General features: G+C 34.1%; 8 protein-coding genes and 1 long non-coding RNA gene across 12 annotated transcripts; 4 read left to right on the top strand and 5 right to left on the bottom strand.

Annotated features, from left to right (window-relative positions):
- Positions 1-1141: 1141 nt before the first annotated feature.
- Positions 1142-7351, top strand: LOC143346473 (glutathione S-transferase 1-1-like). Of its 2 annotated transcripts, none has more exons than XM_076774593.1 (7): positions 1142-1329; positions 5022-5148; positions 5250-5462; positions 5665-5723; positions 5801-5942; positions 6128-6295; positions 6974-7351. In XM_076774593.1, exons 3-7 carry the CDS (start codon positions 5322-5324, stop codon positions 7127-7129), a joined length of 666 nt encoding a protein of 221 aa, XP_076630708.1. In that variant the 5' UTR covers positions 1142-1329; positions 5022-5148; positions 5250-5321; the 3' UTR covers positions 7130-7351. The 2 variants fall into 2 exon arrangements, with proteins under 2 accessions (XP_076630708.1, XP_076630709.1); XM_076774594.1 differs by having other exon boundaries at positions 5022-5169.
- Positions 7352-17525: 10174 nt separating this feature from the next.
- LOC143346474 (glutathione S-transferase D1-like) lies at positions 17526-21632 on the top strand. The gene is made up of 6 exons (XM_076774595.1): positions 17526-17679; positions 18852-19000; positions 19274-19332; positions 19605-19746; positions 20854-21018; positions 21344-21632. The coding sequence occupies exons 2-6, from the start codon at positions 18860-18862 to the stop codon at positions 21488-21490; spliced, it is 654 nt and encodes a 217-aa protein (XP_076630710.1). The 5' UTR covers positions 17526-17679; positions 18852-18859; the 3' UTR covers positions 21491-21632.
- A 3438-nt stretch (positions 21633-25070) lies between these two features.
- LOC143346475 (glutathione S-transferase 1-1-like) lies at positions 25071-28934 on the top strand. Of its 2 annotated transcripts, none has more exons than XM_076774596.1 (6): positions 25071-25197; positions 26846-27009; positions 27776-27834; positions 27916-28057; positions 28227-28394; positions 28455-28934. In XM_076774596.1, the coding sequence occupies exons 2-6, from the start codon at positions 26869-26871 to the stop codon at positions 28596-28598; spliced, it is 654 nt and encodes a 217-aa protein (XP_076630711.1). In that variant the 5' UTR covers positions 25071-25197; positions 26846-26868; the 3' UTR covers positions 28599-28934. The 2 variants fall into 2 exon arrangements, with proteins under 2 accessions (XP_076630711.1, XP_076630712.1); XM_076774597.1 differs by lacking the exon at positions 25071-25197 and adding an exon at positions 26691-26767.
- Positions 28935-35549: 6615 nt separating this feature from the next.
- On the bottom strand, positions 35550-40342 carry LOC143346061 (odorant receptor 10-like). Its single transcript, XM_076773804.1, has 6 exons — positions 39479-40342; positions 38871-39123; positions 38600-38700; positions 37428-37760; positions 37036-37311; positions 35550-36866 (listed from the first exon to the last, which is right to left on the bottom strand). Exons 1-6 carry the CDS (start codon positions 39671-39673, stop codon positions 36804-36806), a joined length of 1221 nt encoding a protein of 406 aa, XP_076629919.1. The 5' UTR covers positions 39674-40342; the 3' UTR covers positions 35550-36803.
- Positions 40343-40390: 48 nt separating this feature from the next.
- Positions 40391-44721, bottom strand: LOC143346060 (uncharacterized). The gene is made up of 6 exons (XM_076773803.1): positions 44527-44721; positions 43837-44089; positions 43281-43384; positions 41815-42147; positions 41146-41679; positions 40391-41054 (listed from the first exon to the last, which is right to left on the bottom strand). The coding sequence occupies exons 1-6, from the start codon at positions 44719-44721 to the stop codon at positions 40995-40997; spliced, it is 1479 nt and encodes a 492-aa protein (XP_076629918.1). The 3' UTR covers positions 40391-40994.
- Positions 44722-45299: 578 nt separating this feature from the next.
- LOC143346472 (odorant receptor 10-like) lies at positions 45300-47855 on the bottom strand. Its single transcript, XM_076774591.1, has 6 exons — positions 47658-47855; positions 47029-47281; positions 46781-46884; positions 46071-46406; positions 45631-45906; positions 45300-45545 (listed from the first exon to the last, which is right to left on the bottom strand). The coding sequence occupies exons 1-6, from the start codon at positions 47853-47855 to the stop codon at positions 45483-45485; spliced, it is 1230 nt and encodes a 409-aa protein (XP_076630706.1). The 3' UTR covers positions 45300-45482.
- A 1195-nt stretch (positions 47856-49050) lies between these two features.
- On the top strand, positions 49051-51344 carry LOC143346476 (uncharacterized). The gene is made up of 4 exons (XR_013080426.1): positions 49051-49168; positions 49595-49663; positions 49789-49843; positions 51233-51344. It is a non-coding gene; the product is annotated as an uncharacterized LOC143346476 (long non-coding RNA).
- LOC143346468 (odorant receptor 13a-like) lies at positions 49146-52558 on the bottom strand. Of its 2 annotated transcripts, none has more exons than XM_076774588.1 (6): positions 51963-52558; positions 51389-51641; positions 50833-50936; positions 50416-50754; positions 49964-50239; positions 49146-49604 (listed from the first exon to the last, which is right to left on the bottom strand). In XM_076774588.1, exons 1-6 carry the CDS (start codon positions 52206-52208, stop codon positions 49527-49529), a joined length of 1296 nt encoding a protein of 431 aa, XP_076630703.1. In that variant the 5' UTR covers positions 52209-52558; the 3' UTR covers positions 49146-49526. The 2 variants fall into 2 exon arrangements, with proteins under 2 accessions (XP_076630703.1, XP_076630704.1); XM_076774589.1 differs by having other exon boundaries at positions 49988-50239.
- Positions 52559-57069: 4511 nt separating this feature from the next.
- LOC143346059 (odorant receptor 30a-like) lies at positions 57070-60176 on the bottom strand. Its single transcript, XM_076773801.1, has 6 exons — positions 59936-60176; positions 59460-59712; positions 59102-59202; positions 57996-58328; positions 57377-57652; positions 57070-57132 (listed from the first exon to the last, which is right to left on the bottom strand). The coding sequence occupies exons 1-6, from the start codon at positions 60128-60130 to the stop codon at positions 57070-57072; spliced, it is 1221 nt and encodes a 406-aa protein (XP_076629916.1). The 5' UTR covers positions 60131-60176.
- Between the last annotated feature and the right edge of the window lie 604 nt (positions 60177-60780).

Below are 60780 nucleotides of genomic sequence, written 5' to 3'. Positions count from 1 at the left end.
ACACAATGATAGATAATCTTCGGTATTAAGTATAAAACGTTAGAACAAGAAGACATTGTCACGAAGTCGATAGATCTCAAGGGTCAATATCAATTTGAATTTTAGTTTACTTTGTACGGAGCACATTATCCCTGAAGTAGTTAAAATGATAGAAGAAAAACATACTCCTATAATTGTCCAACTCCGACGATTAATTTATTAATAGAAATAGGTATTCAAGCTATCCTTATTTTTCTACATGAGAAATTTTCTTTCGCGTCCATTTTAAATTTTACGATGCCCCTGGGAATGCTGCCCCCTGCTTTAGAAAAGGCTGTTTTCAAACTGAAGTAAAACATTCTTATATTTGCCATCGAATAACTCGGGTATACTTTAAAATAATTTAAAAATAACAGATCGCAGCATTTCGTGCGTTGATCGCGCAAACAGTAAGTAAAGAATAATTATTTTTTAAAATTTATTTTAAAGTATGGATATTTACGCATTTTTCTTGAAAAATATGGTCTTGACAGCTAATACAATTTATAAAGTATTTAAAATCGTAAGTTATAAAAAGAATCATTCGAACAGAAATTACCGTACGCATTTCGACGAGTATAAATATTTCGACAATATTATAAGCACGTGCAAGCATACGATCTAAACCTGATGTCTGCAAACACTCGTAACCCGGCGTTTGCTAATTTATTAACTCGCATATCAAGTGAGAACACGGTGCAACAATAATATCGGGCGCGATACGGAACGATCGAACAATCCGCGGCAAACGTTTGCCTAGAATTTGTTACTGGGCTACCAGGCGTTTATCGTAAAATATCGTCGTTGTTTTGGGTTTCAATCATAACCGCCCGCAGTGTCGTTTCGGCATTCATCGGCGCTGCTAGTTGTTCAGAGATTAATAGGATTTTCTTTGTCCAGCCGTCAAACGTGGACCAACAAGCAGCACGTGCATTTTGCGCGATACCAGAAACTTTCCAGTTCCAATCGTAACCGCCCCGAGGGGTTGTTTTGCTATCGATCGAGCCACGCTTCCCCACGAAACCTTCGACCGCGTCGGACAATGTCATCGTTACACTTTGATGCTTATGTTTGGCATTATGGTATCACTATGGAAACTTGACGTACCATTCGACGACGTGTTTACCTCGCTTCCAGACGCGTTTGTTTGCGAAACGTACGATTTCCTACGTCCGGACGAGACAATCGGCGCGCTTGCGATCCTAATCTGTTAATCCGATACGGAATCGGCACTGTCATTACGCGTGTACGTGTGTGCAATAATTTGATACTTCGTGAAAGTTGCCAACGTGGATGCCATAAGAAGCTAGGGTAATTATTCACGGCTACCTTATTTAGAACGTTGTCAAAGTTGAAACGATTTCAGCCGACTGTCTATTTCTTTTCTAGTTAGTACAAATATGCACAAATTTTATATGAATATGGTATGTCCTATGACGTGAGGACATGTCAAAATAATAAACAAAATATTTGTTATAAGCAATTTGTACTTGTAGAAGAAAAATTTTTGAATCATTCATGTATATTGTCTCCTGTTCGAGAAATCTAGTTATTATTGAGAGCCACTGGTGGGCAAGTTTCCTTCCTCGTGACGGATGTCACATGCGACGATTTTCTCTCGTTTGTTCCGATTAGTTATTTTCTAACCCAGCATTGCTCTTCATTTAGATTTCTCTGAATACGTGTGGAGGCTATTATTGGATTTGAATGCGGTGTTACGGTAACTGTGTCGTCGGCAATGTTTGTTGTGGTGGGTTTGACGTGGGAAAATCTGCAAAGGTTGTTGCGGTGGTCTTTGACGTGGCCAAATTTATCATACAAAAGATATAATCAGCCTTCTAAAGCTCTCTTCTTAAGGGAATTGGGGAATATCAGAGTTTATGTTTCCATAACCAGTGAGAAAAGGAACATTTCTAATGTACATAATTAATTTCAATTATTTAGCAGACCACATTTGAAAACAAGAATGACTCAAATAAGTCTAAGTAAATAACAGATTTCATTACGACGTCTTAATTTGGAATATATATAAAACCATTTACCTAATAAAAGTTTTAATATAATTAGCACGATTTTATTAAGAGCCCGAATACTCTATTTTAATGAATTAATTAAAGTAATGTCTACTTTATTAAACCCAGTAATGTAACAGGCATTATTTCTGAGTCTGAAGTTAAAACAGTTACAGTAGATGTAAAAAAAGCATCAAAATTATTAGAAAAAAATATTAAGAATAGAATCTGTAATAGGACAACTCAAAGGGCGTTCAAGAAAGTTGATTTTATACCAGTTGAAAAGAAAAAGAAGTTCGCCCTTCCGAAGAAAAATATTAAAACTTGTAAGAGAAACCTTATTCTATTTAAAAAACTGATAGTGACCTTTATATGATGATAAAAATACGAAATAATAAAAAATTGATTACAGCATTGTTTGTGCTGCTTGATATCATATAATTTGAAACATTTTTTTCTACAACAAATAATTTATGAGTTATTTCAAGCCATCACGTTACGAGATTCACCCTGTATACACATGTGGGGGTTGCAGCGAAATGCACTGACCCGGATTTGGTGGCTGAATGATACAACACAATGTTGATATAAAACGAAGTGAGGTAGGGAGTAGTATTGTATACATCTGCGAGTCAAGCGGGAGTCCCTATTCTTACAGCCACGCGAAATGGTTCTCACAACACTACTGCTTGTAATTAATATCTTCTACGATAAAAGAAAGTACAGTTTAATCAAACGTATCTTCATTAATTCATTATTTTAAACGAAATTTCCTGAATTCTATATGAAATTTTTATCGTGATACCCAAGAAATTGTCTTATACAAACGAAGAACTGACGTATGTTATGAAACGATTCAATACTGGTAATGACAACAAGAGAAATAGTAACAGTATAATAATAACAATACGTCTTTATTGTATCAAACTTATAAACATTAAGAAATTAGTGTTCTACGAAAAGAAGATATCAGACATGACGTTATTAATCTGACATATCAGACATTACCCGAATGCTCGCGCAAAAAGGAAATGGCAGAGTCAATAATTGGATATTAATATATAAATGAATTTTAGTAACGATGTTAGAAATAGAATGTTGAACATGAGGGGAACATGGAAATGAATTGATAGTGTCACATGAGATGAATCGTGTCCTTATCTATACGCTTCTACATCATTGTCATACTAGACATTTGATCTCTAGTGTCTTTCTGGACTGTCTAATGTAGTGATGATGTGGAAATGAACTGATAACCATAACATGGATAGATTGTCTAATCGGATGATGATGTAGACATGAACGGTTCAGGATACAAGAGTAGAATGTGTAACACCATGGCAATATAGAATTGAAGCAGTTAGGATACGAGGCATAGAAATGTAAAATAACGTAAGCACAAAGGGACTAGGATCGAATCTTTAATAGAGCAATGATACGAAATTTAATTGGTAAGGATACCAGAGATAAAATATCTAATAAACTGAAGGTAATAAAATTAACTAACAAGGACATCGAAAATAGAACTACTCTAGTGTTGTGTTGATATGGAATTGAACTAGTAAATATATCAAAAATAGGATGTCTAATACAGTGAAAGTATAGAATTGGACTCGTGAGGATACTAGAGATAGATTGTGTAATAAAAGGATGATATAAAAATAAACTGACGGGAACAACTGGAATCGAATGTCTAGTAGAATGATGATATAAAAGTAGACTTACAAGGTTACAAGGAAGGAAACATCTAAGCAGTGACAATACAAAATTGAACTGGCGAGAATACGAGAGATAAAATGTCAAATACTATGAAGATACAGAACCTGTAAGGATTCCGGAGACAAATTGTCTACTAGAATGATTACATGGATATTCATTGTAATAGCAACGATAGAATGACAAATACAATAGTAATATAGAAAAAAATCTATTTATCTAAAATTGATAGAATATTTGTTACAAGTATTTTGTATACCGTCTGCATCGCTCAGACCTAAAGGAGCGAATGAGGGTGTCACTCAAGAGTCATTTCATTTAAAATGTGTTCGATCCAGAACATGAAGGATCGACTATATCCAACGAAATGCCAATTAATTAAAAATAATGAAATTGGCCTGGGAGAAAAGACGGCGAATCGTATTCTGCGTTTGACAGTTTCAACCCCGGTCAGAGTTGAATTATCACGAAAGGGGGAGTGGTTTTTCCAAGAGCTCATTACATTTACCTCTTCCTCGTGGTATTTTATCGCAATTTTTTTGTACACAATTGCCGAGCACCAGGAAGTTTTATAATTTGTACTATTCGGCCTCTGCACTATCGGAAATTCGTTTTCGAATCGTAATTAATGGAAGTTTGATAACGATGGAAATGTTAGTGCGACGTGTAAATTACAAAAATGGTTAAGAGCTTTATCAATATACATAAGTAGAACAGTGATAAAAGAAAAGTAAAACTGCAGATCACAATTTTCCTGAGTTATTGGTTTTTATTTTTTAATAACAAACTGGATTCGTTAACTTTAGTGTCAGACTGTTTTGTATACACAGTTTTGTATACACAAGTGAAAGCCTCATGAATATAGTTGTTTTCTTTTTAAGATTACGATCCCTATAAAAAACTTACTCTGCACTTTTCATTGATCTTCCTTTACATCGTTTTTATACGTAAAGCGTGTTTAAGTGATTTGATGGTGTATTGTAAAATCGCTATCATAATTATAGCATATCATCGATATTACTGGAAATCTTCTTATTAAATTTTTATAAAAAGAATTTTGTAACGAAGGAATTTGTCTTCTAATTTGATGAAATCTTATTCGATCAAATTTCTAGTACTGAAATTTTCAAATTTCTCGACCCTAAACCAAGCAAAATTGTCAACACGATATTCATGAACGCACGGTAGCGTCTGCACTGAACAACTAAAAACTGATAACGATAAAGTCGCTGGCATCGGTATATTATTAAAATACACACCATTTATCGAATGCAGGTACCTCGTTCGTACAAACGGTCTACATATTGGAGCTCGCCACATACCTAAGAAGGGACCGCTATAAAAATCCGTACGACCCAGTCGATGATCTTCCAATCCATAGGATCCCAGGCACGGCAGCGAGGTAAATTTGTATGCGAACAAGGTACACACGGATGCAAAGCCTAGAGATTCGAAAGTTTTTCTTTACTCGGGGGCTGCTGTATAAAAATCTCGTTTGCACAGGAACGTTACGCGAGCGAAAAGAAGAAGAAGTCGCTGTGTCGAGGGGAAAGGTAGTGGCAAGAGAAGCGCACGATGCCGATTGATTTTTACTACCTTCCGCCCAGTCCACCGTGCAGGTCGGTTTTGTTAGTGGCAAAAGCGATCGGTGTTCACTTGAACATGAAGACAGTCAACGTGATGAAGGGAGAACAGATGAATCCGGATTTTTTGAAGGTTCGTTCCGCTGAACGTGCAAACAAAGCGTAATTGATGCGCTTGTCCTCCAAATACCTCACCCCCCTGCGATCTTTAATTATTTTTCAAAAAATTGCAAGATAGGATCCAAATCTAAACATTGAAACAAATAAAATCGCGACCAAATATCTGTACAAATTGCATGTTTGAAAGTTTATAAATTTTTAATTGCACGTTTCAGTTAAATCCACAGCATGTAATACCAACGATAGATGACAACGGATTCGTTTTGTGCGAAAGGTGGGTAATTCTTAACCTTAATAAACCTTCTCGTTGCACGAACTGGCCCTGGCTTTTACTCGTTAACGTGTTCACAGCCGGCCAATTATGGGATATTTAGTGAACAAGTACGCAAAAAACGACTCTTTGTATCCAAAGGACCCGAAAAAAAGAGGCTTAGTAAATGAGAGATTGTACTTCGATGTTGGTTGTCTTTTCGAGAACACGGTTCAATGCTATGTAAGTGTATACACGTATTTTCGAATAAGAAATGCACAGTTTTATTAATTAGAAGCTCGTTAATTTGGAACAATTTTACTTACTAAATCGTGAAACTTCGAATCGAATTTTCATAGAAAATACTCGTAAAGTTTTTAATTATCTTAATCAATATCACGTCAGACTACTTATCAGTAATGTATTAGCTTCCGGTTATATTTGGGAAAGCAAATTCAATACGCGAGGAAGATCTGCAAGCTGTAGAGAAGGCATGTGAATTATTGAACACATTCTTGGAAGACAGCGAATTCGTAGCCGGAGATACTCTGACCATCGCTGACTTCACTATCAGTACCACTATTTGCGTTTTAGAAGTAAGTATTCGGAAACGACGTATCGAACGATCATATAATTTTAAACGAGCAATTCAAAGTGGAACATGCAAGAACCGCGGCAATATACTTGACAATAAGAAAGTACTTTTATACTTTTATGGCGGGAAAGGGTGGAACGTTCTGTGACAGTTGTAAATTCATAGCAATTCTTTCTTCCTACTTCTTTATTTAATAAGGAAGAGTGCTGCTATGGCACTCAAAATATTATCAACATTATGCGTACGAACCAGACGGGATGATTCTAGAAACTGAGACAAGTTGTAGATCTTTTGTAAACGAAGATAGAACAAACTGATAGAAACAACGATCGAATATTTCAATTTTTGTGTGTGCAGCGGTGCAAGTGTACAATAGACTCTAGAAATAAATTTTGTTGATTTTGAAGCTATCTTACATATTAAAATAACGAATGTATGAACTGTTATATATATTTTTAGACGCATACTATCTCGTAAACGAAAAAAACATATGTCAAGAATTAAACACTTTATTTGAGAAAAAATAGATATCGAATATTTTTAGAAAAATTATTTCAAGCAGTAACTAGCCACTTTCGCGATATTCTCGACCATTAATAAATGAAAGTAGAGAAAATTATGTATTAATATTGCCTAAAGCATAAAAATTCTCATAGATCGTATAACGTTTGGTTGACAGTCTGTGGGCTTTGATATTGGCCGATACGATAATGTGGCAGCGTGGCAGAGTCGGTGCTCCGAGATTCTGGATAAATTCGGATTCCAGGAGGTGCACGAACCAGGGATGAAATTGTTTTCCGAGATGTATCAGGCAAATTTACAGGAATCCAATTAACACCTATATTGCTCAGGCTGTGAAACCATACAATCGATGATCGTTTACCAGTGATCGAGATTAAACATGAAACCTATTGAATCGCTACAAATCATTAGTTCGTTTAACGAAAATATCTCGTTTAAAATAAAATTTACAGGCAAGAATTTCGAATTTGCAGTCTATGTAAGTTAGAAGTTAATAGGTTTTACGTTGACTGTATAGTATTTTGTAGAATGATATATCGCACAGTAGGTCACTTTATTAAACTATTCACCATTTACGAAATTAGTTTTGTAGAGAAATAAACATTAAAATGCAATATGAATAGGTGTATTCATTTCTTATGAATTTTTATTCTAGTCTATTTGATTCTGAATAAAATAAGTTTCTAATACCCATTGAATAGAACTCAAATATCTAATTCGACTATACTATGACGGGGATCGATTCCACGGCAAGAGATTTAAAACGAAATCGAAAGAGAAACGATCAGAGGCCATAGAGAATTAATTAGTTACCCACAGTTGAGAGTTTTATTACTGGTTGACCTAATTTCACGCTGTATAAATATCTTAAATATAAAACATTGGAAATAACGAGGGAAAGGTGGAAATTGGGCGTTCGTAGCAATATATTTTTGGTTCGCTTATTTCATAATCGTGTTACTGGTTAATGAGGAAATACACAATGGTAAATTGAAACAATTAACAAGCAATTCCCTCCCCTCGCGAAATTTGTATAAAATTCTATAGATTCTACCTGTTTTTCAAATTTGATCAAATTATGTTTTTAAAATAAAAATAATATGTACTACGTCAAACCCCGGAAAATGTGATGTTAAATGTGTGAAATCTTTTGAACCCGTTTTTCTCAAAATCACTAAAACTGGATATACAACGTATTTCAACACTTAATCCATCATGACAAGAAATAATTGTAAAACTCTCCTAGGAAGCCTTCCCTCTCTTGTAGATTGCATTACCTTAGCCCGGTGCTTGAAAACAACCAGAGAAGGTAACAACCGTCACGGCTACATCGAATCGAAGAGGATTCTGCGCACACCCGTCCTGTGGGTTGCTTCAAAAGGAGGCGGTATTGCTGTTACCATGGTATTTATAAAGAGACTCTGAAACTAACTTGGTTAGATAGTTTGCGATTAATCCGCTGTTAGCCGCTGGAGAGCACGCAGGTAGGTTAACTTCACATTCTCCCACCGGTTATCTGTCACAAATCATCCGCCCAAAGTTTCGAGCGTGGCGTTTCAGAGTTTGGGCGTTTCGTCAGCGCGCCGGGTGCGCTTTCAGTTTGTAATAGAATTTATCGATCGTTGACGTTTGAATGTTGTTTTGACTGAAGTGCGCGATTCCATTAGATCGGCAGTCGAATGGAACTTTAGCTCGATTCTGAGGGAGAAACAAGGAGTGCTTACCACGTGAATGAATGTACTCAACCACAGTCGCTGATTTGTCACGGTGTATGTACGTAGTTATTTGCCAGTCGCTTGTTTGAGTTTCTTGTGTTGTGAATCACGTGCTTGCTCATTGCACGAAAAATCTCGTATTCGCACTACGTTCGAATTGTCAACGTGTTAATGTAGTTTAAAGTGTTTATAACGAGACGCGGTTATGTAATTAATAAACACGAACGGGGACAGAATAATAGATAGACGTGAATTTTAAAAACTAATCATTTTCGTTGCAATTAGGTTCAACGTGTCGGTAACGAAGTGTGCTTGTGTAATTATTATGCACGAATAAGAGGAGGGGGACAGAATAATAGTTAAAAGTGAGTTATAAAGCTAACAATTTTGATCGTAATTAAGTTCAACATTTTTGTAACATGCTTGTATGATTAATAAACGCGAAGGGAAGTTGAATAGGCGACGCATGCAAATTTTGAAACCAATACACATCAGAAACTGTGTCTGTATATATCTTCCACATGAATTTAAATAATACTGTTCACTGAATATTAAATATCGTTATCACACTTGTAATATAGTGATTAAATATTCATGTGTTCTAATAAGTAATCATTAAACATAAACTGGTAATTTATTAAAAATTAGAGGTTGTGAAATTAATTTTCAATAACAGTACATTTTCCGTTTTATTATAACTGAGTTTCATAAAATAAAAGTATATGTGTTACTCCGCATTGAAGTGAAATATATTTTGTTTTATATTTTATATTATTAGGACTTCATTGAATGTGTATTTAACAAAAAATAAAGGAGCACGCGACGCGCTGAAAAGTTACAAGTTAACCACGTCAGGAAACCAGAAACCTTGTTTCAACTTCGTGCTAGTCTCGAGTTGCTAACGCGAAAAAAATTTTCCCTCGAGGCTTATTGTGACCATGGATAGCAAAAGTTTTTTTTTCCAGCCCCATGTCAGGTCTTCAAATTTGAATTATAAAAAAGTTACAGCACTGTATAGAACTACGCAGGGTACATCGTGCCTTAGACCAGCGAACTACGGGTAAAACTAAATCAATTTCTGTACAGACTGCAAAAGAAATATTTCTCACGATTGTTAGGAACGAAATTGCACGTCTAAATCGATGTAGATTTATTTACAAACTTGCTGTGACATTTATTCAGACTTCAAAATTCATGATTATATCTTATTATCATTTCTACGAATTGAACAAGAGAATCGAAACTTATAAAAAACAAATTAGACTTTAATGAATTGTTTATAGACGTGGCACTATTCGTCTACTCTATCTGATTGTTAAATTTTAAATATTCTAAATGTAGACAAAAAATACTCTGCAATTAATAATCAGGAGGTACCAAATAATAAATGTTTTGTATTCTGTGTAGAAAAATACTTGTACGATTTCTAATGTTAATGGTCTCCGTTGTGAGAAATATTTGAGTGTTATTCAAAATTTCAGTAACAGTATATGGGAACCAAAATGCCGATTAATTTCTATCAAGTCACCAACAGCACTCCATGCCGCGCTTTTGCTTTGGCGGCTGCCGCGGTCGGCGTTGAAATGAATTTCAAACACGTCGACGTGATGAAGGGTGATCAATTAAAACCGGAGTATGTGAAGGTAGGAATAATTAAAATAGCTACAGTCATGAAATAAACAGAAATTGTGGCTCGTAAAGTACATTTGATATTTACTACAATATACAGTATAACTGACATCATTTTACGTACAGATGAACCCACAGCACACAAAATCTATAATCGATGACGATGGCTATTACCTTTGGAAAAGATAAGGTTCGTTTAGTTTCCTTACTTATTTGAAATAGTTGCAAATTCTAAGCATTTGTAATTTAAATAGTTATACAACTATTACCGCACTTATAAAGCAATTTTCTGCTACCATTCTTACTTAGAATTTTCTCAATCGCCACACTAGTCAAATATTTAAAAGGTTATTTTATTCTTCAATTGTTAATTGCAATTCCAGGTAAATTAATTTTCGCAATTAAAGGAATTCATTGCTACTTAGTTGACACATCAATTTTAATTGCTGCAAATAATTGATTTCAGCGATTGGAGACTTTATTATTGATTTACAAATATCAATTGTCAATTATCCTTGCTATTACATTTCGTACTGGTCTGCACTTTGCGAGTCGTTTCCAACCGGTTTCGTAATTTTTTAATGAACATATATCTATTACTATATCTAGACATGGAGAGAATAACGTCAAAGTTCGTGGAATTATAATTAGATCAAAATGAATTGATCGGCTAATGACACTGAGGCGCAAATTTCACCATATTATCTAGCTATTCTATTACTCTGGTATTAAAAGTTGGCAAGAATAAATTTGGAAAGATCGTAAATTTTATTATTCAAAGTTTTTTTACTCCATCTCTTCCTATATTTAAATCTCTATTACTATCTCTCTTACTAACATTCTTGTATGCTCAATAACCATTGTACTAACCGAAATTTGGTTGCATCACTCTAACCAATCAATAGTTCTCAGCCAATCAAAAGTTCCTCTCCGTGAAACCACATCGGTACGAAATGTTGTGAGAACCAAACGGATCATGTCAAGTTAGTCTTGCAATTTCCACTAAACGTAACGCTTTGAAACAGCTTGTAAACTCTCACTAAAACCCACCACAATCTTAGGTTTGTTCCAATGAACACGTAATATTATTGGAAACTTCTCCGAACAGCTGACAACTGTTTCTACGTCGAGAAGAAATTATAAATTGACTTGTCAAACCTACATAAAGCGGCGTGTGAATATTAATAATTTATTATGCAATGTGTGCTGCCAACGGACATTTCACATATTTCAATTAAACATTTTAAATTCTTCGAGTACAGTACTTGACATCGGAATGTGAAACACAATCGAACGAGTAGACTGAAAGTAAATAACCTGCCTTGAACTTTCAATAGAGATCCAAGTACTCCACCTGAGTCGTTCGTTTATCCATTCTTATTATTTCATCGCAGAACGTATTTAAAACCCATGGACAAAGATTAAATCTATTAATTCATTAAATTCAAAACTATTATTTTTTCATGATAAATCTGCTGATTAATCGTTTCTAAGATATTCAGTTATTCATTCTGTAAACCTTCACTGCAACGTATACCATGGAATATTTTAAGAATGCATTTTTAACACATTACCAACCAATCTAACCTCCATCCTTGCACCTTGCTACATTGTGCGTTTAAATATACAATGGAAATGTTTATATTAAAGATAACATAAAAAATATTTAGAGTTACTTTTCGAAGGACATGTATATTTTAGATAAGAGTTAATTTTCGAAGGATATATACATTTAAGATAAAAGATAATTTTCAAACAATAAAAATTTTTATGGTCACTTATTTCCTACTCTTTAATTGTTACGTACCTTTACCAAGTTTGTACAGTTCGTATGATTTTCCACTCGCATTTAATAAAAAATTATCTATAAATTCATAGTTATTCTGCAAGAACTTGTAATGATCAAATAGAACTATTCATTGTGACACAACTTTCGTTTACTTTTGTAGTTATAAAATATTCTGTATATTAATATTCACTGCGACACTCTATAACCTATTAATTCTATGTTAGGAATTAAATTTATTTGTGTAATAGAAAGAAACGACATAATGCCAATTACGAGCTGAAGAGTTCCACCCAGCAATTATAAAAAATTTAATTCTTCGAAGATTTAACGAATTTTAACGTTTTAAAGATTCTATGAATTTTATTTCACTTGGCAACGATAGTTTTCAATTTCCCGTTTTAATCTCAGCAGAAATCCAACTGGTATGTGTACGTTACGAGCTACGAGCGCGGATTTTTCGTCTGAACCCTCGTGGGATTGTGAAGCCCAAGATTAACCATCGCGGTTAATCTTGGTTCTAAGGTCTTTGGGGGACCCATAACACTCAACGTCCATGATAAAGTGGTTCTGTACTCAGTTTTCGCGTGGAATAATAACACAACTAACTTATGAAGCAAATTAAGAGGTGCTCATCGACCATACTTGCAACAATTTGACACTGACCGGAGTATTTATCATGCGGGCTGCAACGTTGCTTCAAAACTACGCTTCTGAAATAAAGTGGTAATGGAGAGAAGGTCGTAAATATCAATTTCAAGCCTTCCACAGAACGAATAAAAATTTTAGACTCATTCGTAAACTAGGTTTTACTCGTGATATTAGGCTAAACTATTCGTTAATATGTTAAATTTAATTTGATAGTTTTATGAATGTTTATCGTTTGAATCTTCGATCATTATTGAGAGAAAGATATTATGGTTTCTATCAGCAAAAGTAATTTTACTTCAAAAGATTACATTTTAAATTTTTGAAGTAGAATTACTAGGAACTGATTAATCATTGAAATTGTCTTCTTAAGGATGGCTTCCATCAGAGAGAGGAGAACTGCGTTTTAATTACGAAATTATACAGGATGTACTTGAAAACGTGGCTTGACTGAGAATTTAGGCTTAAAATGAGAGAAAATGTCGGTTTAAACTTGTCTCGTATAAAACTTTGTTCGAAAATCAGTCAAATAGACGTGAATTTGTACACATTTTCTAATTATTTTCAATTTTCATTAATGCATATTTCTAATAACGAATATCCAACACCAAATATCGTATTTTATTTTCGTAAGTCTGTATTCTAGTAAACATTTATACGGGACATATATTGATAAGATGCGCCAATGATAGCACACAATAACGACTCTATCTCTTATCATTCGTTACATACTGGTTTTTTTTATCATCGTATCTGCAATGATATTATCATTATATAAGTTGAATAATAAAAAAAATAATTATCAATGCCACGATAAAGTCAGAATATATCTTTCTCTAAAGTCCTTAATATCTTATTTTGTCTCAATTTGACCACGATTATATATAAATTGAAATGGAGTATGAAGTGGAAAGAAAAGAAAATTAATGGATGAAAGTAAAAATACGTATATTCCTCTATATCTTACATTTTACATTGTTTTAAAGACTGACTTGGAATTTGTAAAATTTGATAAAATAATAATGATCGTGTTAATTTGATGTTTTGTTCTATTTAAAATGAATGCTATTTAGGTGAATGATTGTATTTGCACCAACTAATTCTTTTTTTAATTTTATCCAACCTAATAACAAACGATGCACGCTGCCACGCGTTTAATTAAAAATTCCTCTGTCTTTGATGTTAAATATAACTCTGTGTACTAGATTGTTGAATACCTCTGGTATTTTGCAAACGCAATTGTATATCAATTTAATTCTCCGATATTGATATTGATAAGAGTATCGCTTTTTCTACGGCTAAAAAAGAACTCGATATTGGACTATTTAGCGCGGAAAGTCCTTTTATTGCTATTCGTAGTTCCGAATAGCGAAGGGAATTTAATGAAAGCTTTGGAATTCAGTTTCGCATTCTTCGCGTCAAAGCGGTACAAGTGATAATAAATTCTACAGAAAGGAAGTGACGAAGAAACGAGAATATTGTTGAAAGGTTTTGAAAAAAACTTGGGCTACAAAAGGCCGTCTAAATTCACGAGTCAGCGGAGAGGGAAAATTTGCGCGGTTCATTCTCCGCGTTGCAAAAGTTTCCCGGAGAACGTTCTCAATTTCGCCTGTAAAAACATTATCCTCCCCTCAATGATTTCCTCGTGCGCGATCCACGGGTGGCGGGTAGAATCCGCCGAATGGACTGCGAGTTAATTAAATTCAGGAACGGAGAACGCCGTCGAACAGGAATTCCGGGAACGAAACCAACGGTTTTTTCAGGCTCCAGTCGAGCAAGATTCCGAGGGACTACAGTAGATTCGACGCGTCATCATCGAACGCTCGCGCGAAATTATCGTTCGTTGCGTAATTCCAACGACCAACGTCCGTACGCATACTTAACGCAAACCTCTGTCATATACCATGAACGCGAAACTATTTAGGATTACTAACCGTACGCGTTTAATCTTTTACAGACACACCGAGTCTTCCAAGGCAGACCTAACCCTCTAGCTACGAACAACGTGGAAATCGCTTTCTGCAATTTACATCAATCTCTACGGGGGCTCGACACTATTGCGTTCATTTACTATTTTCCCCTCTATATTCGTGTCACTTTTAGTCTGCGAACCTTATATCGTACGCTAATTCTAAATATTAAATAAATTTATTCGTATTTTTATTTAACTTTTTCATAAGGACTTGCAATTAACGACATCGTTTCGTTCATAAACAAAAATGTGAACAAAGTGTTCCATTTTGTTATTAATCTTTCATACGTATACTTCTCGTTTTACTAACAGAAAATCTAATTTTATATGGAGTGAATTCTGTTTCGTTTGCGTAGAACGCAAATGTCCTTGTTTGCTGTTCTATCTTTAAATAGATGAACATTGATTGTGTAGAACAGTTAATACCCTGGCAATACCTTAAGTCATGCATAACGGATTATCGTCAGTTAGCGTGGACATATCGCAGCGACTAATCTTAATTAGATTTTGGTGTCAATGTTTAACCGTGAAACTAGTGACTGCTTTAAACTGTCTAAAACTATTTTGGAATAATATTTATTTAATCGTAATAGAACGTTTGGTTTAAACAGTTACATTAAAATTAAAACAAAATCAAAACAATGTATTATTTAACATCAGAAATAGATCATTCACGTTGTAATATGTACTAGAATAAGATATTTCTTAAACAGTTTCGAAATATATTGACAATGAGTCAATCGAAGGTGATGATGTATGTGTCATTACCACAAAATGAGTAAACAAAAAATGTCGAGTCATTGTTGTTCCGGGCGCTAAAATGTTCAGATACATATCTATTTCCAGATTAGAAACAATTATTGAGTCTAAAAGGACTTGATAATTTTAATAAAACTCGATCCAATAGCAAACACTATCTATAATTGATCCGTGCTTCTCGGAAAGTGCGTTTCCATGGCTCTAATCGCAAATGATTAGAAGCACATTTTCAATAGCGTGCACGCTCAAGCTGAACGTAAAACAAGGAATTTGCGGTTATCTACGGTATCTAAATTTCCATGGTGTAAGTTTCGCGACAATGGTTCGACCGCATAAAACGCAGATAATCGTTGAAAAGTAGGTTGACTACTTATGAGCTCATGATCGATTCTCATCGCACGAAATGGGACCGACTGTATCGAACTGTTTTTCTTGAAAGCAGAGTAATGAATGAACTATTTACCTGTAAACCAGGTCACGGTTTTATACGTATAGTAATATGCGTTCAAACAAAAATTTATCACGTTAAAGATCAGTCACGAGTATTAGTAAATTTCAAATCGTATTCTCAATTATTATATCGTATGTTTCCTATCAGCTCGCAATACTTATAGTATAATAAAATTTTTGAAGTATTCAAGAAATTGATTTCTAATATCAGTACTGATCCCGATATTGGTAAATGTGCGCCTGTTAAAGTGTACAAATAGATTTGTCAGGTGCTTTATGACGCATCAAAATTGAAGTACTTTTTATCTTTAGTACCCATGGGCGTATCACGTAGCATCGATTACTGCAAATTTTTAATTGGATGGCCACAGCGATAAACCAAATTCGCAGCACATATTCAAAAATTAATACGATTCGTCGCTGAATTATTTTAGCATACGTTAATTGAGACCTTAGAATAAAATTTTTCAGAATTAATGCAAGCATAGAACGTCTTTCTGCTTTACCGATTTCTGATTTCCAAATATTTGATTTTTAAGTTAACATCGTTAAGCGAGAAAATTATCGATCATTCCGTTGAACGAAGTTTATAGTTCAGTTTAATTTGCTAGATGTTCGTTGCTCCAGTTTATCTGGCGAGACTAATGACGATCCTTGTTCCTGAAACCTTGGAGTTTCCTTCCAAGGCTGGACGAAAGACCTCCATACTTTCGCTCAGGCAAACGATTTGATTTATGTGAAAAACCGCCATTACATCCTACGACTGAATTCCTGTATAATGACGTATATTTTTCTTACTGTACTTATGGAACGAAATTGTAATTGATAATTTTGATAATTTTCACGTTCTTGCAAAGAAGAGATAAATGAAGTACTTTCTGTATTTCTAAATTTGATAATTGTGTACCAAGTTTAATCATAATGCATCTCTGTTGATTTACTTGCAAGTCAGCGAAATCATGACAGAGCAATTTTGTCTATGCATCAGGTTTGCTTAAAGTGTAGTGTAATGATTATGCAACATAAGTGACTCATTTTCGTAGAATAAACGTCTTACATTGTACGATGCAACATTGAATAGTTATCATGACTTTTGAATAGAAATCAAATTCTATATTTTTATTTAAATTAGTCCGTATTAAAGATGGGAACTATCGACACTTTAACGCGCAGTTAACATACTACTGATCTTATGCAAGAGGATACACGCGATAATACGTGTACGCAACATAGCCATGGCCCACAGCATGATGTAGCCGTTCCTGAAAGGAATGCGACTGTTTACACGACCGTCAGCGAACGTGTTGTTAGCAACGAATTAATCGATTGGTATATATTTCTAGCATCGTATCGGTGGAATTGTAATTTATTAAAATAAACGCCCTACAGTTAACACTGTCCATAATCAAAAATTGCAACGTTAGTAACATATTTTGCAATAGTATTTTTTAAGCATTGCTTGGGGCATGTGCCATCTGAATTATAAAAAAAATAACAATTTGATACTTAATGAGTTAACACAAAAACGTTAGAGCCGTTTAATTATCTTTTTATTTCACCCGTTATTATCAAATTTTACCTTTATCAACAGACCTTTGACCCACTGTAGATAACGAAATTTTCAACGCTCACGCCAGAAATTCCGAGAGATCGATTTCTCGGTTCCCTTTCTGGTCAGTCATCCTGTATTCCCATAAATCCGACGATCCGTAAGAATCAAATCGGCGAGTTCGAGGAGGCAACGCCTCCGTAATAGTAACAGGTTATACCGGTCGAGCCTGCGCATTGAGGTTCCGTTTGTCGCTTGAAAAGGGGGCCGCGTAGCAAATGTCCCAGCATTTGTAAAGAGACTCGAGACCCTAACACGGCTACACAGTGATTATTTCATCGTGCGTCCCTGCAGAGTATGTACATTTCAGATTACCATTTACGTCTTTTTCGCGATCCACTGTAAATCATCCCGGATCCGAGTCTAAACTTTTGAGTATATTCGTTCTTCGTTTTCAGTGTTTTCGCGGTTGTGCTTTCAGTTCGCGTTTTATATTATTTTGAACGTGGTGCGCGGTTCCGTTGCGTCGACATTCAAAAAGATCCGTAACGTGACCATTGTTCGAAAACAGTGTCCCGATCGAGAAATCACGAAAACTAAACACAGTCGTCGTGCAACTATTACTTAAAATCTGATTTTAACATGTTATTTGGTAGCACGGTTATCGAGCTACTGTACGGTGGTGGTACTTCAGAAACTGGTAATGTTCGAGTTACCGGAGTAATAGTGAAATATATAGTCAACTGGTTATCGGTCCACTATGTACGTGTTGCAAAATTAAATTAATTACAAGTACGTTTTGCTCGTAAATTCCGAGAATTAGTAAGGGACGAGGGAATAGGAACTACTTGGTTGGCAGAGCGTAACACAGAAACGATTATTAGCTAGTTTATTACACGACATTTCGACCGGAGATACGCAAAATATTATTCGAATACCAATCGACTCTCGAGGTCTGTAAATATATCTGTACACTAATTTCGTATATGATTGTGCCATAAAATTTCTTATAAAATATATAATAAATAAATTTCAATCGAAACATCGTGTAATAAATCACAATAATTCTTTTTCTCTGACGATCAACAAGCAGTTATATCTTCCTGACCCATTGCTAAATTCGTAAGGGAGAATTGTTGTAGTCATTGGAGAGATTCATAGCGAGTGGTAACGTAATTGAACGATTAGAAAGGCCAGTGCCACTGTCGCCTATTTTCGTGCTTAATTGTCTCGATCTGGATACTCGGTCACGCTACTATTATGCAAATGTGCAAACATGCACTTACTTTAATAGTCGCGTATATATCTACATATAATAGGTGTCGACAATTTTCTGTTAACTTGTTGCAAGGAAACGCGAAACGTAACTGCAGCAAGCGGTGAGGACGTTAAACGATCGACAGTCGTTAATCGAGAAGCGCAAAAAAAAATTGAAAGTTCAACCGGCGAATAATTTTTTATTCTTCGTTAGCTGTTAATACGAAGTATCGAAATATTCTGGAATAAATATTTTGCGCGTTTTTACAGAATTTAAAATGCCGATCGATTTTTATCAACTTCCCGGAAGCGCTCCGTGCCGCGCTGTTGCGTTAACGGCTGCAGCGATTGGACTGCCACTCAACTACAAAGAAATGGACATGATGGGCGGGGAACATTTGAAACCAGAATTTTTGAAAGTATGTGATTAGGGGAATAAAATTATTTTTCACAAATTGCGTTTATTCAGATTTTTCAGAGAGTGCGATGCAGTAATGGAAATTAACTCTACTTTGCATAAATTTTATTGTACCGAAAGAAATTATTTTTGTCAAGTTAATAAATTACCTTTAGTTGACAGAGAAATACTTAGTCGAGTGATATAAAACGGAGCAAATGACTATAGTTTTCTACGAAAAATGAATTTTTATATTTTTTATCGTACTCTGCTACTAAAGTTTTCCTTTGCGCAGATGAATCCGCAACACACGATTCCCACGATCAACGACAATGGCTTCAGCCTGTGGGAAAGGTAAGGCTTGCCAGTTTTGTTTCTAATCTAAAGCGTTTTCACATTGTGCAAAAAAAAAAGTTGATGTAAATTAAAGATCAGAAAAATGATTGAAATTTAAAATTAACAACGATTACACAATTTTAAAGATTTATTGAATGTAGACTTTTAAATTAAAATTTAACACGATCTAGCTATTGCTCGATCGAGAGTTTACCACGTAGAAATTTATGACGATTACCAGAAAATCCAGAAATAGAGGTACATTGTACGTTTTACTATTTTCCTTGCAGTCGAGCAATTATGACATACCTGGTGGAACAGTATGGCAAGAACGACTCCCTGTACCCGAAGGACCCAAAGAAACGCGCTGTTGTTAATCAGAGATTGTACTTCGACGCGTGCACGTTGTACAAAGCCCTCGCTGATTATTACGTAAGTCACGACGCTATGTAGCAATTCTTAAGAGAATCATGGCTGTGCTGAAAGTTACTCGTTACGTAATATCTGCGAACAGTAAATTGAAAACCTCCACTATCGGATCGGTACACTGTGCATAGTTACATCATCACATGCATTATTTTATCTACATTGATCGCGTATTCACAATTAGCAGAAAATTAACTGGTCACTCGAGGCCACATCTCTGATTACGAATTATACCAAGCATGACTTCTATTAAAATATGCTCTCCGTGTCCTTCAGCGCCCGTTTAATTATAATCAGACTATGTAGGAACGTTTTATAACGTAATATAAGTTTTTTGACGAAGCTCTAATAGTGACGATACTTTTTTAATGGCATTTCAGTATTTAAGTATTCTATAAATGGTACTGCAAAAAGTCGAACAACGTTCAAACTAAAATATTAAAAAGAAAAATTAAAATACTATTACTATAGCTGTAACCGAGATATTTTGATCATAATTTAATTTAAATTTAATTAAACGTCATAATACTTAAAGTCTGTAGTAGTAGTTAAATTTGTTTTTTAAATATTATTGGTTTATAAATTATTCAAATACCAAAACTACATTGCAATGACACTTTATTGTAACTTAAAAATACCGAATTTATTGGAAATTTCCTAATACCGTTTCAAACAATGCACAATGTATAATGCAATTAATATATCTCTTAAATTGTTGAGTACTGATAGAAAGTAATTTACAAAACTAAATATACCTAACTGGCAAGGAAAGCATTACAGTCTTTTTAACCTCTTGACATTAAGCTTGATATCGCGTACAGACCCTCAGTCCTTCATATCGCCGACGTCAGTAAGAGATATGGACTCATATAACTAGCAGATTGCTAAATTTCCTGTGCAGATATGTGTAAACAGTAATATCGCAGCACGTACAATGCATTTCAGTAACTCGAGAATTTGACTATCTACAATCTACGCTATGACGCGTCTTTGATTTTATTTTATAGTCAGACTTAGTGTATGAATTACGAGAAAACATAAAGCAAATATGCATAGAATGTAAAGATTAATATTTTAGATAAGAATTGTATCAATGGCAATATTTCATTCCAGTACCCCGTATTGTTCGCCAAAGCACCCAAAGATCAAGAAAAATACAACGGTATTGGCACGGCTCTAGGTTTTCTCGAAAAATTCCTCGAAGGACAGGACTATGTAGCAGGAAGCAACTTGACACTCGCTGATTTGACTATTGTTGCCACCATTTCTACTTTCGAGGTAACACGTTTGACAATTTCAATCGAATAATCTTTTACAAGACAGATTAAATTGACAATGGATTAGTTTTTAAATAATAGTCTTATTCTTTAGAAATTTATTGTTCATCCAAAACAGGTTTTCTTGATAAACTCTTTAGCAAAAATGACTCGACAAAACTTGTCACAGACTAGAGTTATATATTCATTATTTTCATAACGTAATTGGCATTAAGTGGCTGTATAAAGATACATTTAAAAATGAACGATAAGAACAAAACTTGTACAACGTGTTCCCTACGAGTTGATTAATCAAATTGAATTATTTTATGTTATTTTTGCTACAGGTCTTGAACTACGATCTCAGTTCCTACAAGAACATTAACAGGTGGTACGCGAAGCTGAAGTCTGAAGTGCCTAAATACGAAGAGTGCAACAACAGAGGCGCGAAAATATTCAAGGCCATGACGGAAGAAGTGATGAAGAAGAAATAAACAACGAAACGTTGCGTACATTTGATATTCAAAAGCTTCACAGAAATTACGTTAACTATAACTACTAATTAACCTTACTCTTGTAAAAAATAATTTCATACGAATAAAGTGACAGTTCCGACTGTTCATTAAGAAAAACTGATCTCGAGGGGTTGAATTTAATCCAGATAAACGACGATACGCGATACGTTAACTTTATTCAAGCATCGTTACTGGTCGATATGAAATTACGGGTATAGAAAATGTAAAATAGTTTGCGTACTTTGCGAATAAACGTTTCATCAAGCACGTGCGAATGGTATTCGTCTAAAGCGCGCAAATTGAATGGAGCACGCCGTGAAAAAGGAAAAAGAATTTCTATAGAACGTTCGAGGAAGCCAGAAAGAAGCGTTGAAACGAAAAAGGTGTAAAATACAAGAAGTGGTGCACTTAACATTTGTATTGAAATATTCGAGACTTTGAACAGAATAGCTTGCACAATTTGTCGGTGGAAACATGGAAACAGTTTCGAAGGTTTTTGACCTTTAGAAATACTAGAGAAACCTTGTTACGAACCAGAAGAATATAGACACCTACAGTAAAACCTCGATAATTGCATGAGAACGAATAAAAAGAAAAGCATTATTTTTTTGTATCGTTTTTTAAATGTCGTTTTTCACGCTTCACTGGCTTCGAGGGGAGATAGAAACGTTCAACTTACGAATCACGTCTGAGGTTCATTTTAAGAATCATTACTGGGTAACGTACGCAATCCTCGAGAGTCGGCGAGTCTTTCGCGTAACAGATAGCGCTTCAGCTTTCAATGACAAATGAGAACCACTCGGTAGAAATCCGGGTGCAACGGCCTCATGTGCACGTACTCGACAATTATTAATGCGATACACAATCGCACGAGCGTGGAGGCGAGCGACTTACCGAGAAGTTTAAATGCACCATCGAATATAGGGCTCGTGTCGTGCGCTTATCCATTCCGTATGCATTTCTGTGTACATTTCTCGAACGTGAGCTCTATAACTCATCGTGCACGCGAATTTTATGCGAGCCATGGATCCGAGCACCATTAATTTCACTTATCCGCATTTTTTTTATCCGTAACAGGTAAAGCGCTAAAAATGCAGTTACAATAATTAGTTGTGTAGTCTGCGGTTGATCTGCCATAGAAGCGATAAAGCTTCGGCCAGGAGCCGATTTAGAAGACTTACTTGGGGAAGGAGGAAGACGAAATATATAAACATATATTTTTCAACCCCTTTTTTGCACGATTTAAAGTGCCAATAAATTTATAAAGAAACGTATCGCGTATACTTAAACCACCCTGACAAGTTGAGCACTCAAACAATAAAGGACTGAATAGTGTTTAAATCATGACAACCTTGTTCCTAGCTAACTGTACGTATTTTGTGTTGGACCCTTTTAAAATTTCAAGCTTTAGGATTAACCTTCATGGTACATGCGCGTTCGAGCGGACAATCTCCCGTCGAATTAATATTGGATGACTATTCTAAGCGGCATAGTGAATGGCGTTGGAGGATACTCGTTATCGCGTGTTATGCAACGTTACTCGTTAATGACCGTAGCGAAACCTCTACTAAATAGTAGATGATCATAGAGGAACTGATTCCAACTCAACGTTTGAAACAAAACTGATTTCTATTTGATAGAGACCGTGGTAGAGATTATATTGATTTATCATTGACTGGCGTGGCGTCGCTTAAATAATGAATTTTAGAGAATGTGCTTGGAAAGAGCTGAAACTGACTGCAATTAAATTTATGTTAATTACGATGGTCGAATTGTCAGATCCCAAAGGACGAATTTCAAGGGAAGTGTTGTTGCAAATGAGGTTACTCTAAAAACGAATTTGAAAAATAGCCACAGTATAAAAAAATGCACATGGCTTTTGAGAGGCATGGTCTGAATTTTAATATACATGTCCTCAAAAAATTTAATCTAATCTATCATCAAAGTTTATTCGCTGGTAGAAACATGAACGTTCGTATTTCTTCTTTCGAATCACACTCGGTACATCCACATATTATTTAAGGATTTCCCATTAATTAATTTTCACAAAGCATATAAAGCAAAATCCAGGTAATCCTGCGGATCAACACTGAACGTGGAAATTTCTACTGCAATATCAGGAAAATTCATTAAAATTTTCAGACATACAAAACCATTAATTAGAACCATCAAAACTGTGATTAATACGAGTTCAATTCTGTGCGTATAATGATCCGTATAAAATGGTTACGCAATCGTATCCAATTATCTTTATTTTAACTGTCAATTGAAATCAAACAATTTACTATTTAATACATTAATCAATATATAATTTAGAAGATTAACACGAAATGAAAATAGATATATCTGTCATCTATCATAAAGTAGTTAACTTATAAAAAATACTTCTTCGAAATGAAAAATCGAAATTATCATTTTTAAACGATAATTGAAGCGTTTGTTGAAAATATATAAACGTTCCAAGAACTGTTTAAATGGTATCGTGCTCGTTAAAAAATATAAGGAAATTGTTTTGATCTCACTCGAAGTGAAATTAGCGTTACCACATGTGATTCGGTGAATAGTACAATCGCCATCGAATACGACTTAATGAACCTTGTAATTATGGTACACGCCTGTTGTTCGCATTGCAGCCAATTTACCTCAGCGGTAGTCGTCCTTTTGATTCGATGCGCATTTGCTAATTATCTTGAACCTCGGTGTTACGCGCGTTTTAATTACCGTATAACGGCCAGTACCTACCAACCCTTAATCGATATTTTCTTTTTTGTAAAGCGACAAAAACGTTCCGTTAAAGCAGAATTTCCACTTTCATTCTAAATACAGCAATCTAGACGCACTAATTACTTCTTACTTCGAGGAAAGTTACGGATTTAAAATATAATTAAAGATAATTATTTACTTTAAATGGTACGTCAGTAGCCGTATAAACAATAGTAGTATTCCATGAAAGAATGTTTCACGTATCTAATAATATAATATATTAAAGTAAACTCGGTTTGGAATACAAAGTCTCTAGACACATTATTGGCTGTTATTCCCACCTAACAATGATCTTATAGTACTTCGACTTACAAGCTCGATTTCAACCTTCGAATGCTTTACCCGATAATTTTCTCATCAATTATTTTTAAGACGGTTCAACACCCAAAGAAGAAGATGAAACATAACACTTAGGTGAGTTTGATATAATCTTAATTATTGCAAAAGAAATTCAGGTTCAGCTTAATATCTCGCTAACGAATGGGTTATGTATAGAATTAGTTTTAGCATCCTGAGTTCTCTTTAATAAAGTAAAATTTTTATATAAACTATTTTTTTGTTAAACGCATATTTCGGGAGTTATTTGGGGTGGCCAGATTACACGATTCATCCTATATATTTAAAAATAACAGAAAGCAAACCGTGCAGTATTTTCTGTTACATCCTAATACTTGATAGAACCAGGAAGGGAAAAATGGAAGGTGTTCCACCCCCAGTTTGTGTGCATACCTATATCAAATAAGTGAATATATGCGCATACTGTAAGGTTCCTCCTTGCTTTCAGTTCACCTGTGTAAACGGAAGAGTGCGTATGCTTTACCTTTTCCTGCCAACGAAAAGATTGAGTTTCCCTATAGCGTCAAACTTTGAATACTATTAGTGGCGGATTTAATACTGGCTGTTACAGGTTTGATATCGCAAAGGTAATAATTACATTTTAACATACGTGATCGTATTAAATGCAGTCATTAGAATGCGCAACAAGGTTTTCCACGCACGTCGAGCACCTTGGAAATAGCGTACAAATTAAACGTAATTTTTGCTTTTGGATTACAGAAAAATTGCTATTCACACATCAATCATTGGACGTGATTTCTATTTTCCTAGCGTCTGTTAAATTTAAAGAATCGTGATTGAAAATTTTTCATCGTTTCGACCGATGTATACTACGTATGTTTTATTCTCGTGTATTGATTGCTCGTTAAATGGCGGATATACGTACGTATACGTGTACACCACTCCGACGACGTATATTTAGCTTCAGCGCGTGGAAAAAACTGTTCTGTCGATTAAACTCGATCGAAAACGAAATTCAGGAAGTACGTCTCGATCGGAGTTGGATGAAACTCATACTTTGTCTCTATTTCTATTCGCGTGTTCGTTCTCGTGTGTAAAGCTTCGATCGAAAGTTCTTGAACTTCCTATTTATTTGAAACTATTTAATAACAGAGAAACGCGAGCAATAAATGGTTTAAAGTTCGCTACATAGCTTTTTTTATTAGTATAGATTTATTCGATAATACTGATTTTATTGAAAATAGTTGGAAACAAAGTCCATAATGTTCGAAGAGAAATATTTCATGAAATATTTCAAATCGTTGGTTTAGAAAACTTTAAACAACAAAGTTTAAGCGCGCTTGGAAGTAAAGCTTTTAAGTAACCTTGGGTGCAATCTGAATTTTAACTTTATTCATACGTCAATAATTATTCTAAATTTAGTTTCAAAATTTCAATGATCCCTTTGAAATATTGCAAAACTGTCAGTCAATCGTTTCACAAATGAAGCTTGAAAATATGTACTCACAGGAAATGCAGCGCGCTTTTTCATCAAAATAATAATTTGCATGTTTTACAAAAATTGATACAAAGATTACAACCGGTCTTTGAATTTTAGCGAACATATGTAATTTGAATAGAAAATTTCAAAAAGCATTCAAACATGTAAATTTTCATATTTGAATTTCTCAAGTGTTATTTTTTGATGCATAGTTATTATTAAGCGTGGACAAATTTATATGTTACAATGAATAGTGAAATACACACAAATAAGAGGGAATTATACGTATATTTCACGTTGTCATCTTTGTACTGCATTGTTTCTGACTGTAACGATTTTCAATAAAATCGATGTTTATTGAATTCCGCGACTTTCAGTCGCAGTCGCGCTCTGTACAATTTGTTGTGCACGTTAAAACCTTCATTTCTACCGTGGCTCGCAAAATGATCACAATTTGCAACATCTCGTGACATTTTCGTTTGTTGGAAATTTATTAGCAAATATTTTTCTGTGCGTTTCTACATTTTATATCGTATATCGATTAAAAAATCTACAAATTACAAATTTTACATAATTACAAAAGTTACGAGAAATTTTCTGTAAGGACGACGGATGTTTAGATTTAAAAAATAAGAGATGTCGATTTCGGAAATGAGAGGAGAGCGGAACCTTCTCGAGAAGCGAGCGTTCTACTAAAGTTAGTCGAATAAAAACCTGTACGAAAGAAGCAACTCAACGTCTTTAGCTTTTCATCCTTCTGTCTGCTATATTACAAATGTTGTTTGCAATTTTAGTTTATCGTCTACAATCCTACATCATGTCGGTGGATTTGTATTACACCCCGATGAGTTCGCCTTGCAGAGCGGTTCTCTTAACAGCGGAAGCAATCGGTTTTCCTTTAAACCTGAAAGAAATTGACTTACTTTCTGGCGAACACTTAACACCAGAATACGAACAGGTCGGTATAAATACAGATTTCTTTCAATGTTTCATTTGTATTGAGATTTATTCGTGCACAATTAAATGTATTACTAGACTGCACCTCAAGCGTCAATTTTCGTTAAAATCGTTCAGTAATTACACTGTCTATTATACCGATATCTTTTTATAAATACCGCTATATCATCTGTGCAGCAGCTAGGATTGGCCATTTAACCAATATTATATTCCATATCTAATTGAAGAGATTAAACAAACTATTAATAAAAAAATAAATATTTGTATGGTTTCATTTAAAAATTATTTGAAAACAAAATGGTAGGTTATGACAATCGTTCCAAAATCTCGTCAATATTTCAACGAGCTTCTTCAAGGGTCAAACAACACACTGATATTAATGTGTATCGTATGGTCTGGGTTTATCGAAGGTACCTGAGCTCGTATCATGGATCATTGGTTACCAATTACCGAGCTTGCTATGGGTCGCTGGTCAGAGCTGTTTCAATTGTTCAGCTGAAATTAAAGTTGACCCACGATTAGTTCGATGATTGGTAACCAATGATTCATGGCATAAACACATGCAGCTTGACACGCGCTACTATCAATGTGCCATTTGTCCCCAGAAGGAACTAGCTGGAAAGTTAGCGAAACGTCGAAACACTTTCTCGAAGGCCACTTCTAATATTTTTCAATATTTTATCTCTGTGTTATCCAAATCAAAAGTTGCTGTTAGATGATGATCTTTACGAGCAAAGTATGCCAATTTGTGAAACTATTTGTTGCAGTTAAATCCGCAGAAAAAGGTTCCATTTCTCGTAGACGGTGATTACAAACTGGGGGAGAGGTTCGTAATTAATAATATTCGAGCCATTTATACGTAAAAATGAAGAATTATATATTATTATGGCTTGTGTTTATGTTGCAGCCGGGCTATTATGTCGTACTTGGTCGATGAGTATGGTAATAACCCTAGATTGAATCCTCAAACCCCGGCTGGCCGGGCTATGGTCGACCAACGTATGCATTTCGATATTGGCACCATGTACAAAGCCGTAAAGGACTATTATGCAAGTATTCCAATACCAGGAGTTTACATTTTTCTTTTCGAGAGATTCATCAGAAACGTCAGATAGCTAAATAAAACCTTGCGTGTTTATCGTGGTATTTCTATTTTTAAAAATGCGTAGAATACGCTTCAATTGATTATATGTCGATGGGTGTACGAATGTGTTACAGTATCCAGTCGTATTCGGGAAGACAAAGGATTACGATCCAGAAAAATATGCAAAATTACAAAGCGCGTTTGAAGTTTTAGATGCTTTTCTAGAAGGACAAGATTATGTCACAGGACGTAACATGACCATTGCAGATCTTGCCTTAGTTGCTACGGTCACCACAGCAGAGGTAACAATTGCTTAAAAAAATTATAAATAATTTTCAAGATTTAATATGTATGAATTGCAGGTTATGGATTTCGATACTGATAGCTATCCGAACGTTGCTAAATGGTTGGACAGAATAAAATCATCAGCACCTGGATATCGCAAAGCTAATGGCGAAGGAGTGCTAATTTTCAAGAAAGTCTCAGAGGATTTAAGACAAGAATAACACGCATAAATGTTATAATAAATAAATTGCACGAACGAAAATATAGTTAACATTAAATACGAGGTGCGACGACAAGTTTCAAAATAATTCTGTTTTTTCTTGTACTAGCAATTGTTGTAACACTTATATTCATTCACTATAAAGCTCAATGTCCATTTATATATAGTTATTTGAAAACAAATGAATATAGCACGAACATTAAACCAAATATCGATTCCAAATTCGATAAATAAAATTGTTTATCGAATTATTCTTGAAACTTTATCGTCACATCTCGTAAACTACACTGCTAGGAATAGAGGCTGTACTTCAATCTACAAATAAAACATTCTCTCACTGTAAAATGTTTCTCTCAAGTGAATTTTCGGAACATTGCGTTTCATTCGCGTAATTTAAAAAATACAAGACATGTTACATTGCAATACTGTATGGATTGTTTATACCACATATCAAGGATAGAATACACACTGAATCCAATGGAAAAATGTTTGATTCACTAAAATTTGTGATTTATTTGATAGAGTTTAAATAGTAACCTACGGCAGAACATTCAAGTTTGTCGAGAAATCCCTTGTCTTCGAAACTAGATGGCGGCTTAAGCACCTGCGATCGATAAATATTTCATTAGTTATTAATTTTAATTATTTTATTAGGTATTATTATTAATAGAAAAATATGATACTCAACAATTTCTCATAATTGCTCATAGCTGTTCATAATTAATAATAATAATTGAAATTATTAATCGATTACACATATCTGAGGTGCCATCTAGGTTTAAAAACAAACTATTGCTCGACAATCTTGGACGTCCTACCGTGTATGGCGCTGCGGCTGTTCGTATTGTTGCGCCGCAAACGAAGTATACGAATAGACCTGTCACCTTAGGACTTTCGTGATCCAATCTGACTGCCATACCGACCTGAAAATTCGGAAGTGATTTTAGCGTCCTCTTCTCATGAATGGCGGTCAGTTGAGAAACTATTCACTAAATTAGCATTGATAGGCAAACAGCTTTAGTGTTGCGTAAATGACACGAAAATGGTAATGGGGTTTCGAGATCTCATAAAAATGGGTCGAAAAAATACATTGAACTCTGACCACTGAAATCCGATTTGTGTCAACCTGCATACGATTTTGAGTCTCAACTGCCCAGGCATTTTTATTTTCCAACCCATGTATACCTATTACACATGTATGAACGCTATCGCTGTACCACGAGTGTTTTATAGCATGAGATACACTCTTCCAAAGCGGAACAAAATGTTAAAACGATCATGCATCAAATTGTAAGAGGATCCTCGTAAGAAGGCTTTAATCTTCGTAATGGTTTTAATGGGTCGATGATCAACAATGACTAACTTATGGTCACTGGTGGTCAACAGTGAGGTTGACAAAAAACAAACACGAAAACTCATACACAACTCTAAATAGAACTAAACAATTAATGCAAATTATTTGCAACTTTAACTAATTCGTACTTCGCAACTCCAATAGCAAACTGGTATCAATTCTTACTCGCGACACTATTCTAAAAGAAAACGCGAAAAATATACATCGTTCGCAACGCTGAAAGTAATCACGATAAATTCAAATCATTCGCAACACTATCTTGTAAGTAAACGCGATCACTTGTATTACGCAACACTAATACAAACCACGATTTGCCCCAAATGTTGTGGTACAAGTACCATCTGAAAAACTACAAATACTACAACTACAGACGAGTATAGTGACAAAGTAAGAATGAAGAATGACTCTCCATCCTCATCCGTAGATGAAGATGGAGAACCATTTGTTGCAGCCCACTCTTGCGACAGTTTGTCAGGGCCTCTTCGACTCCATCGAGTCTCTTCTTTCTTCGGCGGTCCTGCCGAAACCTGAAACTTAAATCTACGCTCGAGATTCCGTGCAATACACAGTCCTTCAACGATTCTAGGAATCATTGTTGGCACAGGTGTGGTGAAACTTGAGCGGGACGAACGTTTCGAGAGGGGCCTACCGCGAACGATCGCGAACGCGAAGAGCGACTGTAAAGCCGCGCGATTCCAAGAATCGAAAGTAAAACGAAAACAAACGGTACAATCCGTTTGAATCGGCTAACGTTTCGACTCTCGAAATCGAACTACAGGTATAGGATCTGTGACAGTCCTTCCTTGACCCTACCTACTTAGATCCAACACACTCATACCAGAAGTTAAGTGACCTACCTACCTAACCCTATATTTAAAAAATTGCAAAACACATTCTTGCAAACAAACACTCCACGGTTCTCTTACAAAATGTTCGGGCGCGGCCTAAACTAGAGAGGAAGCCCCGGGGTTCCCCCGACACCCGAACATTGCAAACATTCACACTCTAAGGTACGTACCAAACCCTGAAATCAACTGACACAGACTAATGACCTTTGCGTATTACAAGTAATTTTCAAATAATAGAATCTTCGATAAAATGTATTACGTAAATAATCGTAATCGATTTCCTTTCTTCTGTTGCTCAAGATCAAGGAGTTAATTGTCATTTATGTTTCATTAAATGTATTGTGTACTATAATCTTCGAGTATGCAAAAAATATGTACAAATGAAATAGAATTTTCATTATAAATTATACTGAACTTTTAAAACGACGCAATTCCACATCCTAACCACACACACACATGTGAAAATTGCGTCGCGCACGATACACTAGTGCAATGTCAGTCGCAAATAGATATTATTAAGAATTTTTAGAAACTAAGTCATCGTGCTCGTTGCCTTCGCTCACGCAAGTAGCACCTGGGCACTTGGGTGAGTTTAGGCAATGAACATGGAAAGGTATCCTGAAAATCCTCAACTAGAAAAAATGGTTAATGTAAATACTAGCACATAACGAAATAGTATTTATATATTCTTTCTTATTTTATTTCTTTTACTGGACTTTATATTTCTGATAAATAAAGAGCAAAATTGTAATATACAATAATAATGAAAACTATTATTAGTAAAGGAAATTATTCTGATTAAAATTGAATTTTCTAAGACGAATGGCTTTACAATAAAATAATTTACTTTGAAAATGTAAAGAAAAACTATTGAAGTAAACTGATGAAAATATTTAACCCTTGAGCAATTCTGTTGTCAAAGCGTATTTTTTAAAGATGAAAGTAGTACATAATGCATGTTACTTTGACTCAAGAATTTACCCATCTCGAAATGTCTTTTTGTACATGAATTGTAACATCAAAGTTTTGAATAAGAAAAGACTTTAATGCCTTTGATAATAAATCATCAAATTATATTTTCATATGAAGCACGAACAATATAAAAAACAATTAATATTACAAGTCAAAGAATTTATTTTTACGTTCTGACAAATTTCACGTTATATAAAAAATCGCGGAGCACAAAAAGACCCTAGCCTGATCTATAAAATAAAACAATATACATATGTTCCTATTCACGGGTATAAAAAATACCCGTGGTCACTACTCGCCAAAAATACTACGTATACAACCGGGCACCCGTGTTGTTTCGGACCTTTCGCCCTACAACATGATTGGGGACCGGAGGGACAAAATCACATGCGACTCACCAATCGTTGACTACGACGACGACGACGATGCTGTCCAGTGAAATACATCAGCCCAAGTTATCTGCATAGTCCTGCTGCTAGTCTCCAGGATGTAAGGATGAAATCCATAGTCTGTAAAGTACAAGAAAACAATCATAATCTAATTACAGGTTTTTGATCATTTAAAAAATTTTAAATCGTCAACAAAATTTGAAAATATTATTATTTTCTAAAGGTGCATAGAATAAATTAGGATGATACTTACGTTTTTTATTCGTAGACTTTCGCTCAATATAAATATATTTCTCTTCGGTGATGCACTGATTCTAACACCGGCGTCGAGTAATTTTAATTTTTAAAGGAATGATGAAAAAAAAATATTTAAAAAATGATAAACTAACGCGACCGAAAATCAAAGTCGGCGAACAAGAGGCTCTACTGTCGCGATTTAGAAAGCAAAGAGCCACGATGCTCTGGAAAAAATATAAAAATGCGCAATATACACTGACTCGACCATCGCGTGAGCCTAAACTATAAACGAAACTCTACTCGAAGTAACTGTGCTTCGAAAAACAATTAACTAATCTACGCAACAAACACTGATTCTGCCGACCGCATTGCGCGCGGTCACTAAAATTTCTGAAAAAAATACTGAAATAAGAAATAAGAAATAATTAAGTAATCACTCGGACATGTCTATTTATAGATTTAGTATTAAATTTGACCGATAAAAACACAAAAATATGTAAACATATATAGGTACAAACTCACTTGTTGTAATGAAGTCGATTTCCCCAATATTCCATTTTCAATTCCTTCCATTTGCCATTTCCAAACATGGCGTCGATTGTATGCCGATAGCGTCCCTTCCAGTCGAACTCGACAGTCAAAATCTGTAACAGCAATAAAACACATATTACGATTCAATGCGTTAAAATAAATGTACCTATAACTTAATTAAACGTCCACTGAAACCGAAATATGGTCCATGAATTGTTAATTATGTTTACAGACTTCATAATTGACGATGATTATGTATGGGAAGTGCACGTACGAATCAGATCAAACATTTTTCGCGATTCCGATTGACTTGAACGTCAGAAACGTGTTAATATTAAATAAAAGCACCAACAGGAAGTACAGGAAAGTACTACGAGCGATTTGGAACATTAAGATGACAATAATTAAGAATTACGTACCTCATTAAACGCGAAGCCTGTCACTGCATCTCATCACACGAGTTTCCAGAAGACGAAAGACGGACAGGAACGGACGCGTCTCTCGCGCGGGGCAATAGGTGGGGAGCGGGACGAGGTTGTCACGTAGTCAAACGTCTCGACTCTCGATTTGTATTTCAGAAGAAAAGGTTAAACCTTATATCTCGAATAAATGAAAATAAACAAAGTAAATAAATATAATAAATACAAAAAGATACCAGATTAACGATTAATTAATGATTTATTGTCTTTATATCCTCGTGACGTTACAATGAGTAACAGCCAATCACAGACGCTGTTTCAGAATGTAATATCGATCTGTTAAACGACTCGTAGGTAACTAGATCGATTCAAATATATTAATTATAACTATAGAAACACATAACGTGTAAATATTAACTTTTAATCGAAATTGCAATCAGATTCTCATATAAATGTTCCTTTTGTGTATAGTATATTTTCGAAAATTATTTATTTCAGTTTTCACTAGATTTACATAAAAATCTATCTTTATTCCTGGTCGATAACATTGGGCTTGTTTTATGGTAAGAAGTTGGTAGTACAGACATAAACGAAGTGTGAAATAGATGTCCCAGGCGAACATTTTTTCGTAACACACGGATTAAGGGACGGGCAATGCATAGTGGAGATGTGTAAAGCAACTTTTTTTTCGTATCGCACGGACAAGGAATTTGAGAGCCAGCTGCAAGGTAAAGTCGAGTGGCCGGCGTCCGCGAATATAAACAGAATTTAACGGAGCGTTGATAAAACAACAAACGTATCAGATGACTGACCCTGGCTTACGAATGCTAGCAATGGTAAGAATAAAATTACTCAAAAAATATTATAGAATACACAAGAAATAGGTACAGACGAATAGTAGGTTATAACATTATTTAGTGGAAGTCAGTGTTCTACGATATAAAGTACTAATATCGTGAAAAATTAATCTGTGCATTCTATACATATTATTTGTCTGTTGTTGTTTAAAATTTTTTGTTGTTTCTTTGATTTAATAAATGTTGTTTGCCAAATTTACATTGAATGTTAATATTTACACACTATATGTTTCTGAGGTTAGAATTTTTATGTTTTAATTGATTTAGTCACTTATCTATGTAACCAATAACAGTATGTTTTTGGATTTATTCTATTTACTTTATTTATTTTCGGTTATGCGAAATATAAGATTTAACCTTTCTTTTAGAAAAACAAATCAAGAATCGAGACATTGGATTACGTGATCACCTCACCCCATTCCCCACCACTGGTTGACAGTCATTCTTCTCGCGTAAATTGGTGTGGTGAGACAGCTTCGCATGTAAGGTAACACATAATCTTAACCTATCGATATCTAAATGCTTCTAACTACTAGTACTACTTTCCGCAGCTCTGTATCGTTGCCTCTATTTAGTATTAATACGTATCTATTATAAATTTAGTTGACATCGTGAATAAAAGTTACATCGATTCCGCGGTTTTCTTTTGTCACCTAACCGATGTCAATTGCCATTGTATTTCTAAATTAGAATCTCTTACAACATATTTCGGGTTTAATTGTTGTTTAATTGTTATATACATATATTTATTTAAATATGTCAGGACTGACATAGACTAGGGCGATTTATGCATGATCAGTAACGGAACCACTGCTGCCACCTACCGAGGGGGCAAGGTATATACAAATCAACTGACCTGCCCTCTTACCGCGTGTACGGGGTTAGTTCGTTCGTGGAGTCAGTTACGCTTAGACGCACAAAGGGAAAAATAGTCCTTTCACGCTGTGTATTACGTATCTATATATTAAAGTGTTTTATAAACTTTATGTGAGTCGGCCTTCCTGTGTTCATCTCCATGTTGCGCCATCAACAAAATATATATTGGATCGTAATTTGTATTTTATTTACGTTGCTGTCTCTGACTACGAGTCAAGTTCAAGGTTAATGTTCAACGCCAAGATGCTTGGAAATATTGATCGACAGAATTTCACACGGATTATTGGCAAGAACTAAGCTCTCATTACAACATGTGATCGTACTTTCAATTCTAATAACAAAAAGCTGTAATGTAATATTTTTTTATCGGGTATTTACTCTCTAATTACATTTATCAATAGTATTTTAGCACCAAAATTTATATTTGTTAAACATATTTAACATTTATTCTGATCTTATTGCAGGAACAAAGAATTACATATATTGATGATCGCGGGCAAAGCGGTCGATAGAGCCTGTGTTTGTTTCGTTTAATAGTTTTTTGTTCTTCGAAGTACAGTTGCTTCGATTAGATTATCGTTTGAAATTTAGGGAAACGCAAAAGTCGAGTCGGTGTTAAGTGCGCGCTCGTAAATTTTGTTTCTCATTTCTCGTTCGAATTCTGTTCGCCTGTGCTTCGTTCACATTTGAATTAATCTACACGTGTTTCGGTAACTTTTACAATTTTTATTGAAAAAATTTATTAAGAAAGTCCTATAGTTTATTTTAGGAGAAGATGACTTGGAAAATTCTTTTCGTTTTCAAAACCAGAATTCCAAGTGATAAAAATATGTTACGCGTTAAGCAGTTTGAATGATACGTCGCCATATAAGGGATTTGGCCACCCCCTGAGAAAAATTTTATTAAAAAATTATTAAAAAATTAAATTAAAAAATTTCAAATCGCTATAAAAAAAATATTTTCGGTTGCGGGGGTCAATTACAATCATTTTTGGTGAATAGACATACCCTCGTAATTCTACGCACTTTTGAGAAAAAAATTCGTGTAGGTGCCTACATTTTTCGGCGATAATGAAAAGATTATAAGTCATCCTGGAAAAATTATTTTTGGTTGAGGGGGTCAATTGTAATCATTTTTGGTAAATAGACATACCCCCGAAATTCTACGCACTTTCGAGAAAAAAATTCATTATCGAAAGTATAATATGTGGTCAGAAATATTTCCTCGAAATTTCATGGATATGTACATATAAAAAATCGTAACTCCTGAATAAGTTGAAGGATTTTAATATTTCAAAATGCAAGCAACGCATATTTTGGTGAAGAATATTTAGAAATTCTATTTTAATTCTACTCTAATAATATCTCGAGAATGAATAGCCCGATTTGCATAAAATTCAACACATGTATAAAATAAATGTCTCTTTATTGACTGAATCAAAATCAACTTGATATCAATTCGGTTTCGCAGTTTACAGAATCTCTAAACTTTGATTAAAAAATTAGGACATTTGTTTTAGATGCTGTAATTATTCAATTTTAGAAATTTATTTCATGGGCAGTACAGAAAATGAATACCCACGAAGTATCTAGAATAGAGACAACATAACAATTTAATGTTCTTCGTCAGATACCCTCGATGTAACAAATACAGTGATTTGATTATATAATATCCAAAGAATAACTTGCTGTTATATGTGTTACCCAAAAGATTTGAAGTAAATTTATGGTGTAGCTGCATTATTTTGTCTTAATAGTGTGAAGTACGAAGCTGCTGTACTCAGGACCTGAAAGAAAAGAGAATCAGATCAAACAATGATATTAATTCAGAACAGGGAAGCGAAACGGCACTACCTTCTAATCACATATTTATTTCTACGTATAACTGTAATGTGAGCTGACAGTAACGAGATAATTCAACAATTAACAAGCTAATAAGCAATTAGCATCGATTACCTTAGTATACGTTTCGAGTGAGACAGTGAAGAATCCGTAGCCTGTCAGGCAACAAGATACTCTAGATCTAACAATCACAAGTGTCAAATCTCTTCGTAATGTTCGTGTATCTTCGTTCATTGCCAGGCAAGACCACGGAGCCGAATACATGGCTGTAGCAACATTAGTACTATCTTGTATTAAACAATCGCAACTGTAGGTAAACATAAACAGCTGTGCTACGCTGGCGATCATGTGAAATACAAAAATAAGACGTTTCGCCGGATGCGTGTCTGTCTAGAATACAATGCAATATAAGTAGGTATGCAATATTTCGTGCATTATAAGCGTGAAAATGCGTTCCGCGGTTTTTATATTTATCACGAAAATCCTGTATAGAGCTAGTGTTTAAAATTTTGTCGTATACTAACCGCAAGTATCAGGTATCCATCGAGGCAGATTAACAAGCTAAACAGGAGCACTTGCCCCAGTGTGTATAAACTGAATGTTTCTTCGAGCTTATCACAATACGCAATTAATTCCTGATGCTGTGCAACGTAGGTCTTAAACGTGTTGTAATATGTAGCGTTCGAATTTCCATTCTTTTTTGACCTTTTGATCGCATTTTTTATGTTTTCCAATCTGTACTGTAGTATACGGAACTGACCAGCCACGTGTATATTCATTATACACATAAAGTTATCGAAACTAAAGTATAGTATGCCAATTTGATATACCGACAAACTCTGCGTCAATAGAAAGATTTAATTATTTTGTTAATTACAAAAAATATATAGATTGCTGATTATTCATTGTTAAAGTACTGTAGCGGCCATTGTATAGCCACTACGCCCTTGCCATGGTATGAATGGAATGGAATGCAAGGGTAACTTTTAAGTTTTCTATTTTTCCATTTTCCCAGGGTCTCGTGCGAGCCTGGTCGTCCTGTTAAACTCTTGGCGACCAGAGCCGTGCGAGGCGCCTGTTTTCCTTCCAGGTTTCGCCTGGGCCTCGGACCACCCCGATCCGGGCCCGGCGAGCCCTTTTGGCTTTTATGACTCTCTTTCGCTGTAGCTAAACTTTCCCTACGCTAAGTATTTTCCAGTTTCGTTTTTCCGTCTTTCTGTCCTGTCTCTTTTTCTCTCCCTTTGCTATTAGGGTAAGAAAATGTATATGTATATTGAGAAGGAGTCGGAGGAAAAGGGGCCAGTCTGTTAGAGACGCGTTGCGCCCAGTCTGGGTTAGGTCTGGGTTATCTGCAACGTCGTTGCATGGCTCAGTCTGGTAAAGACGTAGTTGTTGTCAATAGTCAGTCTGTTAAAGACGACGTAACATTAACCTACGTGTGGCTACACACCCACACCGCGAATAAACATTTAATAATTGTGGGGTAGATCCTGGGATCGTTATTTCAACCATCAGCCCTCTCGATATCATAAACTCATGCAAAAAATACAATAGCTTTATCGTTATTTCCATCTCTCAGCGTTTCTATTTAAATAGTTAGAATATTCTGCTTGATACAATATTGTCAAGAAACATTTAGTTTCTTCCTCTTAGAAAATACATAAAAAAATGGCAGTACCTGCAATACAAATACTATCTCAAAGTACGGTGTCATGGACAAAACATTCGATCTGATGTTAAATGGCAATACCCTGTCTGATTCGTTTCTTCCAATATTCACTGAAATTAAAATACAAATAATTTATTTCCTCTCGTGATAGCTATTTTACGTAGAACGAATTTCATAAGTAGATAAGATGTATGTAGATAGTTATTTACAAGCTTACAAGCTTTGATGCGTATTCGTACAAAATTTCTAGTTACTTGTTGATATCAAATAATCGACTTACCTACGATCGCGCTGATAATGTAATTTACTATTGTCGCGTGACAACAGCAAGTGAAGGTACAAACGAAGAATGCACAAGTACGTTTGGACGTGTCCAAAATCATTCCCTCGTATAAGTCGTAATTCGAGTGTAAAAATTTCCGTTTCAAATACAGAATTAAGTTAAAAAAATCGTCTTTGTGTGCAAACAAGACAAGTAACTTGAATAAAGGCATGAATACGGTTAAAATGTTGGACGCGTTAAATAGACAGTTCTGCAAGCATAAAATTATATATGATATTATAACATTGCATTTATTTATTCTTACAAAGCACTATGCCATTAATAACAAAAAACAGAACGAATCATTGAAATCACAAACATGTCAGTCTTTGTCTGAAATAATTTACTTTAACTTTCAAATTCTATTTTGTAATTACAGTGTAGTGAAATCAAATATTATATCATATGTAAAACAAGCAGTATTTAATCAAGATCCTTGCTTTGGGAAATGGTATCAGCTTATGAATGTTTTCTATTAATTATACAACAATAATAATGCAGAATTTACGTACTGAAGTTATTTACGATTTTATAGCATTATTAAATTAATTTTCGGCATTACTTACGGTGAAATCATTCTTGGTGTAATAAAATTCAATCGTTACAATGGAACCGATAAAAAATGTAGTGCTGATACTGTAAATTAAGGAAATATATCTGTAGATTTGTTCCACCCGATTAGCTGCCATCCAAAGACCAGAGTACTTCATAAACTTGGTTGCTACAACAACAGAAATATCGTCATAGTGCTCCAAAATCATTTTGAATTTCGACTAACGATGTTCGATTAAAATTTCGTAAGCGCTCTGTGTCTTCGTATCGATTTTCATAAGTTGTCGAGAATAATCAATTCGACGTCATAAGGATTTGATATGTTGACATCCTTTTAGTCACCGATCGCGCAATTTGTGTTAATTCTTATTACTATGTACGCCAATTTAATAGCTGCCTCTCGTTCGAGAGACAATGTATAGCATCTATGTGTTATGTATGATCCTGATAATGATAGTATAAAACCCTCTGTGAATTTCAATTCTAACTAACAGGTGCGTTACATTGCAAATGGAAGTAGCAAATACACTAGTAATGTTTAGTGTAATTGGTTTTGCCGTGGAACAAGTGTGTATGCAATTTAGCATAATAAAAATTAACCACGATATTTCTCTCTGTCAACGAAAACAGAATTTTTGTTCACCCACATTTCGTCAAGAGTAACAAACATCTTTCGTCTGAATCGACTCAGAAAGAATTTCGATCATAGTAAAAAGTGATATTCCAAAGTTGCTTAACGCGATTACTTGTACACAAGAATTTGATACGCTTTACAAAGAAGCAGAACGCGATGGTACTATCTTCACTGTGCACTAAACACAAGTAGACCTCCGAACAAGCAGATGTTTGAATTTCCATACAAATTATACGTATCAATTATTGAAGAGATTTCAAAAAATCAACTTTATTTAATCTTTGATCTAGAGTTATCCTGTATTTATCGTTCATCGACTTTATATTTATTCTTTGCGTTACTTGCACTCTGTAATTTAAAGAAGTATTCTGATATACATGTTATCGAAATTGCTACTCGTAGATGTGGGAGGGATGCATAGAATTGATAAGTTATATATGAATCAGGGAATGTTGTAACGTGACTTATAGGACAGATGATTGAATCGTTGACGAAGGAAGGAGAATGCAATCTCGTGAGTCATCATGGTTTTGATAGATTTTTTAGTAGAACCATTTTCTATACATTTATGGACGCATCTTACACAGTGAGTATTCAGCTGTTGACGACATCCAAATTCATTTTAGTATCTATAAAATATAATTCAACTAATGTAATGATATTTTTTTTTAGTTGTTTCAATCGTTTTAAGTGTCTAGCTCCTTCAATAATTCGTTGTACATTTCTTATATTGGTTTGAACATCAGTTTCTAGCGCAATTTGTCAGACTATGAGTGTTGAATTTCATGCCATTTGACAGTGCAAGAAGTACACGTGATTGATTTCTTATACATATATTCCATATGTACTATGTATTATATTATAATAACTGTCTAATGCGTTACTAGAATCGAACTTTATGCGCCCGTAGAGCTTTGTTTTAATAATGTGAAGTATGACATTGCGGTACTCAGGATCTATAGAAAAAGGCGTGATTTTATTCTTTATATTGGTTTCGTTATGATTCATTAACACGTTACGAGACAACAAAAAAGTGGTGATCGTTACGTTAGTGTAGGTCTCCAGTGATACAGAGAAGAATCCATTAGCAGTTAGGCAGCAAGGCTGTCTCGTTCTCATGATCGCAAATTGCATGTCCTTTCGTATCATTTTCCCAAATTCGTCCATTGGCAAATCTACCCATATTCCTGCATATACAGCTGTGGCCACGCTCGTGCTTGTCTGTGTCAAGCAATCGCAACTGTACGTGAACATGAACAACTGACACAGGCTTGACGTTAAGAGGTTGATGAAAGTGATACGCCTCGTAGAAGATAAATCTGCCTGCATGGTCAATAATTTTAAGAGTTTAAATAAGGTATACAATAACCGGACAACGAATAAGGTATATACCGAGAACGTGAGACATACGTGTCGTAATCTGATCTTAAAAGCATTGGTAAAGGAAATATTACAAATTGGAATTCGTATTAAGAAAGCCGAAGTAATTAAATGACAATGGACAGGAATAAATCGTAGAAATAGCCTTTTAAATACAAATTTCGAATAATTAATGAGGATTAGGAAAACTTTATTTCGAGAGAACAGAAATTATAATAGTAGAAAACAGATAATATTTCATTTTGAATAGATGTGATATTTACGTAACTGTCAAATAAAATGAAATTTATGAATAAAGATCTTTGTCTAATATTTTACACTAGATCGCATACTCACCAATACTACTTGATATCCAACAAAACAAATTAACAAACTGAATGTCAACACCTGTGCAAGCACAATACTCGTGAATACTTCTTCGAGCTTGCTACAATATTGAATGAGTGATTGATGCTGTTGAACACAGTTCCTAAATGTAATGTAACATTTCTCTCCACAAGACCTTCTATTCAGACTTTTGTGATTCTTCTCATCGTCAGATTTTGAACCATGCATATTTTCCAGTCTGTATTGAAGGATTTGAAACTGACTAGCCGTGTGCAGGTTCATAATGCACAAAATATTGTCAGAGCAAATGTAGCATACACCAATGTGAAGCAAAGAAAACGTCTGTGTGAATAAGAATTTCGAGATTGAAAACTCACATTCTTCAAAATTTCTAAAAAGAGGTATATAAGTGCTACGATAGCCTCCTCTAGCAAATCTGGGATGAAAAACCTTAATAATGAATTTCGAAACTATATGTTGTTTTGGAACATTCCTAGCAAACGCACCATTCACCGATGGGGGTGAGTTATACGTCATTCGATTCGTCTAATTCAGTACATTATTAATATGCATTTCATTATTTGCGGAAATTCGTTGTTTTCGTTTAAACTTGTCGAAAAGATGCAATAAAAAAGTAAGGTTCAGTATATTTTGATAGGTTCGTACAGCCAATCGACCATTATTTGTCCTATTAAATAAGACCATTGCAAAACAGTATATTTATTTAATTTTAGTTATATAATAATATGACATTGCTCATAATTGTATGTTAGCATATACAGGGTGTTCGGCCACCTCTGGGAAAAATTTTAATAGAGGATTCTAGAGGCCAAAATAAGACGAAAGTCAAGAATACCAATTTGTTGATGAGGCTTCGTTAAAAAGTTATTAACAATTAAATTCAAAAATTTCAAATCATTCTGGAAAAATTATTTTCGGTTGCGGGGGTCAATTACAATCATTTTTGGTCAATAGACATACCCCCGAAATCTTGCGCATTTACGAGAAAAAAATTCAGTTCGGTCGGAACTTTAAACGTTAATAACTGTTTAACGAAGCCTTCATCAACAAATTGCTATTCTTGATTTTCTTCTTATTTTGGCCTATAGCATCCCCCATTAAATTTTTCCCAGGGGTGGCCAAACACCCTGTATATGCTAACATACAATTATGAGCAATGTCATATTATTAGATAATTAAAATTAAATAAAAATACTGTTTTGAAATGGTCTTATTTTATAGGACAAATAATGGTCGATTGCCTGTACGAACCTAGCAAAATGTGCTTAACCTTACTTTTTTATTGCAACTTTTTGACAAGTTTTAACAAAAATAATGAATTTCAGTAAATAATGAAATACATATTAATAATATGCTGAACTAGACAAACCGAATGACGTATAACTCACCCCAATTAGTGAAAGGTCCGTTTGCTAGGAATATACCGTTGTTTTTAATCAGGAAATTGATAATACCTGTATGACAAATGTTATTTCGAAGTATGGAGTCAGTGATAATGGCAGATCGACCCACATATTGAATGGGAGTATCCTGTCTGATTCGTTTTTTCCGATATTAGCTAAAATTAGAAAGATGAATAATTTAATTTAGACCATTAAATTTTCGCTTTTTATTCCAAAGTACTAAGTATTTTAATTGTGAAAAATAATTTTTAAATTACTGTTTATACTATGAAAAATGTTTTCATATCGCATCAATGTTTTGTAGGTCGGAAGTTTAGAATATTCTCCAATCTGCATACAATCAAAGCTTTTTTTTGCAAATACACTTATTTCGTTGAAAAGTAAAGAACATTTTTACATTCACGGAAAATTATAAATGTATATATAATTGTTTAGTAACTATTTCTTGAAATAAGTCATCTCGTAATATTTTACCAAAGAATTACATCAATCAGACACTGTATTACTCGGAAAGAATAGTGCAAACATCTTTGACCATTGCTCCTTTGATGTATGGATCCAAAATAAAGAAGAATGGTATTTAGATTACATGAGTTGGTAGGCTTACCTACAATAGGTTGTATCATGTAACAGATGTTTGAAGCTTCAGTAAAAAAGGTGAAGAAACAAATGAAATAAGTACAGATTTGTGTCCAACTGTCAAAAATCGTTTGCTCCTGCGGTGCATAGTCCGACTGCCAGAAATTCGTTTGCATGTAATCGATTAAATAAAGAAATTTCTTTTTATGCATCCATAAAATAAATATCTTGAACAATATAATGTTCAGGCATAAAATGTTGCACGCGACGTATGTGCGGGCCTGTAATTGAAGAAATACATATAAAAATTAATACAATTGACTAGAAACAACGTAAAAATTGTAATTTCTACATTCTGGCAACGAAAAATTACGAAACCAATAATTTTATAGCAACACAATAAATATGCTATTGAAAAGTGAAAAGCAGCGACTTTGTTATATGATCAACTTTATTTTATACCATTGGTTACAGAAAATAATAAATCACAGTATTAATTACTAATAAAATTAATATAGCTACTGGGGAAATGTCAAAATATTTCACGAAACAAAATTGTTGAAGTTAAACAAATATTCTGCATAGATGCCAAAATTTAAAAACTTCCGAAATATTCGTCCAATAAATTTGAACTGCTATCGTAAAGGCTTTAAATATATTTCCCTTATGCTATAATGACTTCTCTTCGATAGGAAAACTAAAATAGTCGTGTACTTACGCCAAAATCACCCCAGGAATAATACAAATCCCTCGTCTGGACCCATACAGAGAAGATGAGCGTAAAGACAGTACAAAATAATGCGAAGTTTCTCAAGCGTTGCTCGAAGTCAGTGTTTGCTGACCAAATGCCGACACATTTCATGAAGAAAGATGATAAAGTAATCGTGAAGTTTTCACTGTATGTCAAACTCATGGCGTGTTCGAAATAACTGAACAATTTGATTTGCGATTGGCATGTGAAAATTTCACATCCATCATAGAAATCTATCGAAAATAATCAATACAATTTGGTCTTTGATCTAATAACATTCACTATTCATCATCCTTGCAACTTATATTTTTCGCGAGTACTGATCGTGCTTCGTTGATTATAAGGAAAAAATATTACAACGTACTTCCTGTTTCTAAGCGTAGAATTAATGTTAAACATTAATGAGATATACTCGATTCAGGAAACAGTATATTGATTGACTTGAGAGACAGTCAAATACATTTCTTCGTGAACTATGGAGTTTCTTGAAACATTGACAGTTTGATAAGAAACTTTGTTCTGCGTATATTGTACATTTTAATAAGCAGGTAGAAGATATGAGTTTCAATATAAGTTTAGTATATGCGGTGTTAGGTTCTTAAGTTAGTTCTAGGAATATTTATAGTCATATAAGTGTGAATATTGAAATCCGCATGTAAAACTATATCATGGAACCTCAATTTTAAAAAAAGAGTCGTTATAATTTCTCTTATTGAATTTTATGCGACTTCCCCATTAACGAGATATTTGCTTAGACGAGCAGCTTATATCTACATGTAGAAGATTCTGTTCTAATTCCATCCAAAAGCAAGAATAAAGCTTTAGGAATAACGAAACTATTTTTATTACTTTATTATTTTTACTCGCATACGTAACAAGTACAAAGAATGAATTTTGTATTATACAAAAATTATCGTACAGTTTTACGATTCAACCGTAGTGCGTTGCTTTAATAGAGTAAAGTACGAAACTGCGGTACTCATCACCTGTAAGAAACCAAACGTATCAGTTGTATGATATCATAAACGTGACATTATCAGAACACAATTAGCTAAATCGAAAATTTGTTACACTAGTGTATGTTTCCAAAGATACAACGAAGAATCCACGGGCTGTCAAACAGCAAGGTAGTCTGGACCTCATCACAACAAATATCAAGTCCCCCCGCAGCATACTTCCATATTGATTCATTTGCAGATCAGACCACGGAGCTGAATATGCGGCTGAAGCGACATTCGTACTGTCTTGTATCAGACAATCGCAACTGTAGGTAAACATCAGAAGCTGGGCAGTGCAACCGATTGTGTGAAAGACGAAAATAATACGCCTTATGAGTGGCGCGTCTGCCTATAAAGTATAGTGTTTGTCAGTACAAGTTACGAGGTAACCCATATAATGGAAAGTATAAAAAATAGAATTATTGAAGAATGAAAGTAACGTTGAACAATATAAATCTACGTTACCGTAATGGAAGGAAATAACAAGAACTTGGAATTCTGTCATATACTAACCATAAGTACTTGGTATCCGTCAAGGCAAATTATTAAGCTAAACACTAACACTTGGCCTAATGCAAAGGAACTGAATACTTTCTCAAGCTTGTCACAATACGCAATGAGTGCTTGATGTTGTTTAATGTTGGCTCTAAGTATAGCGTAATATTGCTCTCCATATTGACACGGAGATTTATTCCACTTATCGCTATTTTTTTCATCATTATTCGCACATTTCATATTTTCCAGTCTGTACTGTACTATACGGAACTGAGCAGCTGCATGAAAATTCATTATGCATAAAAAATTATCGAAACAGAAGTAGCACACGCCGATTTGGTACAAGAATAAAACCTGTGGGAATATATTCAATTGTTTCCGTAATTAAACAAAAATAGAAATATTGAAATTTTACGTAAAACGAAAGAAATTATTTCTTAAGTATAATATTAATCTTGAATATTGACAATGAAAGCAAAGATTTTGAAATGTTCGTTTTCTTTCGGTATTATTGATCCGATAAAAAAATTCTTTAACTAGATACTTAAAAGTATTTCAGTGAATCTGACAGACCACAGTGTGACGTGTGGTAGTTTGAAATGTGTGCCTTTCCATTAGGGCTAGTACACCCTTGTATGGAATTTGACAGTTCTTTTTAGTCTGATGTTTATAAGAAAACCTTACCTTTTGTCAAAAAATCTTACGAAACGTACAAAGAATGTCAATACCTGTATCAGAAATAATATTTCAAAATATGGTGTCATGGTTATCGGCAGATTCCCTCTTATGGTAAATGGAAGTATCCTGTCTGAATCGTTTTTCCCAAAGTTTACTGAAAACACAATTAATGAGTATGTAGAGTGAAGTACGAAACTTGTTCATCCCAATTTTTGGATCAAATACTAAACAAACTACGCATTTTGCAATAGTATGGACAATTCAATAATTTCTTATAGTTACCATTTAATCGACTTACCCGCGATAGGGTACATGACGTAACTAATTAGCGTTGCATGAGCAAAGCACGTAAAGGTACAAACGAAGAATGCAGAAGCGCGTTTGCATGTGTCCACAATCGTTTTTTCATATTCGTCGTAATCCGATTGCAAAAATTTCTGTTTCAAGTACGCAATTAAATAAAATAAATCTTTTCTGTGTGTAAATAAAACAAGTATCTTGAACATAGCCATGCCCAAACTTAATACGTTGCACATATTATACACGAACACCTATGAACACACAAACTCTCAGTTCACGTTTATGCATATTAGTAAAATTCTAAATATCAGATGTAGGTTCTACAAATCAAGTACGTTTTAAACCTAAGCGTTCATTTAGAATATTTTTTAATATTATAAATAATATTCAGATTTAAATAGGATTTTCGAACTCGATTTTCTCGAAAACTAAGCTTTAAATGAAAAAATTTTATTCCATATTTTGTTCTTATTTTTTCATAAGGAACCACTTCGTGCCTGCTAGTACATGTTATTCGGCCGCATTCTGTATACGATATTTTACGTCAATAATTGTTTAGAATTTATGCATAAAAGTCATTGAATGCTTCAATTAAAGTTTTAGTAAGTAAATTTATTATATACTTACACCAAAATCTTCTTGTCTGACGTAATAAGTGTCTTCACCCACGATCCACGCCATAAAAAGCATCCCGCCAACGTTATAAGCCACGGTGATGTTTCTGCATCTTTGTTCGATATTATCAGTAGCTATCCAAATGCCAGATAATTTCATAAATATGGACGTTAATCTGATAGAAATATCATCGGTGTGTTCCACAATCATTTTTCAATTTCGACTTTTTGTTCGATTTGTATATTGAGCCCGTTCCAAATACTGTATCGATTTTCTCGTATCCGGAATAACAAATTCAGCGCCATATGGCTTTGAAATACTAACATCTTCCTGTTCACCGATCGCATGATCTGTATTTATTTTTATTGCTATATATGCCATTGTAATTACTGCCCTTGGTTTGGGGAGTAGTGCATATGTTCAGTGCCTTATGTATTATTCTAGTAACGGTGCCGCGCAACCCTCTGTCATCCACTATCGTGACTAATATTTGTGACGCATTGCAAGTCGAACACTAGAGCTGTGAAATTCAATATCCGAATCGAATGTTTGTGTGTAATTTTCTTTCACTCGGACCACTGTTTTACCGCTGTTTATCTTACAAGGATTAGTGAACTATGCTGGAATCAATATACGAATTGAACAAGTTTAGTCACATCCTACAAGACTTTGTTTAACTTCGCACATGGATCACGTTCGAATCTCTCTATGAATTATAAACACTTTTAATTTTTATTTGCACGAAAACAATGGCAGGCACGGTAGATTTATTTATTGATATTGTATAATGGTAGATTTTCCATAGATACACACTTGCATACTAGAACGATGATACGAGAATTAAGATGTCTATGAAACTCCCATTGAATTTCAAATAAGTACATACATGCTAAGATTTTACATCTTTCTGTGAAATGATTATTGAAATGTATCGAAAGAAATCGACTCCATCTAGTCTTTGATATACTAACATTAGTTACGCGCTATTATTAGAAAGAAAAGTATTATGCTATCCATGCCGCTACAATTGCTACTCTTGAGCATGAGAAAGGGATGTATGGAACAGGTGACTTATTTATGATTAATGGTAAACCACAAAAAGGCCTTTTTTAAGCCCGTATGGTGCCTAACTATCGTCGTTATTCGTAATACAGAATTTTTTACTGTAAAATCTAACTGGCGTTTATTTCACTCGCAAAGAGAGTGGAAATCTGTACACTGAGACGAAGAAATTTGTTACTACTTCACGGTGGATTGCTGACAGAGTAATGTAAAGTGACGTTTAGACGGATTGTGACAGCAAACTTACGTTTAATAACAAGTGTATTTAATTTAATGAGTGGAAGTGTTCTTTTCTTTTCGAAATTGGAAATATGAGTTCAATTTTTCTGAATATCACGCCAACGCTTAAGCAACATGCATTGAAATCTCTAATCGAGACGCTTAGAAAGTCATCACTGTCATATTAATGTGCATTCAAAGATGACAACAACATTCGAAAACAAATCAAGGTATGAATTCAGGTAAGCTGATTAATTTACTGATTTTCAAAAGAACTCAAATGTATATTTTATTTATGTATTACCATATGTAAATGGAGTTCATTATTACTTGTATCATTGTAGAAGGTTTGTTATTTCTATTACATATTGTATTTATGCAACACATAAAATGTTATACTTACACAAGATGTAAAAAAGAAGGGTTTAAGACTTTAAGGGCTTATCACCAAGAAGATGACCATTGTTAGTATGAACAGAATCGTTTGAACCGCGTATATATCTTTGACCACGCGTGTAGAAAATACAAGTGCTCAATTGTTTATATATTTAATATTTACAACGCATTGTTTTTCGATGCATATATTGTGTGCTATGAAACTTAAACAGATTTTGTACTCGTTGCTTCATCAGTACTCTGTTTTAATAACGTGAAATACGACATTGCAGTGCTCAGAATCTAAAACATAGAAAGAAAAGAAATGGTTTATACATTTTTATCAAAATAGCGAATTACAGGTAAGGAAACCGAATAACATTTCATTTATGAGAAATAAACGAGAAAATAAATATTTATTTAATGTATATTTCTGGTAAATTATATCACAAGTAATTAATATTCTCGTCAATTTTCTGTGTTTCAGAAACAATCGATTAATTTCTATAACACTTGACACCTTAATGGAAAGCAATTGAAAGGTAAGTTTTACAAAATTATTCGAATATATATAGTTCCAACCTGTTGAAATTTGAATAGGTTATTTTTTTTTAAATTATTTATTAGTCCGTTAGAGGTAAGGGGAAAGTATTAATAATTACATTAGTATAAGTTTGCAGCGATACCGGGAAGAATCCATTAGCAGTTAGGCAGCAAGGTCGATTCGTTCTCATGATCGCAAGTTGCATATCCTTTCGTAGTAATTTTCCATATTTTTCCACTCGTAAGTCCATCCATGGTATTGCATATATCGCCGTAGCTACATTCGTGCTTTCTCGTATTAAGCAATCACAACTGTACGTAAACATGAAGAGCTGGCACATGCTTGACGTTAAGAGGTTCACGAAAGTAATACGTCTCGTAGAAGATAAATCTGCCTGCATGAACCACCATATCACGAATATAAATAAGTTTTATAGTAGTTGAACAATATTTAACGTGAAACGATTTATAACAATGATGAATAAAATTTGTCTTCTCTTATTTGAATAAAATTTTGCCTATTTCTGATCTATAATATTGTAAAAATATTGAAACTACAGGGTATACTAACCAATGCCACCTGGTATCCAACGAAACAAATTAATACACTGAAGATCGCCACCTGTGCAAGCACAATTACCTTAAATACTTCTTCAAGCTTATCACAGTATGCAATGAGTGCCTGATGCTGCTGAATACAGTTCTTAAATGTAGTGTAGCATTTCTTGTCGGAATATGATGAACATGCTTTCGAATTTTCATCTCGTTCTCCACTTTTACACTTAGACTTTTGTATACATTCCAATCTGTATTGCAATATACGAAACTGTCCAGCCACGTGTAAATTCATAATACATAAGAAGTTGTCGGTGCATATGTAGCATATGCCAACGTGATACAAGGACAAAACCTATATAAATTTCATAATTTAAATATTTTTCGTAATAATTAATATAATTTGTCTGCTGCGATTCGCTTAAAGATTTACCTGTAAGATAAACGTTACTTCAAAATACGGCGTAAGAGACAATGGAAGATCGAGCCACATATTAAATGGGAGTATTCTGTCAGACTCGTTTCTTCCTATATTTGCTAAAATAAAAACCAAATAATTCATCTTGTACTGCATGTTGAGTGATAGATTGAAACTTTGAAGTTAATTGTAAATTATGAGTTACTTTAATTCTAACAGAGTAACTTTAAAAACTGTAATTATATTTTGTAGTATTATTTGTATTATCAAGAATATTTTCCTAGCACAAGAACCGTGTATTTCGAACATAAACTTCATAATATTGCTAAGATTTTCAATTAACATAGTGATGAATTTAGTAAATGAAACACACAATAATTAAGCAGTTAATCTTAAATGTGTGTTTAATTTACAGATTGCAAAATTGTTGCTCATACTTCTGCAAAAAGGTGTGCGTGCATCGTTCAAACATGGAGTTTGCGATTATAATTATAAATATCTATTTTGAAGTATTTCCTACATAAAATAAGTCATTTTATAATATTTTAATTTCATGAGTCGATCGACTTACCTACAACTGGTCTTATTACGTAACAGATTATCGAAGCCTCTGTGAAAAAAGTGAAGAAACAAATGAAATATGTACAAATTCGCGTCCAACTGGTAAAAATCATTTGCTCCTCCGGAACGTAGTTCGACTGCCAGAAATTCGTTCGCATGTAAGTGACCAAATCAAGAAATTTCGTTTTATGCAGAAACAGGATGAATATTTTAAACAAACCCATGTTTAAGCATAAAATATTGCACGCGATGTAAGTGCAGGTCTGTAATAAAATAAACATATCAACATTAACAATTTTGACTAGACGTAGTAATTAAAAGTTGATCGCCTATGTTGAACTGTTACTTGGAATAATTAGTAATCAATGGTAATTTGCAATTTTGTAAGTTCATAAAAAATGACTTCGAAGAAAACTTAAATTCTATCAATTACATGTATTCTGCGCAGCAGTGTAAAATTATTCAGAGAGGTTTCCTTATTTCGCATTTAGTTAAAACACTTTGTATATCAGACCGATCATTTTTACATCACGGATAATCGCAACTTGTCCTTGTTAGAGAAATTTCAATTGCCGTGCACTTACGCCAAAGTCTCCCCAAGAAAAATATAAGTCCCTTGTCTGAATCCACACAGAAAAGAGAATCGTGAAGACAGTATAAATTAAAGTGATATTTCTCACACGTTGCTCGACACGATTCGTCGCTGACCAAATGCCGACGCACTTCATAAAAAAGGACGATATTACGATGGAAAAGTCTTTACTGTACGACAAACTCATGTCGAATTTCGAGTCCCTCTGATTTGGAATTTGTATACGGAATCTCCGCATCGAGTATCAAAATGTGTTGAAAGTCTGGGTTGGGTTTCAGCCTGGTCTTTGATCTAGTTGCATCCTCTATTCATCGTTCGTGCACTATATTTTTCGTGACTACTACTCGCGTAACGCTGTTGCAAGGAAAAACCATGATACACAGGTGGACGCAGTGGCGATCTATAGAATCGATGAATAATGCATCATTTGGGGTGCATTATTACAAAATTGCCCGCGGGATTGAGTAATAACGGCACAGTTTGATTTTACTTTGCGAGAAGGAAGCATAGTTTTGATAAAAAAAAGGAAGGTATTTAGCTCGCGAACAAAGAATACAGAATGCAACCGCTCGTAGCAAATCTACCATTACGTCGCGATAGTGAACGATAGACTGGTAAAAAAATGTGAAACCTGGAAGTGACAGATACACAAATTTTTGTTCATTTGCATATATCAATAGATGATCAGGTATTGAATATATTTACTAGATATTAAAGTGGTTTTACTTAAATTGACTTGATTTATAATTTAATAATTCCTCTTTTAGAAGTTTATTTAAAATTTTAAGATTATGTCTTTTATAGATGTAAATGGCACGGTGTAATAAAAAATGGCACCAGTATGGAAAGTAGTACTAATACGATTTTATTCCGTACTTAGTACAAAGTTTCCCAAGCTATTTTACAACTAAATAACAACTATTTAACAACTACGAAGGATCGATATAAAGTTATGTAGAGAACGTATTATTTTACGTATTAAGCGATCTGAGCAAATTCACTGTATAGTATTAGAGCCTTGTCTTAATAATGTGAAATACGAAAATGCTGTACTCAGTACCTGCAAGAAAAAATCGAGCTAACTCCACTTCGCCAGTTTTAAATTGAAAGACTTAACAATGATATTAACCTCTTCAAGGACTACGATTAATATTTAAATCATTTTGAACATTGTAACGTGTCAATAATCCCAACAAATTGTGAATTTTTATATTACTAAACAACTTTAGCAAATTATTTATTGGTATTAACAATAAGTGCAAAAGACTTTTAAGAACAACAGTCTATCATTATTTTAAAATGATGCCACACAGATTATCTATTAATTAATTAACAAACAATAAACAGTCAACGTTGATTACCTTAGTGTATGTCTCCAAGGAAATATTAAAGAATCCATAGCCTGTTAGGCAGCAAGGTAATTTGGACCTCACCATTACAAGTACTATCTCTTTTCTCAGCATACTTCCATATTTATTTATCGGTTGATCAGTCCACTGAGATGAGTATATCGCCATATCAACGTTTTTACTCTCGTGTATTAAACAAAAATACTTCGTCTTGTAGCGGGTATATCTGCCTGTGTAATACAGTGCGGATTAATTCAAGGTTTAGAATGAAACTTGGTGTTTTTGAATCTATAATGGAATAGTTTAATTATTGCAACTCTATTAGCACAGATATTCTCGTGTCCAATGCAATAACATAGACCAAGGTAAATAGGCTTTTCTCATATGAATTGAATCACCACATTTTAGCCTAGCAGGGAATAATTCTTTTACAAGGAATTACTTAACAAATGGGTGGGGCGAGTCTGGCTTGCTCGCTCTATAAAATTTAATCGATTGGATATTTATGCGTAAAGTCTCTTAAAAGTTATCGTTTATTCGATAAGTATTGCCAGTGTCCACATATTTCATCACTGTATTTAGCGACACTGCCAACAAATTTGGTAATTACTTGAAGCTTTCACAAGATTGAAAATCTCTATGGCACGTCGCCAAGGACTATAGACTTGCATTCGGGTTGTAAGTAACCATTTTGAATAATTCGTATAAAAATAATTATTGTATTAAGTATTCAAATTAACTCGGAGAGGAAGTTTTACTGTACCATTAGGAAGTAGGACTTTTGTAAAAAATTTTGTACAAAAAAAATATGTAATCGTGGTGTCAATGAAAATAGAAGACAGTACTGTTATTCTTACATCGCAAGATATTTATATAGCAAAATGATTTATACTAACCATGAGGATCAGATATCCGTCCAGGCAAATTAACATGCTAAACAATAACACTTGACCCAGTGAATAGAAACTGAATACTTCTTCAAGCTTGTTACAAAATACAATAAGATCTTGATACTGTCGTACGTAGGTTTTAAACGTGGTATAATATTTATCCGCAGAATGCGATGGGCCATCACTTGTATTTCCACCGTCTTCTTCCGCCTTGATCGCACTCTTTATATTATTTAGTCTGTATTGTAGGATACGAAACTGACCTGCTACGTGCAGATTTATCATACATAAAGTGTTATCAAAGCACAAGTAGCATATGCCGGTTTAATATAAGGCAAGTACCTACGCCAATACAACGTTCAGAGTTCAGTTATTTTCATAGTAATTGTACTATGTTATATAATATGGTATGAATAGTTATAGAATGTTTATAAAAACACGAATAAAGTACAGGAATTTACAGTGAATTTAATAGGTTTGTTGGGACTTCCGCTTTCAGTGTGTCAACATAGATATTTGAAACGATAATGCTCAAAAAAATCTTAGATGCTTTTAATAAATGTTGTGAAATGTTCGAGAAATGTCATACCTGTAAGATAAAAACTATCTCGAAATATCGAGTTATGGTTAATGGTAGGTCCAGTCTCACGTTAAACGGAAGTATCCTGTCTGTTTCGTTTCTTCCAATATTTACTACGCGAATATATATAATTTAGTTTTTGATATTTTCCATACCCTTGCCGAGGAAATCGACTTACGTATAAGTGGGCCGATGATATAACTAGTTACTGTTGCGTTAGAAAGAGATGTAAAGATACAGATGTAGAAAGTAGTAGTGCTTTTACACGCATCCACGAGCGATTTCTCGTGGAGGTTGTAATTCCCATGTAAGAATTTCCGTTGCAAGTACAAGATTAATTCAAGGAAATCGTCTCTATGCACGAGTATGCAAAGTAACTTAAACACAGACATGTACGCACTTAATACGTTGCACATATTATACAGAGTGACCTATAGACAGAAAAATACAGTATACGTTTAGTAATTATTGCTCTACGCTTATCAATTCTCAGAAGATTCTAAGTCACTAATAATTTCGAATAATAGGTGGAGGAGAAATTAATTATTGTAGAGTCAATTACTTCAAATACTTCGTATAATTCTTTTATAATAATTTAAAAATAAATGGTACGATTTTGTATGTACATAATTTCTCAGTTACACTCTACTAATTCTAATCGAGATTGTACGAATGTTGTTAAATCAATTTTTTGCATACTTACGCTAAAATCATTTCTACAGTAATAAGTGTCTATCGTTATAATAAAATAATGACAAAGCATTGCAAAGATAGAATAAACTATGGTGGCGTTTCCGCATCGCTTCTCGAAGCTATTAGCCGCCACCCAAATGCCGGATAATTTTAAAAAGAAGAACGTTAAGGTGATGGGAAATTCGTTACGATGCCCCATGATCACATTTAATTTCACGTAACTGTAGGTTCGGTTCGGATATCGATTTTCACAATTTATCCGGGATAACGAATCCAACGGCACAGGGTTTCGACATACCAATATCTATTTGGTCAATGATTGTTCAATTTGTATTCTATCGTTATATATACCGTATTGTATATATATCGTATATGTCAATGTATAGGACAGAAGTGTTTTCTGTGACTTCAAGGAAGTACTACGAAACCCTCTGTGCACCTCAATTGCAGCTAACAGGTGTGTCGCATTGCAAATGGAAAATATAGGTTTGCTAAATATAGAATAGGAATAAAATAATTTCTCTGTAATTTGGCTCCGCTTGGAATAATATAGTTTATCACGAAGGAACGATTTATACTGATTGAAGTACATAACCATGTCGAACAAGTCCTGATCCAAGTCACGAATTTTACTTTACACTGGCTCGTCGATGTTCTCCTTAAGAATAATTAAGATTTCTTACTTGTTGAACTTGTTGTTGAATTCTTACTAAATTGAAATGATACTTTACTTCATAGAAAAAGATGATAAAGCGATTGAAACGTATCTATTCTACGTCAAACTTTCGATGAGTTTCAATTAAGTAGATGTTCCGTCTTCGTACTTCTATGCAAAGACTCCGGATTCATTGAGATCTACCGAAGAAAATCAATTGCAGCTGGTCTTTGATCTAGCGGTATCTACTATTCATCGTTCGTATGCTTTATATTTATTCTTAACGCAACCCACGCACTGTTATTGACAAGAAAATTATTCTGCCGTACATGTCATTGCAATTCCTTGTCGTAAACGCGAAGTTAATACATAAAATTTATGAGTTATGCATGTTTCCTGAAGTACTAGTAAGAAATCTTCTATATGACTGAGTAGTTGGACAATCTTTTCCCAAGAAAGTGCACGGTGCGGCAATCTGTTCGAATTTTTTTGTATTTTATTACGGACACCATGAAGCATAAAAATATGTTTACGCGTAAAATATAAAAATCTAATTGTGAAATGCGTGTTGCACTTCAATTATTATTCGCAAGATTATTAGCCAAGGCAAAGAATTTGAAGAAAATCGTTGCAGGTATATTCTTCAAAACAGATTTTTAAATTTTGTTGTATAATGTTAGTTACGTGACTTGTATACGTTCATAAAATGTATGTTTTTAAAAACTGTCCCCGTAAAATAGACTAATTATTTTTGTTACGTTTAATTTAATCGATTCAAAATTAAGTCGTCTTGATTGGTTTTAAAATTTATTGCTTGCCTTTTCCTTTGTGTGTTCTTTAACTGATGCATGTAACATGTACACATAATTGATATTACATTTATCCGGAAAACAACGTTATTCTATGTATCGCATAACAAAGTTGGAAGAAATTCAGGCTGTATTCGTGGTTTTCTGCTGTAATAGTGTGAAGTATGACACTGCTGTACTCATCACCTGCAAAATATAAGACGAATAAATTAAACGCTACTGATGTTCGATAGAAGATACATAATTAAGCTACTAAGTTACAAAAAGTTTCAGTAATATTAAATATCAATATTACCCAGAATAATATATACAATAATATTGATATTTATTATTATTATAGACATAAGTAATTCAATGTTGTTGTAAACATTGTATGAAGTATTTGAGCTAGTAATAATTTATTTAATAGGAAACAGGGTATATCAATTACCCCAGTGTATGTTTCCAGAGATACAACACAGAATTTACGAGCTGTCAGGCAGCAAGGTATTTTGGATCGTAACATCATAAGTACCAAGTCTTTTCGTATCGCTTTTCCATCCTCATCCATTGGCAAACGGAGCCACGGACTTGCATACATTGCAGAAGAAACATTCTTACTGTCTTGTATTAAACAATCACAGCTATACGTGAACATTAACAACTGAGCTGTGCAGCCTATTATATGAAATACGAAAATAAAACGTCTTGTAATTGGTGCATTTGCCTATAGAACATAATACAAGAGTTAAGTACAGCATCTAACATCATGAGGATTGATTAAAAAATAATGACAAATGATAATTGGCATATTTTAAAATTGGAAAAATTAAGTATTTATCATTTAATCTAGAATTATTCACGGATGTTTTTGTGGTTCTAAATTGTTAAAAAATGTTCAAAAGATTGCATTATATGCCTAAATTAGCAATACTATTTTTGACATGGATAAATTTTATAATGAGAAGAAGTAAATCTAAATTCGGAGATTGCTATTTCAACATTCCAAGCACGTAAAATTTTAATATATACTATGAGTGTCTAACAGTAAAAAGTACTACAATACTGACCATAAGTACTTGATATCCGTCAAGGCAGATTAACGAACTGAAGACCAGTAACTGCCCCAATGAAAACGAACTAAATACTTCTTCAAGCTTATCACAATATGCAATGAGTGCCTGATGCTTTTGAATGCAGTTTATAAACGTGGCGTGATATTTATCCGTACGATGTGACGGACCTGTTTCCGAATTTTCACTATGCTTTTCTTTTTTTGCAATATTCATATTTATTAGTCTGTACTGCAATATACGGAACTGACAAGATACGTGCAGATTTATGATGCACAGAAAGTTATCGAAACAAAAGTAGCAGATGCCAACTTGGTATAAGGACAAAGCCTACACCAAAATAAAACTCAATGTCCAGTTATTTTAATTAAAATATAATCTTATCTATTGGATATGATATAACGTTTTATGAGGAGGATTTTTCTTTTAAAAAATTGGTAAACCTTACGTTTAGGGGAGGCAGCTGCTATGACCTTGACCTTGACATATGCTGTTAAGGCCCCCACCCTGAATGACCCTCAGAAGGTTTTAGCCGTCACTCATTTTCTATTAAAAAGTTATTAATAAAAATGTATTATTAGTATTACACTAGAATCTGCGTATACGTATACTCAATGTGAACTTGACGTTTACACAGTTTATGAAGATCACACTCTTGAGCATCCCCCAAACAGTTATAGCTACCTCCCGTTATTTATTAAAAAGTTATTACTATATAAAAATTACCAGAAACAAAAAACAAGAATATGGAATTTCGTTCCATGAGCCCTGCGAAGCACAAAATAAAGCATCTCCCACGAGTTGAACAGTATCATATTAAATTCGTTTTATAAACGGGGGCGCTGCGCTCCCCAGACACCCCTGAAAGCTACACTGACTAATACCGACACCCATTTTTAATCAAATATAATTTAATATAATCGTTTTATTTAAATAAATATTTTAAATAATATAATAAATATTATATGATCTTTATATGTCAATAACTTTTTAATAAAAAACGAGCGAGACAACATATGTCAAGGTCAAAGTCATCGAAGCTGCCTCCCCTAAACGTAAGGTTTACTAAAAAATCTTATGAAATATATAAGGAATAAAAATACCTGTAGAACAAACGTTATCTCAAAGTAAGGTGTGATGGACACTAAATCTAACCACATTGTGAATGGGAGTAGTCTGTCTGATTCATTTCTTCCAATGTTAACTGCAACGCGAATGCATTTATTTATTTATGTGAAATGTCAAGGTCGACCAAGGCTTTTAAAACCAATCAGAACTAATCTAATATTTATTTTCTATTTTAGGTGAAAGTTGAAATATGTAACTCAACAACGGATCGAAATCTTGGAATACAATTCAAAGTATACTGTATCTTTAAAAAGGAAAAATGGATACGGATGTTTCCATAAGTTCCGTGGACTCGTCGCTTCCAATTTTTCAGGTATCAATTAATCGACTTACCTATAATGGGACTTATGACGTAACTAATTAGTGTCGCGTGCGCAAAACAAGTGAAAACGCAAATAAATAATGCACAGACGCGTTTGCATCCAGCCAAAATCGTCTTCTCGTAAATGTCGTAATCCCCATGCAGAAATTCCCGTTGCAAGTATAGAACTAAGTGAAAAAAATCCTTTCTATGTGCAAGTAGGATAAGTATCTTGAATAAAGACATGACCAGACTTAAAAAGTTGCACATGATGTAAAGGCAGGTCTACGAACATCAAAATATAAGACGTGGATTCAGTCAAACTTGTTATTCATATTAGTAACTGTGAAGCGTGAGATAATGTTTATTACAATCGATTGATTTCATTAGTTATTTAAGTTTAATAGAATTGAGTATATTCCGTAATTATGTATTAAAGAAAGTCACTTGAATCTTTCTTTTTAATGATCATTTATGGGCATACGTGTACCAATGTATGCATACTTACGGCGAAATCTTCTCTGGAGTAATACAAATCTGTGATTAGTACAACACCAATAAAATTCATCCCGATGATGGTGTAAATCAAGGTAATAATTCTACATCGTCGTTCATGGTTATTAGTTGCCGTCCAGAAGCCACAGAATTTCATGAAGAGAGACGTTATTGCGATAGAAATGTCGTCATCGTGTTCCAAAATCATATTAAATTTTGTCTAATTAAATAGTTCGTTTCGGATATTGAATGTGCACCGGAAGCTTCGTATCGATTTTCACAACGCGTCGAGGATAATCAATCGAACGCCATGTGGTTTTGATCTACTGGCATCCTTTTGGTTGCAAATCGTGCACTTTGTATTCATTTTTATTGCTTTTATGATATAATTGTCAATATAACTGTAGTTCTCCATTCTAGGGGCAACGTGTAGGATTTATCAGTTATGCATGATTCTGAGTAAAGTGCTGTCCTTCGTGAACCTCAATTGGGATTAACAAACGTGACGCGTTGCAAATGGGAACTTTACGCCATTGGATATAGAATTTGTCTTAACTTTAAACAAGATATGAAACCTTTGTATCTTAAAGAAAAATAATTTGTTGTTTCGAAAATGGAGTATAGAATAATTAAATATTCGATTATTTTGTAGGCATTCGAGAGCTACTATTTTAGTGTTCAAATAATAAATAATCATAAATAATCGAATATTATTATAAAATGACAAATATTGTTAATTACCAGTGTCAAGTTTTGCAGACAGTAAACACTACTTACACGTTGCTATGGTTTTTATCCACTCACATTATATAAATGCTTGTTCAAGTCTCAGTCATCCTTGGTAGCGAAAATGCAATT

This window comes from Colletes latitarsis, chromosome 10 (assembly GCF_051014445.1).
Source record: "Colletes latitarsis isolate SP2378_abdomen chromosome 10, iyColLati1, whole genome shotgun sequence".
Lineage (NCBI taxonomy): Eukaryota > Metazoa > Arthropoda > Insecta > Hymenoptera > Colletidae > Colletes > Colletes latitarsis.
The sequence above is the reverse complement of the archived record's forward strand: the minus strand, read 5'-3'. Positions and strand labels throughout refer to the sequence as shown.

Bases quoted from the DNA above. Each gene is read 5' to 3' on its own strand.
- LOC143346473 (XM_076774593.1), top strand. From the start codon at position 5,322: ATGCCGATTGATTTTTACTACCTTCCGCCCAGTCCACCGTGCAGGTCG. The intron at 5,463-5,664 runs GTTCGTTCCGCT...TGCACGTTTCAG, and splicing joins TGAATCCGGATTTTTTGAAG to TTAAATCCACAGCATGTAAT. The intron at 5,943-6,127 runs GTAAGTGTATAC...GTAATGTATTAG, and splicing joins AGAACACGGTTCAATGCTAT to CTTCCGGTTATATTTGGGAA.
- LOC143346474 (XM_076774595.1), top strand. From the start codon at position 18,860: ATGCCGATCGATTTTTATCAACTTCCCGGAAGCGCTCCGTGCCGCGCT. The intron at 19,001-19,273 runs GTATGTGATTAG...TCCTTTGCGCAG, and splicing joins TGAAACCAGAATTTTTGAAA to ATGAATCCGCAACACACGAT. The intron at 21,019-21,343 runs GTAACACGTTTG...TTTTTGCTACAG, and splicing joins CCACCATTTCTACTTTCGAG to GTCTTGAACTACGATCTCAG.
- LOC143346475 (XM_076774596.1), top strand. From the start codon at position 26,869: ATGTCGGTGGATTTGTATTACACCCCGATGAGTTCGCCTTGCAGAGCG. The intron at 27,010-27,775 runs GTCGGTATAAAT...TATTTGTTGCAG, and splicing joins TAACACCAGAATACGAACAG to TTAAATCCGCAGAAAAAGGT. The intron at 28,395-28,454 runs GTAACAATTGCT...TATGAATTGCAG, and splicing joins CTACGGTCACCACAGCAGAG to GTTATGGATTTCGATACTGA.
- LOC143346061 (XM_076773804.1), bottom strand. From the start codon at position 39,673: ATGATTTTGGAGCACTATGACGATATTTCTGTTGTTGTAGCAACCAAG. The intron at 37,312-37,427 runs TTTAAACACTAG...ATTGTATTCTAG, and splicing joins CGGTTAGTATACGACAAAAT to ACAGACACGCATCCGGCGAA. The intron at 36,867-37,035 runs GTAATCGATGCT...CTTTTCTTTCAG, and splicing joins CACTCGAAACGTATACTAAG to GTCCTGAGTACAGCAGCTTC.
- LOC143346060 (XM_076773803.1), bottom strand. From the start codon at position 44,721: ATGAGTTTGACATACAGTGAAAACTTCACGATTACTTTATCATCTTTC. The intron at 41,680-41,814 runs GTGAGTATGCGA...TAATTTCTGTTC, and splicing joins TTGGATATCAAGTAGTATTG to TCTCGAAATAAAGTTTTCCT. The intron at 41,055-41,145 runs GTAACGATCACC...CTTTTTCTATAG, and splicing joins CACTGGAGACCTACACTAAC to ATCCTGAGTACCGCAATGTC.
- LOC143346472 (XM_076774591.1), bottom strand. From the start codon at position 47,855: ATGATTGTGGAACACACCGATGATATTTCTATCAGATTAACGTCCATA. The intron at 46,407-46,780 runs GTATTGACATTC...ATATTCCCACAG, and splicing joins AAATATTATTTCTGATACAG to GTTTTATTCTTGTACCAAAT. The intron at 45,907-46,070 runs GTTAGTATATGA...TATACTTTATAG, and splicing joins ACGGATACCAAGTACTTATG to GCAGACGCGCCACTCATAAG.
- LOC143346468 (XM_076774588.1), bottom strand. From the start codon at position 52,208: ATGCGGAGATTCCGTATACAAATTCCAAATCAGAGGGACTCGAAATTC. The intron at 51,642-51,962 runs GTAAGTGCACGG...ATTTTATTACAG, and splicing joins TTTCTTGGGGAGACTTTGGC to ACCTGCACTTACATCGCGTG. The intron at 50,937-51,388 runs GTAAGTCGATCG...TTTTTATTTTAG, and splicing joins CGTAATAAGACCAGTTGTAG to CAAATATAGGAAGAAACGAG.
- LOC143346059 (XM_076773801.1), bottom strand. From the start codon at position 60,130: ATGATTTTGGAACACGATGACGACATTTCTATCGCAATAACGTCTCTC. The intron at 59,203-59,459 runs GTAAGTCGATTA...TTCGCGTTGCAG, and splicing joins CGTCATAAGTCCCATTATAG to TTAACATTGGAAGAAATGAA. The intron at 57,133-57,376 runs GTAATTGATATA...TATATTTTGCAG, and splicing joins CTCTGGAAACATACACTGGG to GTGATGAGTACAGCAGTGTC.